Source organism: Saccopteryx bilineata, chromosome 1 (assembly GCF_036850765.1).
Source record: "Saccopteryx bilineata isolate mSacBil1 chromosome 1, mSacBil1_pri_phased_curated, whole genome shotgun sequence".
NCBI lineage: Eukaryota > Metazoa > Chordata > Mammalia > Chiroptera > Emballonuridae > Saccopteryx > Saccopteryx bilineata.
This window is the reverse complement of record NC_089490.1, coordinates 270,931,572-271,002,503: the sequence shown is the minus strand read 5'-3', so window position 1 is coordinate 271,002,503 and position 70,932 is coordinate 270,931,572. Positions and strand designations below refer to the sequence as shown.

Sequence of the window (70,932 nt, the reverse complement as noted above, 5' to 3'; positions counted from 1 at the left end):
CAGACCCCCGACAGCTCACAGACACACCTCTCCCAGAACCCACACCTCATGCTCCCCAGAAACTAGCCCCAGCTCAGGCCTCTCCCAGCTCGCTCCCCTGTTGTTGTGTTTTTCTAATCACACACAAGACAGACAGGAATTTATCCTTCTTGAGAGGCAGTTTGCAGTACAGGCCTAGGTGTGTCGTGAACGTACCGCTGAGGGGCCACACGTCGGAGCCACCACAAAGAGGGTCACACAGAGGCCACAGAGTCAGCCCAGGACCCAGGCTCCACCTGTCCCTTCAGCCAGAGAACCTTTGTTCCATTTTATTCACAGGTTGAGCTTCCAGGTAAGACTTATTTTGAAGGAAGTTTGGATGGATTTTAAGTAGTAAAAACCACTGGCAAAAGGTCAAGTGCTGAGTTTTTGATCAGAGAAAAGCTGGTTTCTGGTCCTAGACCTCACCTGTGACTAGTCCATGCTGACCAACTGACATGCCCCTGACTCCAGGCTCTTGTCTGGGGTGAGGTGGTGCTTCTGGAGGCGGTTGCAAGCTTTTGTGGGGCACCCGGGAGGTCGGCCACACGTGTCTGCCTTCACTGCATGCGTCGCCCTCCCGAGCGTCTGTGCCCCGGACACACGGTGGCACAGGCTGCTCGCTTTGGTGAGTTCCGGCCCATGTCCAGGCACCAGGCAGGCGAGAGTGGAGGCGGTGCCGGAGAACCAGCTGTCGTGCTGGCCACACTTCCCCGGTGCACTGTCTGCACTCCAGGAACCCAGATTCAGAGAGGGTTAAGCATGACAAAAAGGAAACCCAGCCCCAGCTGAGGCTTTCTCTGGTCGGTGGCCTCAGATGGGTTATTTCATCTCAAAAGCCACATTTTCCTGTATTCTAATACATTTAACATGTTAGCCATCCTTCCACCCCCACATCTCTCACACCCACCAGACTAAGGCTTGCCTGGGATGAGAGAAGGGAGGGAGAGAAGCTGGAGGAAACTCAGAAGGAGCTGAATTTGGCTGGGGTCCAGTCCCCACCCCACCTGGAGCCAAACCCACATGGGGGACCTGAGAGGAGACTGGCCCAACAGCGCCTCCCCAGTGGAGTCGAGGAAGTAAGCTTTTCCTCCCAGCCCCACCCTAAACCTATGCTGCCTGGAGGGAGGGGTGTCGGGGGGGGGGGGCCTGCCCCAAACGCCTGTGGCCTCTCAGAGCAGCCGGCAAGTGTGCGCCAGGAGGCCAGACTGCACAAAGCCTGGCGTCCGCCTCTTCCCTCCCCAACTCCACCTGTGACTGGGATCCCAGACCGAGGAGTGTGACCTGGGTAGAAGTAGGGTGATAGCCCAGCAGCCCAGTCTGAGCCAGGCATGGCGGGATAGCGAGAACGCGAGGGCGAAAGGCGCATAACAAGCATCCTCGAAGAAGTTGGGAGCAGTGAGTCAGCAGGCCGGGCACCTGCCCAAAAGGCAACGTGCCGGAGATACTAAGAGTGCCCCCTCAGAGGCCACCGGCAGTCAGCAAGGATGGAAGGGTGCTCAGAGCTGCTGTGGGGAAGCTGCAGCACCAAGGCAAAAGCAGCTTTGCTGTGGGGGCATCTGTCCACCTGCCTCTGAGCACCAGCCTTGTGACCTCATAAAGAAATGTGAGGACGGACTTGACAGAACCCAGAGGAGACATCGCAGTAAGGAAGGGGAGGAGAGCAGATGGCTCTAGTTGTGTGACTAGACCTACACAGAGGGTGGCTATGAAAAGAAGGGCAGCCAGGACTTGGGGTCATTGGTCACATGCAGCAGCAGCACAGGCGTAGGGAGGGAGCGATGGAAATGCAGCTTCCCAGGTGCTTTGTGTGTTCCAGAGGAGGGCCAGGTGTCCAGACTCCGGAAAGCACGTCACACACCAGAGCAGCATGGCAACAGCAAAGGGTGTAACTTCCAAGTTAACAGAATAACAAGGAAAAGACATCAAGTAAGTTCGGGAACAAAGAAGGGGTACAACATGGAAGGAGCAGTTATGAAGAGAATGAGTCAGAAATATCGGGACTAAGTACACAGTAACTGAAATACAGAACTCAGAGGGGTGAGGGTATCCAGAGCCCCAGCAGCCAGGCAGGTGCAAGTGGGAGCAGGTGCACGAGAGGGGGACAAGGAAGAGGGCACTGGGGCAGAAGAGGGCGCCTGCATCCGAGGGGTCCCAGAGGAGAGAAATAAACTGGTGAAAATGGGAACTCCTGAAAAGATTTATGAAAGAAAAATAAGATTATAAATAATAGGAGATTCCTACCTAGAATCATTGTCCTAAAGAGAGCATAAAACCAAGAATTAAAGCCTAGATGTCCAAGGAGAGGGACCCTGAGAACAGCAAGATTGGCATCAGCTGCATGTATCAGCCAAGGACAGTGGAGCCAGATGCCAAGTGCATGAGAACCTACAAGAGCCACAGTGTAAGGAGGACACAGGGTGAAATGGCCTGGGGAGTCCAGGACACACAGACCCCATCTGAAGAGCATGAGGGTGATGTGCAGGGACACCGGAAGGGAGGCACTGATGGTCAACAGTTCAGTTTGTCGACAGGAAATAGCCCAGCTATGACCCCGACAAGTCCAGAGCAACAGAAGAATAAAGATGGATGCACATCTTTCAAACCAACCTAAGAAAACCTGGTCTCAACAATGGGAGGCAAAAAATAAGGAAAAAGGGGCTTCTGGAACTTATAGCTCAGCTGTAGAACATCGGCCTGGCATGTGGAAGTCCCAGGTTTGATTTCCCGACCATCTGCTTCTCCACCCCACCCTCGTCTCTCTCTCCCTCTCTCTCTCTCTCTTTTCCCTTCCCGTAGCCATGGCTCAATTGGTTCGAGCAAGTTGACCCCGGGCACTGAGGGTTAGGGATAGGCTCCATGACCTCCACCTCACGCACCTAGTTGTCAAGCTACCGAGCAGTGGCCTCAAATGGGCAGAGCATCACTCAGTAGGGGGCTTGCCCAGTGGATCCTGGTCGGGATAGATGCAGGAGTCTCTCTCTGTGTCCCTGTCTCTCCTCTCACTTAAAAACAAACCAAACCAAAACAAAACAAGGAAAAAGGAAAAACATCAGAGACAAAGTGTGAACAATCAAGCAGATAGAAACCTGTAGTTTGAGGGGATGGATGACAAGCCTCCAGATTTTAGACATTTCTGCTCTAAAAGGAGACAAGAAACAGTGCCTGCCTTTCCACCCTGCTCAGAACTCCCAGTCAACTGAGACAAGAAAAAAAACAAGGTTGGCTGAGAATTGCTTTCTTAGGGTTGAATTTCTTAGCATTGTTTTGCATTTGAAAACCTGCAGCCTCTTGGAGGATAGTGTCTGGCCTCAGCCCGCAGACTCGGCATTCAGTGTGCTGCGTGCTGCGTGGCCCCAGAGCCACCACCACTAGTGACTTGACCCTGGTGAGGCTGTTCCAACTCTGTCACTATGCAAAATGCAGATAATAGGAGGGAAACCTCAAACAGGGTTTGTGTGGGGAGCAAACGGGGCACGTGGAAGAATAACGAGATACATGAGGTGGGCGGCCGGGCTTACATCATTCATGCTCAACCTTGGAGCATTTCAAGAGGCATTTTCTGAGTTTTCCCTGTGGTGGTGCAGAGGATAAAGTCTTGACCTGGAGTGTTGAGGTCGCTGGTTCGAGGCCCTAGGCTTGCCCAGTCAAGCCACATACAAGAAGCAACTACTCAGTTGATGCTTCCCACTCCTCCACCTACCCTTCTCTCTTGCTCTCAATAAAATCTTAAAAAAATAAAAAGAAATAAAGAAAAGAAAAAAGAGGAAGCACTTTCTGAAATACCCTTAGTAACCCAAGAAGCCATCGTTGCATCATTTGGATGAGGTGCCTGGACTGAGCCAAGGGAATGGACTCACCCTGCCATTGCTGGTCAGATGAGGCCTGGCCAGCTCAGAGTGCGGGGCCACTGGGATGTGAGCAGGTCCCAGGACCCCGGTCTGTCACTGAGGGGTTCAGCCTCTGTGCTTGGGAGTACCCCGCTTCCTAAGGGTCTTGATGACTTCAAGGTTTATGCTGTGCAAACAAGCTGTCAGCTCCAATTTCTTACAAAAATGAGATGAAGGGTCTGCTTGGTAGATACACACAATTTTTTTTTTTTAGATTTTATTTATTAATTTTTAGAGAGAGAAGAGAGACAGAGAAAGAGACAGAGAAGAGAGGAAGAGCAGGAAGCATCAACTCCCACATGTACCTTGACCAGGCAAGCCTGGGGCCTTGAACCGGCAACCTCAGTACTCCAGGTCATCACTCTATCCACTGTGCCACAGCTGGTCAGGTGATACACACAATTTAAGATCAAAGTCTTTGATCATTTTAACCTGACAGCTCCTCATTCACTGGCTGGAAGTTTAGCTCCCAATAATTGTACTTACTTCTTGTGCTAAGTAAACACTAAGCCATTCATTTTGCAAAGGGGGAAACTGGAAAGTACACAAAGGCCTAACTTCAGGTTGATTTCAGAAAGAAGAGAGGGCCTGACCAGCTCTCCGCACAGCACTGCTACCTGCTAAGAGTTCTGTCTTTGTGATCAGGACATGGGCATATGCTGTTTCTCCATCTGTCTGTCCAGCCTAAGAAATGGCCCTACTTCCCTTTCATTTCAAAAATTAAGCCAAATAAAACCTAGCTGGACCATTTGCCAATTGTTCTTTAGAGGGAAAGAAAAAAAGCCATGTGTCCCAGCAGAAAACATAGAAACTCTGTGATAGGCTGGTGGGCGGGCCAGAAACTGGCTTTCCCTGCTGGATCCTGCGTGGCTTCCGCTGTCCTGACGTGGAAGGCACTGAAGCTTCCGGCTCTTGTGCTGGCAGCCAGCTCTGTCCAGAGAGCCCAGGGAGGGGCTAATAGTTAAGGATACACTGTTTTATTATCATCATTAATTCTCTGATCTGCTCCAAGAAGTTAATAGCAAGGCTACAGTTCATCCCCTGAGCCCAGTCCAAAGCAGCTGGTGTTATGGGCAGAGGGAGGCCTGGAAGTGGGGATAATAAGGGCCTCTGGCCACGTGGCCACCGTGTCCTCTGGGCAGGCCACTCTGTTCCTTTGAGAAGGAAAGCAGCAGGTGGCTGAATGGGGGGCCACAGGGCGGCTGCCACCCTCCCTCTGAGCATTGGTGCAGAACAAACACGCCGGTGAGTGGGTACTGAGACCCAAGGTCAGAGGTGTGACTTGAACGGCTGGGCCAGTTGTGCCAGGTAGATTGAGCCAGAAATAGACAATTCTGGCAGAGCAGTGGTGTCCTCAGTGACTGCTGCCTGTCTTCCCCAGAGGTGAGGGCCCACTGGCCAGTCCGTCTCAGATAGGAAGGCCCTTCAGGGTGCTCCTGTTTCCAGCAGAGACCCTGTCTGCGAGGCGGAGAATCTGGCCCTGACATTTGCTTCATGCTCCTTGACATCAGTGCCCTCCCCGGATCAGGAGACCCGGAGCAACAGACCCGAAACAGTCTGCTGTCCCTCACTGTGTCCCTGAGCAGGTGCTTCCCATCTCCCTTTGGGAAGTTATTTGAAAGCCCCTGCTGTCAGGGTCGCTGATGGGATAATTACTCAATTTGGGGGCCTCCCGGGTGCCTGGAGGCAGGAGAAAAGGACTCTTTCTTGAATCGATCTAACGGGAAACTTTTTTGTTGTTCTTAAATTTGTCCCCTTAGTTCAATTTTGGGCTGTCCCTGCTAGTGGGACCCAAATGCCACTCAGACATCAGCCCTTTATCTTCCAGTGGGGAAGTGTGGCCGGGATGCCTGAGACTTAGAGTGTGGGTGGAGAGATGGTGGAGTCAGTGGTGATCAGGCCCTGAGCCCATGGAGGGCAGAGCTGTCAGCTGGGACCCGGAGGGACCCGGAGGGACCCCAATGCTGCCAGGGGAGCTGCCAGGGGAGCTGACCAGTAGGGACACAGAGACACCTGCATCAGAAGCAAGCCTGTGGCCCTGCTCTGGAAGAGGGAGAAGCTGCTGCATGCTGGGCCATCAGCACCTGTACGCCCACAGCTACCTTGCAAGGTGGGTGGGTGCTTGCTAAGCCCTTTCTACCTGCACAGTCATACACAGGACGGATGGGGAGTAACTGTCTCATCACTGTGTGTCGAGGCAAAACCAGAAAGAGCATGGTGGCCATGGGCCAACATTTCCGTTAAGAGACACTGGGAAGCTCTCACCAGGCCACATGTGCATTTGTGAGATTGTCTGTGTGCAATCACATGCATGAGGTTGTGTATGTGGTTCTGTGCATACAGTTGTGTATGTATGGTTGTCTGTGTGCTCCAGGGACATGGAGCCCAAGTTCTGCCATCTGTCCATCATATTGGAATCTCTCCGGTGCAGTCACTCCTGTCTTTACGAAGGAAACTGAACTACTGTAAATTCACATGGTGTGGGTACTCAGTTTCCTAAGAATTAGGTGCTTTGGCTTCGGTTCTCTTGACTGACATAAAGACCATGAAATACAGAGTGCTGCCCAGATGGCCCATACCGGGCAGAACCTGTTCCCAGCCACATCCCCCCCACACACACACACACCCTGTCCCATGGTGAGCAGGGCCCCAACAACACAGGTGGAGCTCCTTATGCATATGCACCCACCACCTGGAGTGACAGGTGATATCAGTCTATACAGTAAATGAGGGAAGAAGAGTCCCCACCCACTCCCAGCACAGCTGCAGGCTCAGCAAAAGTGTGTTCAGAGTCACAGAGCCAGAGAGAATCATGTTTGTCTTTTCTGTTGAGTTCAAAGATGTGCTCTAGGCTCTGGGCTCAGTCAACTCACGGCCTGATCAGGGCAAGGAGGCCCTAGCATCCTCTAAGCCAGGCACAGCTGTGTGATTCTGCAAACTTGTATGAAGTCAAAGCAAAAGCCCCCTCTACAGAAACTTGCTATAGAGACACCTGGGGTCACAGAGCCGGGGGTAAATGAGAGGTGCAGGCTGGTGGGTGGCAGCCTGTCCCAGTGGTTTCTGTCCCAGTTAGTCAAAGGTGGCTGGTCCCCAGGGTGTCAGCGGACAGAGCCTTCTGCTTTTCTAAAATACCAGCCACCTGAAGGTTCCAAGACTCCTAGATATAACTACACTTCTCTGTGAACAAAACAGAGAGGCTTGAGAAGATGTCCTTGGAAGAGCCAGTGTAGTTTCTGTGCCCTACAGCAGCCTGAATGATTTAAAGCTGTTCCATGTGGAGGGAAAGGAGGGTAAGTGTTCCAAGGCAACTATGCTGCACATTGCTTTTCTCAGCGAATGACATTCTGTGAAAGACAAAACCTGCAGAATGGGTGTGCAGGAGAGCAAAAAACATGGCAGATCTTCAAAGAGCATCTCCACAGCACACAGCCTCTTCTTCCCAATAGCATTAACTTTGCATTTTTCAAAGCACATAGCTTTGAAAAGCTATGTGTGTGTGTCATTTTTTGGCTATTACTGGTGAATGATGTGGAGGGGAAAGAGATGGGGTAGGAAGGATGGGAGATGGGTAGAATTTATTTTTTGTTAAAATTTGGAGCCTGATTGGAGAAATGGTGAAATAATGGAAAAAACAATAACTAATAATGATTCCGTTCTATGTCCAGAATATTTTATCTTTTCAAAAAATGTCATTGGCAATCTAAATGAGAACAGTGAGAGACTGTTTAAAATCTGCGAATGCCTGAAACTTAAAAGCCAAGGTGTTTCCAGCCTGAGCTTAAAGCTGTTCTTAAAGAACTAAGCTAGTTGGTAAGTTACCAAAGCTGCCGTTTGGGGGATGCCAACTGGCTGAGGAAGGAAAGTCCTTCGTTGAGTGTATACATAGGCACATTTTGTCCTAGAGCTGCTCATTCTTGACACTGATAAAAAGACCCTTTCTTTTCCAATTGTGAAGTTATAAATACTAGCTTCTGGCTGAGGCATTTGGGGAGGTCAGAGGATGGCAGAAGGTATGAAAGTAAAGAGAAGGACCCATGCTCTTAGGGTGGAAAACTCTTGGGGTGTTTCAAACTGTTGGTGGTTTGGTGGCAGGGTTCAGTCACTGACAGCACAAGTTCCTTAAATCACTTCAAGAGTTGAAATATGTCAAAAGCCCCAGTCTCAGGAGAAGATTAAACTTTCATACTGGGAGGCAGTAGTTCACTTTAGAACACAAAACACAAAAATTCTTCTTTTAATTCTAAAAATTAATTAATACCCAAAACACTATCTTGAATCATTAGATCCCTCAGACTTGACATAATTTAGGGCTGTATCTAGATTCTAGAACCTTGTAAAATATTTTTAGGTGTATGCTAGGTTTCTGTGAAAATTTTGTTTAAACATAAACTTTATACCACACTGTCAGATTTTGTTTTAATAAAACTATATAGATTTATAAAAGAAAGTTTTCTAGTACAAGGGACAACTTAGGTGAAAAAAAGGAAGGTCTCCAGCCACTGATGATGTTCAGCAGAGAAGGACAGCATTTAGCCTGTGGTGGCGCAGTGGATAAAGCATTGACCTGGAACACTGAGGTTGCTGATTTGAAACCCTGGGCTTGCCTGGTCAAGGCACATATGGGAGGGAGTTGATGCTTCCTGCTCCTCTCCCCCTTCTCTCTCTCTCTCTCTCTCTCTTTCTAAAATGAATAATTTTTAAAAAGGAGAGCTTCCATCCAGTACTAATAACTTGGGTGATTGAGAAAGATAGTTTCCAGTAATAAATGATAACAAGCGATAGAAAAAGAAGGTGTCTGGTCATAAATGATGACTCATGCAATAAACAAAGTTCCCAGTCATAAATGATAAGACAGAAAAAGAAAGGTTTCCAATAGTTAATAATCTCTCAAATGATAGAAAAATATTTATTTATTCATTTAAAGTAATTTTTTATTTTTCAATTACAGCTGACCTACAATATTATATTCATGTCAAGTGTACAACCCAGTGATTGAACATGACATAACTTACTGAGTGTCAGCTCAATAAATCTAGTACCAATCTGATACCACACATAGTTATTATAATATTATTGACTATATTCTCTATGCAGTACTTTATATCCATTTGCATTTAAAGTATTTGTTGATATACATTTATTGCCATTTTATTATTTGTATTTGTTAGCTTATTTTCTTCTTAAATAAAACCCTTTAACATTTCTTGTAATACTGGTTTGGTGGTGATGAATTCTTTTAGCTTTTTTATGTCTGAAAAGCTCTTAATGTATCCCTTGATTCTAAATGATAGTTTTGCTAGGAAGAGTAATTTTGGTGTGGGTCCTTGTTTTTCATCACTTTAAATCAGGGGTCCCCAAACTTTTTACACAGGGGGCCAGTTCACTGTCCCTCAGACCGTTGAAGGGCCAGACTATAAAAAAACCTATGAACAAATCCCTATGCACACTGCACATATCTTATTTTAAAGTAAAAAAACAAAACGGGAACAAATACAATATTTAAAATAAAGAACAAGTAAATTTAAATCAACAAACTGACCAGTATTTCAATGGGAACTATGGGCCTGCTTTTGGCTAATGAGATGGTTAATGTCCGGTTCCATATTTATTACTGCTAGCTGTAACAAGTGATATGACCTGCTTCCAGAGCCATGATGCATGAGTCCCACGTCACTGAAAGTAGTACTGTGCATAAGCAACACCGCACTTCGCAGTGCCGCCACATACAGTACTCCAGGAGCACAGGATGCGGATGCTCCTCTCACTGACCACCATTGAAAGAGGTGCCCCTTCCGGAAGTGTGACGGGGGCTGGATAAATGGCCTCAGGGGGCTGCATGCAGCCTGCGGGCATAGTTTGGGGACCCTGCTTTAAATATTCTTTGCCAATCCCTTCTGGCCTGCAAAGTTTCTGTAGAGAAATCAGCTGACAGTCTTATGGGAGCTCCCTTGTAGATAATTGCTTTTCTCTTGCTTCTTTTAAGTTTCTCTCTGTCTCTAACCTTTGGCATTTTGATTATGATGTGTCTCAGTGTGGGCCTTCTCTTTACATTCATCTTGTTTGGAGTTTTCTGTGCTTCCTAGACTTGTATATATACTGCTCACAAAAATTAGGAGGTATTTTATTGCTTCATATTCACTTTGAAATATCCCCTAATTTTTGTGAGGAGTATATATTTCCTTCAGGTTAGGGATGTTTTCCATCATTATTTTTTTCACTTAGGCTTGCAATGCCTTACTATCTCTTCTCCTTCTGGCATCCTTATGATGCAAGTGTTGGTATTCTTGAAGTTGTCCCAGAGGCTCCTTATACTATCCTTATTTTGAGAAATGGGGTTCTTTTTTTTTTTTCTTTGCTGTTCTGACTGGGTGTTTTCTGCTTCCTTATCTTCCAAATCTCTGATTTGGTCCTCTGCTTCATCTACTCCACCATTGATTCCCTGTAATATATTCTTCATTTCAGTTAGTGTTTTATTCATTTCTGACTGGTACTCTTCTTATCTTTTCTGGGTTTTTTTGTTTCCTATCTCTTTGTTGAAGTTCTCACTAAGTTCATCTATTCTTCCCCTATTTTCAGTGAACATTCTTATGACCAGTATTTTGAACTCTGCATCTAGTAGATTGCTTGTCTCCACTTTGTTTAGTTCTTTTCCTGGAGTTTTGTCCTGTTCTTTCATTTGGGACATGTTTATCTCCTTATTTTGTCTGCCTCACTGTGTTTGTTTCTATGTAGAGTGGCCTTTTGTAGTATGTGTCCTTTGGAACATCCTCCCCAATCACTGAACTGGGCACTCCAGATGCACGCTTCTCTGGCACCCTAATGGCTGTGTGCATCCCTCTGTTGAAGTTGAGCCTGGTTTACTGTTGGCGTATCAATGGGAAGGATTTACCCACAGGCCAACTGGCTGTATGGACCAGCTGCAACCATCATGAAGGATCAGCTGTTCAGGGGCTGACCCCACAGAGCAGGACTTACTTCAGCAGGACTCTGGTGCCCACTGAGTCTGTCCCTTGTGGAGGAGGTTGCGTGGTGCTTCAGTTTGGTCTAAAGCTGTCCACAGGGTCCCCTGGCTCTGGGGCCTCTCAGGAGGTGCTGGCCACAGTCAGTCACTAACTGTGCCCTGCCTGGTGCCACCTGGCATGAGCTACAAAGAAATCTGCATTACTTGTGCTGGATTTGCAGGTATCCAGGAGAGGCCAAGCTATGAACCAAGGCCAGTCCCACTACAGCCAGGCCTGGAACTACTTAGTGAGAAGTATGCAGCATGCCGAGGCCAGGTGCTGCTTCTTTGAGAGATTTTAGCAAAGTGCAAAGCCAAGACAGGCCATTTGCATGGAAAAGCCACTGAAAATGGCCTGAGTGACCCCGCACATTGGGTGGGACAGGGTCTTGAGAAATCACCAGGGTGGGCAAAAATTGTTAGCCAGGTTGATGGGACACTTAGATATAGTGTCCATCTTCTGGCTCTGTGGGAGAAGGCCAAGAATAATGGCCTCTGCCAGCATTTCTGTTTGGGATAAAGCTGTCCCTTTAGCTTTCTCTCCATGCCAGACTATTCAGTTTCTTCTCATATATCCCTGGTGCCCAGTGCCAGAGCTCAGAGTAAGTGAGTTTGAGTAAGTTCATGCATGGGCCCTTTAAGAGAAATGCCCAGAGCCTGAATGGTGGTGGTGCAGTGGATAGAACTTCAACCTGGAAAACGGAGGCCCCAGGTTTGAAACACTAATGTTGCTGGCTTGAGTGCTGGTTTGCTAGTTGAGTGTGGGGTTATTGACATGATCCCAAGGTCATTGGTTTGAGCCCAGAGGTCACTGCCTTAAAGCCCAAGGTCACTGGCTAGAGCAAGGGGTCACTGACTTGGCTTGAGCCCCCAGTCAAGGTACATATGAGAAACAATCGAACAATTAAAGTGAAGCAACTGCAAGTTGATGCTTCTCATTGCTCTCCTCTCTCTTTCATATAAAAAGGAGAGAGAGAGAAAGAGAGAGAGAGAGAGAGAGAGAGAGAGAGAGAGAGAGAAATGCCTGGGACTCCAGCAGCCCTCCGTCTCACTCACCTACAATGCAAGCTTGTTTTTAAAGCCAGAAGTTATGGGGAGTTCTCTTCCTGGCACTGGAACCCTGGGCTGTGGGCTGGGACCCCTCACTCCTCAGGGGGGAACTCTGCATCCAAATTATCCCTCCTGATCTTTATCAAACACATGCATGTGGGAAAACAGCCCATTCTGCATCTCTGCCCCTCCTACCCGTCTCCATGTGGCTTCCTCTTTATATTCTTAGTTATAGGACTTCTGTTCAGCTAGATTTCAGGTGGTTCTGAATTATTGGTTATCTGTAATTTTAATTTGGTTGTGGGAGAATTCCAAAATTTTTTTTTTTTGTATTTTTATGAAGTGAGAAGCAAGGAGGCAGAGAGACAGACTCCCGCATGTGCCCGACCAGGATCCACCCAGCATGCCCACCAGGGGGCGATGCTCTATCCATCTGGGGTGTTGCTCTGTTGCAACTGGAGCCATTCTAGCACCTGAGGCAGAGGCAATGGAGCCATCCTAAGAGCCCAGGCCAACTTTGCTCCAATGGAGCCCTGGCTGCAGGAGGGGAAGAGACAAAGAGGAAGGAGAGGGGGAGGGGTGGAGAAGCAGATGGGTGCTTCTCCTATGTGCCCTGGCCGGGAATCAAACCTGGGACTTCCACACGCCAGGCTGATGCTCTACCACTGAGCTAGCCGGCCAGGGCAATTCCAAAAATGTTTTAATCATAAAAAAATAACAGGCAATAAGAATAAAGATATCCAAGCAAAAGTGATAAGTTGAATGATGAAGAAAAAAGCTAGCCAGTCATAAATGATAACTTAGGTTATAGAGAAAGATTTTTCAGTCATAATGATAAATTAAAAAATATACAAAGAAAAATTATCAGTCCAACGTGATAGAGAAAAAATTTTCTAGTCATAAAAGATAACCAACATAAAAAAATAAAATTTCTAGTCTTAAATGGGAACAAGAATAGAGATTCCATCATAAATGATAACTCAGGTTATACAGGAGGAATGTTTGAAGTCATAAGCGAGAACTCAGGTAATAAACAATATTTATAGTCACAGATAATAATTCAAGGGATAGAGAACAAAAGTTTGTCATAATGATGAAATTACAGGTGAAGATTTTCAGTTATAAATGATAACTAAAGTTATAGAGAAAAAAGGTTTTCTGTCATCAATGACAAATCAGGTTATAGAGGAAGAATGTTTGCAGTCATAAATAATAAATAAGGTTATAGAGAAACATTTCCAGTCATCAATGTCAAGTTGATAGAGAACAAGGTGTTTTCAGGCATAAATGATAACTCATATGATTGAGAAAGAGGATTTTCATTCATAAATAAAATGATACCTCAGGTTATAGAAGATTTCTAGTCATAAATGATGACACAGGTTATAGAGGAAAAAGGTTTCCTAACAGAGAACAATTACTTTCAGTCATAAACTATAACAGGTGATAACAAGAAACATGACCAGTTGGGTGATGAAATACAATACAGTGCACAGATGATGTGTTGTGGAATTGTGCACCTGAAACCCTAATAATTTTGTTATCCAGTGTTACCCTAATAAGTTCAATAAAAAGGAAAAAAAGCAAAGTGAAGCAAGAAAGAAAAAAAAGAAACATTACCAATCATAAATGATAACTCAGGTTTCAGAGCACATATTGTTTTCAGTCACAAATGATACTTCTGATTATATCAGATGAAGGTTTTCTATCTAAATAATAACCGAGGAAATAGAGGAAGAATGTGTCCAGTCATAAATAACTCAGGTAACAGAGAAACAAGATTTTTGAGTCATAAATGATAATTCAGGTCCTAGAAAACAAAATGTTTCCAGGCATATAACTCAAATTACAGAGGAAGACTGTTTTTAGTCATAAATAATAAATCAATTTATATAGCAAAAATGTTTCCAGTCAATAAATGATCATTCATGTGATAGAGAACAAAATGTATTCAGTAACAAATATCTGAGATTATAGAGGAAGGTTTTCAGTCGTCGATGATACCACAGGTGGTAGAGAACAAAGAATCTTTAGTAATAAATGATAAAGATGATTGATAAGGAAGGTGCTGAGTCAAAAAAGATGTCAGGTTTTAGAGGAAGACAGTTTCTAGTCATAAATGATAACTAGGGTAAGAAAGACCAAAATGTTTTCAGTCATAAATGATGGCTCAAGTTATAAAGGAAGAAGGTTTTCAGTCATAAATAACAACTCTGATTATAGGAGAAGAATGTTTTGAGGCATAAATGATACCTCAGGTGTTAGAGATACATTTCAGTTCTAAATGACAATTCTAGTGACAGAGTACAAATTGCTTTCAGTCATATACGATAACTCGGGTGATAGTTGAAGAATGTTTTCAGTCATAAATGATATTTCAGGTTATAGAGAAAATTTTCCAGGCATAATAATTCAGGTGATAGAGTAAAAATGTTATCAGTCATGCACAATAATTCAGATTGATAAAGAAGTTTTTTGGTTTTAGTTTTCTAGGACTTTATTTCCATTTTTTATTTAGACAATTAAATTCAACAGGGTAACATTGGTCAAGCAGATTACACAGATTTAGAGAAAACATCTCCACATCATTTGGACAGTCAATTATACTGTATACCCTTCACTCAAAGTCAAATCATCCTCCATCACCCTATATTTGTTTCTCTTTATGCCCCTCCCCTTCCCTTGGTTTCCCTCTCCCTCTTCCCTCCCCCTCCCCCTGGTAACCACTGCTCTTTTATCTATGTCCATGAGTGTCAATTTTGTGTCTCACTTATGTACATAATCATAAAGGTTTTCAGTCATAAGTGATGACTCAGGTTATAGAGGAAGAAGATTTCTAGTCATAAATGATAACACAAATGACAGAGTATAACTGCTTTGGTCATACATGGTAACTTAGGTTATATGGAAAGAATGATTCTATTCATAAATGATAACACAGGTGATAGAGAAACAACATATCCAATAATAAATTATAATTCAGATGAGATGGGATAAAATGTTTTAGTTATAAAGAATAACTCAGGTTACAGTAGATGGATTTTAGTCATAACAATAAATCAGGTGATAGTGGAAGAATGCTTCCTGTTATAAATGATAACTCATGTGATAGAGAAACATTTCTAGTCATAAATAATAATTGAGGTGATAAAATACAAATATTTTTAGTCATGAATGTTAACTCCAGTTATAGAGGAAAAATAGCTTCAGTCACAATGATAATAAAGGTGATAGTGAAACATTTTCATGTATAGATTATTATTCAGAGGATAGAGGACAAAAAGTTTTTGGTCATAAAGGGTAACTAAGGTTATAGTGGAAGGTTCTCAGTCATAAATAGTAAGTCAGGTTATACAGTAAGAACATTTCCAGTCATAAGTGATAACTCTGGAGGAAGAGAAGATAATGTTTTTAATTATAAATGATAGGTAACAGAGAAACAATTCCAGTCATAAATGTTATTTAAGATGACAGAGAACAAAATGTTTTTAGTCATGCTAACTCAGATGATTGAAAAAGTTTTTAGTTATAAATGATAACTCAGGTTATAGAGGAAGAAGGGTTTTTGTAATAAATGGTAATTCAGGTGATATAAGAATGTTTCATCATAAATGCTAATACAGGTGATAGGGAAAAAAGGTTGCCTGTCATATATGATAAAAAAGGTGAGAGAAAATATTTCCAGTCAAAAATAACAATTCAGTTGATAGAGAACAAAATGTTTAAGTCTTAAATAACTGATTAGAGAATGTTCTCAGTCATAAATATCATCTCAGGTATAGAGGGAAAATGGTTTTTAGTCATCAATGTTAAATCAGGTGATAGAAAAAAATATATTTTCAGTAATAATGATAATTCAGATTAGAGGAAGGTTTCCAGTCATAGATTATAACTCAGTTGATAGAGAGTAAAGTGTTTTAATTCATATATGATAATTCAGGCTATAATAAGAAACATGTCTGGTCATAATGATAACTCAGGTGGTAGAGAACAAAATGTTTCAGTCAGAAACGATAACTCAGATGATGGAGGAAGGATGTTTCCAGGCACAAATGATAACACAAGTTATAGAGAAACAACCATTCCAGGTATAATTTATTATTCAGATGATAGAGGACAAAATGTGTTCAGGCATAAATAACTCAGGATTAGTGGAAGAATGTTTTCGGTCATGAATGATAAGTCAGGTTATAGAAGAATGTTTCCTGTCATAAATGATAATTGAAGTGATAGAGCACAAAATGTTTTCAGTCATAAATTATAACACAGGTTATAGTGAAAGAAGGTTTCCAGTCATAGATAATAATGCTGGAAAAAGAAAACAATATTTTAAATCATAAATGATATCTCAGTTAATAAAAAACCATTTCCAGTCATAACTAATTTTTAAGATTATAGTGAACAACTCAGATGATATAGATTTATCAGTCATAAATGATAACTCAGCTTATCAAGAATTTTTTTGTCATAAACAACAACTCAAGTGATACAGGAAAAATGTTTCCAGTCATAAATATTATCTAGACAATAAAGAACAAAATGTTTTCAGTAATAAATGATAATTCAGATTAGAGGGAGAAGGCTTACAGTCAAAACTTATAACTCAGGTTATAGAGAATAAAATGTTTTCAGCCATATATAATTCAGGTGATAGAGGAAGAATGTCTTAAGCCATAAATGATAACTCAGGTGATAGTGATACATTTCCAGTCTCAAATAATAATTCAGGTGATACAAAATGTTTTCAGTTATATGATAACTAAAGGTTTGGAAGACAAAGGTTTTTAGTCATAGATATAATTCAGGTTATAGATGAAGAATGTTTTCAGTCATAAACAACAACTCAGGTTATTGAGAAACAAAAATTGCAGTCATAAATAATTCAGGTGATAGAACAAAATATTTTCAATCATAAGTAGTAACTCAGGTTATATAGGAGGAAGATTTTCAGTCATAAATAAAAACTCAGATTATAGAGGAAGAATTTTTCAGTCAAAGATAATTCTGGTGATGGAACAAGAAATGTATCCAGTTATAAATGATAACTCAGGTCAAAGTAAAATATTTCCAATCATAAATAATTCAGGTGATAGAAAAAAAATGTTTCCTGTCATTTTATTATTCAAGTTATAGAGCAAGAATGATAACTTTTATCAAAAACAGAGAACAACTGTTTTTAGTCATAAATGATAACTCAGATGATAGAGAAAGAATCTCTCCTGTCATAAATCATAAGAGAAACATCATTCCCAGTCATAAATGATAATTCAGGTGATTATAAACAAAATGTTTTCAGTCATGTGATATCTCAAATTTTGGAAGAAGATTTCTAGTCATAAATAACTCAGGTCTTAGAGAACATAATGGATATATGTCACCAAATTCAACAACCTAGAGGAAATGGATAAATTCCTAAAACTATACAATTTTCCTAGACTGAGTCACAAAGAAATGGAAAACCTAAATAGATCTATAAGAAGGGAGGAAATAGAAATAACTATTAAAAACCTCCCAAAAATCAAAAGTCCAGGACCAGATAGGGCTACACTACTGAATTCTACTAAGTATTCAAAGAAGATTTGGTATCTATCATTCTTAAAGTCTTCCAAAAAACAGAAGGAGCAATACTCCCTAACATATTTTATGAGGACAACATAACCCTCATACCAAAACCTGGCAAGGACAACACAAAAAAAAGAAAACTACAGACTGATATCTCTAATGAATACAAATTTTAAAAAAATCCTAAACAAAATACTAGCAAATAGAATACAACAACACATTAAAAATAGAATACAACACATTCCAAAAGCACAAGCATGGTTCAACATATGGAAACAGATTAACATAATACACCACACCAATAAAACAAAGAACAAAAATCATATGATCCTATCAATATATGCAGAAAAGGTATTCAATAAGATACAACATCCCTTTATGTTTAAAACACTCAATAAAATTGGAATAGAAGAAAAGTACCTCAACATAATAAAGGCCATTTATGACGAACCATCAGCTAATATCATACTAAATGGTGAAAAACTGAAAGCTTTTCCTCTAAGATCAGGAACAAGACAAGGCTGCCCACTCTCTCCACTCTTATTCAACATAGTTCTGGAAGTTTTAGTCAGAGCAATGAGGCAAGAGAAAGAAATAAAAGGCATTTGTATTGGGAAAGAAGTAAATGTATCACTTTTTGAAAATAACATGATCCTGTATATAGAAAAGTGCAAAGACTGCACAAAAAAACTATTAGAAACAATAAACCAATATAGTAAAAGTCGCAGGATACAAAACCAATATACAAAAGTTTATTGCTTTTCTATATGCCAGTGATGAAACTTCAGAAAATGAACTAAAAAAAAATAATTCTTTTTTACTATAGAGCCACAATCATCAAAACAGCATGATACTGGCAGAAAAACAGGCATACAGACCAAGGGAATGGAATTGAGAGCCCAGAAATAAAACCACATATATATGGACAAATCATCTTTGACAAAGAAGACAAAAACACAACAGAGAAAAGAAAACCTTTTCAATAAATGGTGCTGGGACCCTGGCAGGTTGGCTCAGTGGTAGAGCGTCGGCCTGGTGTGCAGGAGTCCCGGGTTCGATTCCCGGCCAGGGCATACAGGAGAAGCTCACATCTGCTTCTCCACCCCTCCCCGTCTCCTTCCTCTCTCTCTCTTCCCCTCTTGCAGCTGAGGCTCCATTGGAGCAAAGTTGGCCCGGGCACTGAGGACGGTTCTGTGGCCTCTGCCTCAGGTGCTAGAGTGGCTCTGGATGCAACAGAGCGACGCCCCAGAGGGGCAGAGCATCGCCCCCTGGTGGGCATGCCAGGTGGATCCCGGTTGGGCTCATGCGGGAGTCTGTCTGACTGCCTCCCCATTTCTAACTTCGGAAAAATACAAAAAATAAAAATAAATAAATAAATAAATAAATAAATGGTGCTGGGAAAATTGGAAAGCCACATGGAAAATAATAAAACTCAACTACAGTTTGTCCCCCTGCACAAAAATTAATTCAAAATGGATCAAAGACCTAAATATAAGATCTGAAACAATAAATTATAGAGATGAAAACATAGGTACTAAACTCATGGACCTTGGCCATACAGGACAATTTATGAATTTGACGCCGAAGGCAAAAACAAATGAATGGGACCATTTCAAACAATCCAATAAAAAAAATGAGGAGAGGACCTGAACAGACACTTCTCCCAAGAGGACATACAAATGGCCAACAGATATATGAAAAGATGCTCATCCTCACTAGCTATTCGAGAAATGCAAATTAAAACTACAATGAGATACTACCTCACAGCTGTTAGATTAGCTATTATTAACAAGACAGGTAATAACAAGTGTTGGAGAGGCTGTGGAGAAAAAGGAACCCTCATTCACTGCTGGTGGGAATGCAGATTAGTATAACCATTATGGAGAAAGTATAGTGGTTCCTCAAAAAATTAAGAATAGAACTATCATAATACCCAGCAATCCCTCTACTGGGTATCTACCCCAAAAGCTCAAAAACATTGGTACATAAAGACACATGCACCCTATGTTCATTGCAGCATTGTTCACAATGGCCAAGATATGGAAACAGTCAACATGTCCCTTAATAGAGGACTGGATAAAGAAGATGTGGTACATATATACTATGGAATACTACTCAGTCATAAGAAATGATGACATAGTGATATTTACAACAACATGGATGGACCTTGAGAACATTATACTGAGTGAAATAAGTAAATCAGAAAAAGTTAAGAACTGTATGATTTCACACATAGGTGGGATGTAAAACTGAGACTCATGGACATAGATAAAAGTGAAGTGATTACCAAGGGGCGGGGGATGTAGGGGAGGAGGCTAGAAGAGGTAGTGGGGGGAAGGGTGTAAGGAGGGATAAATATAAGGTGACAGAAAATGATTTGACTTTGGGTGATGGGTATACAACATAACCAACAGTTCAAATGCTATAGAAATGTTTACCTGAAACCCATGCACTCTTATTAATCGATGTCACCCTGTTAAATTTTCTAAATAAAATTTAAAAGAGAGAGAGAGAGAGAACATAATAGTTTCAGTCATAAAGGATAGCTCAGGTTGTAGAGAAACTTTCCAGTCATAAATGACAAGACAGGTTAGAGGAAGAATGTTTCCTGTTGTAAGTTACAACTCATGTGATAAACATTTCAAATCATAATTGATAATTGAGGTGATAGAGCACAAAATGTTTTCAGTCATAAATTGTAACTCAGGTTATAGAAGAAGTAGGTTTCCTGTACTAAATGATAACTCAGGAGAACATATTGTCTTCAATCAGAGATGAAAAGTCAGGTAATAGAGAAGCATTTCCAGTCATAAATGATAATTCAGATGATAGAGAACAAAATGTTTTCAGTCATATATCTAACTCAGATAACTGAGAAATAGGGTTTCCAGCCTTAACTGTTAACTTAGATGATAAACATTTCCAGTTAGAAATGATAATTCGGCTGATAAAGTTTTCCAGAGGCAGAGTCGTGGTGCTAGTCACAGAGGTACATCCACAGAGCCACTGCTTCCTTACCCGGGCCTTCAGGGGGTGGCTCGCACTAGGAAGCTGAGCCTCCAGATGGAGGCCTCACTGGTCCTGCATGGCAGCAGCATGTGATCATCCTGTTCAGTCCGGGTACTGTTTACTGCACTGTGCCATTGCTACAGCAGGCGTGAGCAGCTCTGAGTGTAGGTGTGATGACGGCTAAACACAGTGATGTCAGTTCATTTACAGCAGAGAGGTGGCAGTGTGGGGGCCACTTTCATCCACGCAGGCCCAGCCTCGGGAGGCTGCATCACTCTCCACATGTGGCCCGGGGCACCTTTCCATGGAAGCTCTATGTAAGCCACCCCTTGCTTACCTGAAACCCATGCACTCTTATTAATCGATGTCACCCTGTTAAATTTAATTTTCTAAATAAAATTTAAAAGGGAGAGAGAACATAATGGTTTCAGCCATAAAGGATAGCTCAGGTTGTAGAGAAACTTTCCAGTCATAAATGACAAGACAGGTTAGAGGAAGAATGTTTCCTGTTGTAAGTTACAGCTCATGTGATAAACATTTCAAATCATAATTGATAATTGAGGTGATAGAGCACAAAATGTTTTCAGTCATAAATTGTAACTCAGGTTATAGAAGAACCTGAGGTGTGCTCCCACAGGCCACATCAACTCAAGGGAAGCTGAGAATGCATGTTGAACAATCACGGGTGGGTTTGGGGAGCACCATCTCTGCCACGATCTCCTTGGAAGGCCCTCCCCAGCCCACCTGATCATGCATCCCTGTTTCTACGCCACCTCATCTTCTCCAGGGTTAGGGCCGTCAGCTCACCGTGATAGGCCCCAGCAGTACCAACCCAGCGTAATTTTCCCAAAACTAGTCAGTGGCCTTTCCACACATCCCCTCAAAAAATATAACCTTGTGCCAACTCTCTCTGGCCTCAAGACCTGTGCAGAAGTGGCCAGGGGTTTCCTCTGTGGGCTGGGGCAAAAATGGCTGAGGCTGCTAGAACACCTGTACAACTGGAGATCCCAGAGGATGGTGGCATTTCCTCTGCTCCATGTGTCATTAGGAATGGCACACTTGGCAGTTGGGGTGACCCTAACAGTGGGCCCTTGCCTGGGGATGAGAGCTATCCTAGATGAGAAGGCCAAGTAGAAACCCATGGGGGCAGAGTACAGGGTGCACCCATCCTCAATGTTTGCTTACGGCCTGGCCCTGCAGAAACCGAGGATCCTGGCATAACCAGACTCCCTCAGGCATGGCTGAGCAGTGGTTCCATCAGCATGGCCCTGCACCTCTGTGCCAGGCATAGCCTCGTGGCTGCTGCGCCCTATAGGACCCAGGCCCATGGCTCATGCCATTAATTTGAAGAACTCAGAAAGGAGTAGATGTTGTCACATGCACATGGCTTCCTGATGGTGCACACTCTCCCCTGCCTTGAGTCTCATGACCCTGTGGACTTCTTGGGGATAGTGCTGTGGTCCGCTTTACCAATGAGGAATGAGTGGTCCACCACTGGAACATGGCTACCTTCACCCCTTCACAAACCTGCCTTTTTTTTTTTTACAGAGACAGAGAGAGGGATAGATAGGGACAGATAGGAACAGAGAGAGATGAGAAGCATCAATCATCAGTTATTCATTGTGACACCTTAGTTGTTCAGTGATTGCTTTCTCATATGTGCCTTGACCACAGGCCTTCAGCAGACCAAGTAACCCCTTGTTTCAGCCAGCAACCTTGGGTCCAAGCTGGTGAGCTTTGCTCAAACCAGATGAACCCACCCTCAAGCTGGAGACCTCGGGGTCTCAAACCTGGGTCCTTCCACATCCCAGTCTGACGCTCTATCCACTGCGCCACCGCCTGGTCAGGCTCAAACCTGCCTTTCATAGGTAGGGCAGAACCTCCCCATCCTTGCCCTGGGCCAGTGGGAACATTTTGCCTTGCCAAGCAATGTACACCTCAGGGATTTTGACTGCATCCTAGAATTGCCCATGTTAGCCTGCAGTATCCTATTTCGGGGGGGGGGGGGCCCAGGTATAACCACTTCCTCATACCTTGTCCCTCCCATCTCAAGCAGGGGCCTCCTCTGGAAGGACTGGTGGGTGTGGGGATGGCCCATATTCCTCTTTACTCAGGTCCAGTGAGCTAGCTCCTGAGACATGACGGGCTGAGAACACCTGTGTTCCCAGGCCCTGCTCCACCCCCTCCCCTGCAGACACACACACGTAGCTAGGTATCTGTATACACACATACATTCACAGGCAGATACACATGTACACACGAACACACATGACTTGTGGGGAGGAGAGGGGGCTATGAGGCCTGAACAGGGACACATGGTCTGGCTAACCACTCTTTCCACCCAGAGGCATTGGTGAGCCTTGAACTCCCTCCAACCCATCCCACAGAGTGGTGTTGCCCTCTAGTGGCCCATGGGCAGACACATCAGCCGCACCCACAGAACCTCTAGAACCCATTTTCTGGGAAAGGATCGGTTTGGTGGATGGATCCCCCCCCCCCCCATCTCTCATCCTCAGCCAGCAGCGCCTGGGCTCTAAGGCTCTCTCTGAGCTCTCTTGCCCCTGGCTGTCTCCCTTGCTATGTCTATCTCTACATCCTCAGCACCCAGGGGTTTCCCTCTCATCCCCAGGCCCCTGCCTCCCGACTCGGCACCTGGACATTGGGTACTTCAGGAGCAAACCTGTGAAATGAAGTTGTTTCACGGTCCCCACCTTCTCCGGCCCCAGTACTAGGTCATGGAGCATCCCATCCCCTCTGCCCTGGTGCCCACAGACTCCACCTTCACCTCCACTATAGGAGGGCCCTTAGGAAACCACCGAGCCAGGCTAGAGCTCCAAGGCGGAAGTCGCTGGGTCTGGTTCTGGATCTGGATCTGGCTAAAGCCCAGGATGGTAGATAGCACAGAGACAAAACCTCCATGTGCCACACGCCTTGGCTGTGGAGCAACCCCTCCCCATTGCTGTGAGTGCAGTTCCCACAAAACTGGCACAGCCTCTTCTGCCTTGATTCTCAAAGACAGAACAGGCTAAAAGTTAAATAATCATGTGAACAATTTTAAAGTTATATTCAAAGCAGTTGAGAGTCTTAAGAGAAACAAAATGAGAAAATTCTGGAAAAAATCTTTTAATACTTAAAAAGTTATATAACAAAAGGTAACATGTTCTTTAAAAATGTGTACAAAACAGTAATATAAAATTTACTTTGGCATAAGATAAAAGCAAAACATAATGCTCTGTGGAATATATCAATTATTGACCAATTATTTATCTCACATCCGTTAATGTGAGTTTTCATTTGAACTGTGATAATGTTCTGAACAGAATGGGAGAAATACTGCTGCACTGCTCCCTGCGCTGATTCTAAGGGGCTTTGACACGTTTCAAATGAACGCTGACGGCTGCACCTTTCCCACAAAGAGGACCGTGTCTGACTATTATTAAAAGCACTTTCCCTAGAATTTTTTCCTTGATTTCTATAACACAGGAATAGGTTTTCCTTACTCATTAAAGTCTTTGAAATGTCTGCACTAAATAACACAAGCTCACTTCAGATAGCAAACGCCGCCTTCTACCTTGAGTGAGGGATGTGTACATTTTTAATGCTAATACTGTATACATTCTTACTGACAGCGATGTAGTTTCTTTTGTTTCCCTAACCTATATTAATCGTCATTTTTAAACAAAATGTCAGTATTTTGTGTTCTATTGATCACAAGTAGGATGAAATAAGCACATCTAGGCAGTTCTTTACAAAAAGACAACAGAACTTGTATTACCCTTTAAAACATCAAAAAAACAGACCACTTGCCTCCTACCATGCATTTAAAAACAGGTAAATAATACAGCATACTTCTTTTCACAACGCTCGGCTCTGCTGGTCCATGCCATGTTGTACGAAGATTTCTAGGGAAGTGACCCCACTGGTCGCATTCATGATTTGAAAACCACAGGCAGGGGAGCCCAGATCAAGCACAAGAGGAAAGCTTCTTTCTCTCTTCAAACTGCTTGTCCACCGCCAGAGACAGGGCCTGGAGGAAGCCCTCAATGGTGACAGTAGGGGCCTGGAAGGATATGCAATGGTGGGGTGACCTTCACCCTTGGGGGCCACTGGCGGCACCCACCCTATCCACGACTCAGACAGCAGAGGGGGCAACTCCAGGCCACTGTTCTGTGAGGAACTGAGCCCAGACCTGAGGGGCACGAGCACATCTGAGGAGGCTTGTGTGTGGGCGAGCAGAGACATACAGCACGGCCACCTCCTCCCACAGGGCTGGAGAGGGCCCCGCCACTGAGGCAAGGGAGAGCGCCTCCTCCAGCCCCAGGAGCACGTCCCCTCAGAAAGTAATGTACAATAAGGCAAGCATCTCAACGGTATGAAGTGTGGCTTCCAGCAAGGCCACGCCCTGCTGGGTGAAGTGGGAGGAGTGAGAAGAGTGCCCAGAGGGAGGCCAGCTGTGAAGACTCACCTGAATGTACAGAGCATGAGCCAGAAAAGGGAGTTTTCTTAAGACACGGCCGCTGAGGCCCTCGCTTTTCCTGTGAGTGCAATCAAGTTTGGGGACGTCAATTCCACAAGAACAGTTGTGTGTTTCAGGACTACTTTGCCCACCCCTGTCTCTGAAGGTCCCTGTCCCACAAGCCCTCTAGCTGGCTGGCTTCCCTTAGTCCTCAGTTGCTGCTCCAGGTGGGGCAGGGTTCTTGCTGCTCTGATGAGGCACCTAATGGCACCGCTGTGCTCAGGGACCACAGTGCCTGCCCAGTGGCAGATTACATCTTTACTAACTTTTGCATAAGTCTCCGGACTGCTCCCCTCTGTGCCATCTCAAATGGTTTAAATCTCTTCAACAGATAATCCAAAACAATAATATTTTAAAAATACTGTTTATTCTATCCCTTCATTCAAAATGTTCCATGTGCCTCCTCAAAGGCACAAACTCTCTTGTCAGAACTCAGAAGCTTCCCCAACTTGGCCTATAACCAGTGCCCACAGCCTTCCAGATTTCTCTCCAGTTTATCCGAATTCTAACTGTCCTTTGAGCCTCTGCTCCACTTTCCTACCTCCCCACCTCCCCTTGATCCCCAAAACCACCTGAGCATTTGAAAGTACTACCAGTACTGGACCTCCATCCTCTGGTTCAGGAACTAGGGGCCTAAGGGTATTGGGGGCTCTCAAAGCTCCCCCAGCCGGTGTGTTGACTCAGGACTCAACTCCCTGTCCTCTGACCCTAAACCACTACCTCATATGGCTACAGTCAATTATGACTCTCCGTTACTACAGTGAATGGACTTTTCTTGGTTACAAGCACACGTGCAGCAACTCTCAATGCTCACGTGTTAAGTATTTCTCTCAGCAGCCAGGGCAGCTGGACCACACATTCCTTTATTTCCCAAAATACCAAGCATAGGACCCTGAAGTTATTTACTTTGTTTATTTAAGTAAAAGCTCCCATTTTTTCCTTGCCAATTATGTAAAAATTTAACATTGTTTAAGAAATGCATCAAGAAAGCCTTAATCTGAACATCTATCTTTTCAGATATAAGCATAGCACTTTTTTCAGCTATCAGAAGGGCAGCTGACCTTATCCTCTGGTCCAGAAACCTAGGGCCCAAAAGGGATTGGGGGCTCTTGAATCTCCCCGAGCCTGTGTGTGATGACTCAGGATTCAAATCCCTGTCCTCTGACCCCCAAACCATTTTCCCAGACAGCTACAGTCAATTATGACTTCCCGTTACTACAGCAAATAGACTTTTCTTGGTTATAAAGATGAGGTCCATTCTCACCTTGCAATTTCACTCAAAAGAAGGCTCAACTTTGACACGTTGTTTTCAATGAAGCCAATCATCTCCAGCTCACGAAGGGTCAGCAGCTGCTGGCGAGGGTATATGATCTGACACTGGGAAGATGGGAAGACAGGGGCGGGAGGCACATGGTCAGCAACAGGACAGCACTGACAAAGCCCACACAAACCACATCACATCTTATATAAATGCAAACGAGGTCATTTCCCATGCACAGCTGACCAGGAGACAGGCTGGTTCCACTCTCCCTTGCAGATACCACAACACACCTGCCCCTGCTTCTTCAAAGTCAAGAATACAAACAACAAAACATATCTCAGAAACCAGCAGTGATCCAGCCTCTTCTGTGCTTTTGGCCAAAATGTGTCTTCACCACGTGTCAACATGGGAGTCCAGTCTGGTATTCGGTTCCAAGGATGTGACACAATCCAGAGATGTGTGTATGTGTATGGGTGTGTGAGGTATTAAATCCCACCCCACCAGCAATTACAAGATGCCATTACTTTGATCACCATGTAAATGCCCATTTGTTGGCTGGTTTGGTTACTGCCCATGTCCCTCCCTTCAGTGCTCTGATACTGAGCACACATCAGGTCCCTGTTAGACTGAATTATAAGAGACTGACTGAACATTACTGTAATCACTGCTATCACTGGAACATGTGACCAAAGGGATGAACACTGTAGCCAATGACACGTTGTGAACCTCTAGTTAGGATGACTTCCCTGTGAAATCTAGTCAGATAATTCCCTGTGAACTAGGACCTCTAGTCAGATGACCTCCCTGTGAACCAGGCCCTTTATTGTTCTTTCAGGGGAAGAAAACAAGGCTCACTGAGCGTGTCACTTGCAAAGGACATGAGAACCGGAACTTAGCAATACTGACCATAGCCCACACCCCTCCCACTCACTCATCACCTGCAGGTAGATCAAACAATCATGATGATGTTTTGTGCCAAAAGAGCAAAAGTATTGAGTTAAGTGGCTGTAATTTTGATTAGCACAACCTGTCATATACAACTGAAGTTTTCAATCTAAATGGTTAATGCCGGGTCAAGACAATTTACTGCATACTGAAACTAGCCATTTCAAGCTATGTCAGGGAATTAAGAAAATATAAGGAATCTACTGGTTAGTTGAGGGGAAAAAACCGAAGTACCTTCATCAGTTCTTCCAAACAGGAGAGGTAGATCTTGAAGATGGCTGCTGCAGAAGGTGGCCCAATATACTGCTTGATGTCAGCCCTGTCCACAAAGGCCATGTCAATCCTCTCTGTGATGTTGGAAGTGGTCAGAATCACCACATTGGAGTGCCTGGAGGCAGAGGAGCAAGTACCAGTCAGCCTGTGCCTCTGTGACTCAGTTATACCCTCCCTACACAGGGAGTGTCAGGAGATGCCTTGAGGATTCTGGACATTTAGCCCTCATTCAGCTAGCTACACTGTCAGTCCCAATACTGGTCCATGAGGCCCAGCAACTCTGAGATCCTGACCACAACACAGCGTGCCACACCAATTTTCCAGGGGCCTTTGCCCTGGTGCTTCTCTGCCTTCTGAAAAGCTCTCCTGGCTGTTCCCTCTCTTCTTTAAATTGTGGTAAAGGTCTAATCCCTGTAGAGCATCCCCGACCGCCCCATCTCCTGAACCCCCAGCACCCACACCCCGCCTGCCTGGGCACAGTCACACAACTGCTCATCGAAACATCATTTACTCCTTTTACCAGCTGCTTTCCCTTCTAGCTTTCAAACTCTACAAGAGAACTGCCACAGTTGCTCTGCTCACTGACATGGGCTGGCACAGAGCTGGCACAAGATGCCCTGGGAAGCATACTTCCCAGCCTGGTGGGCTTAGGCACAGGGGATGTGGCAGCGCTGCCCTCAGGGCCCATGGTCACCAGACAGATGGTGCCCAGGCAGCCGTGTGGCCAGGGAAGCACCTAAGGAAGATCAACTTCACCTGGACTCTGGCAACAGGCACACAAGCCTCTGCAAGCAAAACAAGGGCAGGGATGGGAGCACAGCAGTTCCAGGAGCCTGGGCAGAAGGGACTGGTGTAGAGGCTGGGTGAGCAGGCTGCTCGGTGCAACACCCCAGTGGGGATACAGAGGGTGCACGTAGCTGAAAATGCAGAGGGTGGGCTTTGTCACGAAGGTAGAAGCCACACAAGGTAGGCGGGCAAGGATCACCCAGAGAGGAATCTGAACCAGGGTGTGAAGAAACATGAGGCAAGGAAGACAAGAGAGAAACCAGAGGCACATGCGTGGGCTCCTCATGCCCCAGTGACAGAAGTGTCAGGGTGATCCCATTCCTGGCCTAAGCGGTGGGTGCATGGCACGGCCATCAGTGTCATGGGAACACAGAAGCTGGAGTTTCAGGGCCAAATGAGCAGTTTGGGAGTTTGTCTGATGCCTGGTCATGGTGGACACACAGACCTGGGACCGGGACATGCCCACCAAACCCTGAGTGATGCTAGAGGACAGACAGCTATGAACAGGCTATGCAGGGACCCCACGAAGAGATGTAAGAGGAACTCCGGCAGCAGAAACTCAGGTAGTCGGGAGTGGAGACAGGGGAGTCAAATGCCCTGCAAATTTCCAGGAGGAGGAAACTGAGCACTTGGGCAAATAAGGGGCAAGGGTGGGGTAGGGGCAGGGCAGGGGCAAAAACCAGACTGAGAAGCAACTCAGGGAGGGGTGGAAGTAGCAACAAGGAGGGGCTACACTTTTCCACAAAGCTTGCCTGTACAGTTTTAGAAGGGCCAGAAGTAAGAGACGCCTGTAGCTGACCCCAACAGACAGCTGCATCACCAGGAAGCTAGAGATACTCTCTATTGTATAACAATAGTGAAGGCTGGGGTAAAATATTCCTTAGCATAATTTAGTTTCCTGTCACTTCACATTCAGAATGACGCTTTGGAGCCCTAGGACCCTGGAAGAGATGCCAGAGAATAAACATAAGGACTCTAGCTGACGGGGCGTGGGGTGGGGGAGATAACAACACTGAAGTTCTTTCTGTAAACAGCTGGGGTTCTGGTCTAGATATTACCTCTTGAGTCAGGTGAGTGGGATTCCCTCTTTAAAGTTGGATCAACTTTGGGTACAGTGAGCACTAGCCCCAGACCTGCAAGGCTAGCCTCTGGAGACATGAAACCTGGCCTACAAAGGACGAGCAAGGGAGGCTCCCCCTGCCAGGCACCAGCCCTGACACGACACACCCAGCTGTGCTGGAACTGATGCATGGACACAGCAGTGACCACTCTTCACTTTATGTCTCTGCAGGGTGTGAGTGCTCACCACGCCCAAGTTCTGTCTTACATTTTTAATACTTTAAGAAAGTAAAAAGTGCTGAATTCCTTAAAAATGTTGCCTTAAAGGTAGAAAAAGAGCAAATAGTCAATGCCAGAGCATTTTTAGTTAGGAGAGCTGAAGTAGGGTCCAGAGGTGTGTGATCCTCACACATCTTCTCTGTGACTTCTCACATAAGGTTACTGGGTGTCAGAGCCTTTACAGCCAGCCACCACAGAACAATGTTTCAGTCAACAACGAACTGCACATAGGATGGTGGTCCCATAAGATTACAATGGATTAGAAGCAAAAGGTATTATTTGCAATATTTAAAAAAAATATCTAGACCCGACTATAATGCTGAATTTACTGCTAGCTCTGGGAGGCAAACAGATGAGAAAATTCAGCATGCTGTCTTCCCGCTCTGCACCTGCCATGGATAGGGCCCCAGAGCTAGTGAGGGAGAGAGGAGGGGAGCCCAGGAGCCCACCTAACCCTGTGCGCGCGCACACACACACACACACACACACACACACACACACACAAACTCCCTTTCTTTGCATTTCTCCTTTTACTATTTCTTGTCTCAGGCTTTACCTCTCTGGGACTCTCTTTCAGTCTCTGTTTTCTCTTTCCTCTCTTCTTTTCTTCCTTCCTCCTGACATCTAGTCTCCTCAGTGCTTCCCTCCAGAACCCTCCCCCGCCCCCACAACGTGTGTACACATACACTTTCTCTTCTATACCGTATTTTTGCTACAATTTTCCTGTTTAGGTATGTTCAGACACACAAACACCATATGTATTCAGTATAATGCCATGCTGTACAGCCTTGTAGCTGAAGAGCAATAGGCTGTACCATACAAGCTGGATATGCAGTGGGCTATGCCATCTGGGCTTGTGCAAGTGCTTCTACGATGTTCAAACCACAACAAAATCACCTAACAATGTATTTCTCAGAATATATTCCCATCATTAAGTGGTACAGGACTTTATTACCTTTTAATTTGATCAATTTGGGTCAAGACAGAATTGACCACACGAATGGCATCCGAAGGCTCGGTGCCTGCCCTGCAGGCATTGCGGGCAGCTGTGAGGCTTTCCACCTATGAGGACCAAGCAATGGATCAAAAATTACAAACCTGGCAGCCACAGAGCACGTCAACCGAGTAAACAACATATGAATGAGTGTACAGGTACCCAGGTGTGCCAGGAGCTCAACATGTGGGATGCAAAGGACAGGACTGCAGGAGACAGTGACTGCCTGATGGAGGCTACACTGAGCAAGGGGTTGGTTGTACCCTGGTAACAGTAAGAGGCAGTCAATCTTGAACTTCCTCCATCACAGGTTTAAAGCCCATACATGCCTACCTCATCAATCAGCACGAACACCAGAGCGTCTTTGTCATCAATTAGATCCTGGATCTTCTGGAACATCTTAGTTACTAGCTTGCCACTCTGGAACCAAAACACTGCACTCATCATGCTGCCTGGTGCACACACATCTCCCTGGCATCATTCTGACCCCAAGTGCTGTGGCCCATTCCTGACGGCCCTCGGAGAACTTCCTAAACCAGAGAAGCCAGGTCTGCAGGGCGGAGGTCAACCCAAAGGCCCTCTCTCCCTGTAGTCTGTGCCATAACACTGAACTTGAGCCCATACTGACTCCTGTCCCGGGACACAGCTCACCTGTCTGCTTTCCTCCTATTCCCCTTCCCAGTTGTCCTCACATCTGGGATTAAGATGGATCACGGGTGCAAACATGCAAAGGCGTACCCCTTATAGACACTCCCTGTCCCACTCCCATCCACCCAAAGGGCTTAATGACAGGGCTGCCAGGGCAGAGTACTTCAGAGGTGAGGTATAATTGTGCTGTCACCTTGTCTGAGCCCCTCAGTTCATAGATGGTGGAATAAGGTTCAGAGCCCTGAGGGCATGCTTAGGTGCAGGGTACAGTCCAAGTTAGAACTCTGGATGTCCTCGCTCCTCAGACTATGGTAAATGTCCTGTCCCACCCACTGGAAGGACTGGATGTGCCCAGCCTCTTGGGTCTCAGACTATTTCCAAGATACTGCTTGGCTCTGGGAGTTTCCTCTGACCACAAAGTCAGCCACACAAAAAACATCTGCCTAATATATATGACACCTTCTCCACTACATGGTTGGCAATCCAGAGAATTAGAGTTAATATTAATACTTACTTCTGAAAACCACTTAGAAAAGAGGCTGTGGCTGTTTATTTCAATTAATTGGCCATACCGGTACCTAGGATGACAAGGAAGAGTTAGACAATTACTTTACAAATCAGCCCTCTGGCATCCCAGTGGCAGCACTTTTGCTCCTTAAATGCAGCATCTCTTAGCTGCCCAGCATGGTGAGAAGTACCAGCTTCAGTCATTATAATGACTGCCAAAGAATCTAGGCCCCTAGCAAGCTGCAAACTAAATAAGTATAAAAAATCTAGCAGAATGCCACCAACAGTCCTGGTTGAATGAAATAAATTAAGTTTTTCAAACTGAATAATATCTTCATTGGAATTAAAACAAGAGTAAAATCACTCTCATTTTTAATCTACTTATAATTTATATTTATGCTTAAAAGGTACTACTGCTACTAATACAGCAAACAAATCTGAACAAGCATCAGAAGTTTTGACTGGAGCTGAATATTTTTTCCTCCTTCACAAAACCTTAAAGAATGTGACCATTTGTTTTCTAGCACAAACCCTAGGAGCCTGTATGCTCAGATGGCAAAAAGTGAACCTAACACACTGACGGAATGACACCCAGCACTAACACCCTAGTCACTGGGAGGTGGCTGAGGCCTGGACGCACTTTTTGCCTGGAATCACACAGGAAACCAGGCTACGGCAGGACAAAAGCTCACTCCCAGGTTCTCTCCAGTTTCTTTCACATCAAAAGTCCACAGAAGGAAAAGAATTGTTTTCAGAAAGTATCACTGACTTTCCATTTATAAAAGAGAAAAAGGTCGCCTAACCAGGCAGTGGCACAGTGGATAGAGCACTGGACTGAAACGCGGAGGACCCAGGTTCGAGACCCGAGGTCGCCAGCTTGAGCACAGGCTCACCTGGTTTGAGCAAGGCTCACCAGCTTGAGCTCAGGGTCTCTAGCTCGAGCAAGGAGTCACTCGGTCTGCTATAGCCCCGGTAAGGCACATATGAGAAAACAATGAACTAAGGTGCCGCAACAAAGAATTGATGCTTCTTATCTCTCTCCGTTCCTGTCTGTCTGTCCCTATCTGTCCCTCTATCTGACTCTGTCACAGAAAAAAAAAAGAGAAAAAAGCCCTGGCTGGTTGGCCCAGTGGATAGTGTCAACCCAACATATGGATGTCTTGGGTTTGATTCCCAGTCAGGGAACACAAGAGAAGCAATCATCTGCTTCTCTCTCCCTCCCGCTACCCTTTCTCTTTCTCTTCCCCTCCCACAGCCAGTGGCTCAATTGGTTTGAGCATAGCCCCAAGCACTGAGGATAGCTTGGTTGGTCCAAGCAGCCTCAGGTGCTAAAATTAAAATAGCTCAGTTGATTCGAGCATTGGCCCTAGACGGAAATTGCTGGGTAGATCCCAGTCAGGGCACATGCAGGAGTCTATCTCCCCTCCTCTCAGAGAGAGAGAGAGAGAGAGAGAGAGAGAGAGAAAGAAAGACCATTTACTAATTCTGTTCACAAAAAAAGGAAAAGAGAAAGAGACAACATAACAAAATAAAGACTGGCTTGAGTATTAAAGTTAATAATAAAGCATTTTGATTAAGTGAGCAGCAAAGGCCTGCTAAGCCTTCTTTTTATGGTTTATAAGACATAAACACATTATTTCCAGATCTTTAAATAGTCTGTTGATTAACAATGGGGATACATTCTGAGAAATGCATGATGAAAGGCGATTTTGTCTTTGTGAGAACATCACAGAGGCACTCACACAGACCTGGGTGCACAGCCCACTGCACACCTGGACTCTATGGTACAGCCTGCTGCCCCTGGGCTACCGGCCTGTACAACTTGTTACTGCGTAAAACAACACGAGATTACATCAAGCACAAGAGAAAATGATGCAACAAAAGACACAGTAAACACGCATAAGAAGCCAGCATAACAGGGCACACACAGTTTTACAGCAAATTTTTTTGTAAGTAGAAAAAGTATACTGTAAAATAACAAAAGGTACAGTAAATACGTAAAGCAGTAACATCATCATTTATCATCATTATCAAGTATTATGTAATGTACGTAATTGTATGTGCTCTCCTTTTATGTGACTGGCAGCATAGTAGGTTTATTAAGACCAGCACAATCACAAACACACGAGTAATGTGTGGTGCTCTGACGTTATAATGACTACAGTGTCACTAGGTAATAGGAATTTTTCAGCTCCATTATAATCTTATGGGACTACCATCATATATGTAGTCCATCATTGACTGAAACATAGCTATATTATGCATGACTGTATTGGGAAAACTTGTATTTCTAGTAATAACATCTTCACTCTCTGGTGTTTTGGTAAAATACCCCTAGAGATCTTTAAAACACAGGTACATTTCAATACTTCAACACAAAGGCCAAGTAGCTAACCATAAAATAAAGGGTTGAAATAAATTTCCCTACACAAAAATACTTAGAAGACATTATGAAAAGAAAGTAGATATTTAAAAATATATCTTATATGCTTGACCAGGCAATGGCACAGTGGATAGAGCATCCGACTGGGATGTAGAGAACCCAAGTTCGAAACCCCAAGGTTGCTGGCTTGAGCGTAGGCTCACCAGCTTGAGGGTGAGGTCGCTGGTTTGAGCGTGAGATCATAGACATAAACCCATGGTCGCTGGCTTGAGCTCAAAGGTCACTGGCTTAAAGCCCAAGGTTGCTGGCTTGAGCAAGGGGTCACTCGGTCTGCTATAGCCCCTGGTCAAGGCACATATGAGGAAGCAGTCAATGAACAACTAAAGGTGCCGCAACAAAGACTTGATGCTTCTCATCTCTCTCCCTTCCTATCTGTCTGTCCTGTTTGTCCCTCTCTCTGTCTCTGTTGAAAAATAAAAAGTATATCTCAAAGGATTCCCTTTTCTAAAGCCAAACAGCAATAACAGGTACCAGATTTACTCTCTGCCTTAATTAATTAGAAAACCAGACAGAATTAAAAAAAAAGCATCTATGAAGTACAATGTACAACAGGCACCGGAGGACCATGACCCGAGAGATGGGAAATAAGGTAAACACTATAATTGCCAGGCTCTCTGCTGGAGCATCTGGAGAGGACCCAAGAAGAGCACAGCCACTGTGCTGAATTGAGAAAAAAGAGGTCACAGTTCAAAGAGCCTGAGGCAGCAAGATTCTGTAGAACAGAGGTCTGGAGAGGAGGGAGATTTTCAGGAGCAAAGCACCAGAAATCATCCTGAGGTCCCGTTAAGTCTTTTTGAACATTTGGACATCTATGAAAAGGAAAATCCATGAGGCTCTCCAGATCTGTGAGCTAAACGGTTCCCGGGACTCACACAGACTGGGTGTGTTCAAGTTCTCAACAGCCAAAGCAGAGAATACTGTACTTGTTACTCATTCAAGGTGTTCAACTGAAACCCCAGAAGTAGAGGAAGAATTAAAACTAGACTAAACCTAGGCCCCTTTCTAACAAAGCTTAAAAACAAACATCAAAAGGATCACAACAAATTATGAGTAACTGAAATGCCTACCAGAACAAGACCCAACAGTCTTTAGAGAACTTAGGTACTTCGAATCAGTGTCTGCATTCAAACAAAAATTACCTGATATGCCAAGAGTATGAAATGTGACCTGTAACCAGAAGAGAAACCAGTTGACAGGAAGACTCAGAAATGATGATTATGGATTTAGTCAACAAGAACATTAAAACAGCTATTACATACTTGTTCAAGGATTTTAATAGAACACAGAAAGTGGAAAGTATGAAAAGAACCAAACAGAACTCAAGAGGAAAAACAATTCTCTATCAGCAATGAAAATTTCACTGAATGGAATTAAATGCAAATTAGATACTGCAGAAAACTGTCCAAAATAAAACATGGATAGAAAAATTTTTAAACCCGAATAAAAAAGAAAGTGTATTAGTGGTCTGTCTGTGAGACAGTACCATGTAGTCCGACATTCAGATAAATAGGCTCCCAGAAAAGGGATGGTGGGCTGGGATGTGGGAGAGCAGGGAAATCAGTTGAGAAAATAATGGCCAACTATTTTCCAAATGTGATGAAACCATAAACCACAAAACAGACAAAACTCAAGGAGAAACAGATAAATCCACCATTAAAGGCTTGGCCATTCCTTTTCAGTAAGTGATAAAACAGCAGACCAGACAATCAGGGACATCAATGACCCTGAGCTGACACCTACAAAACAATCCACCCAACAAGGGCACAAACATGCTCTCTGAGGTGCACACGGACAGTCAGCAGGACAGACCACATGTTGGTTATTAAGCAAGACTCCATAAATTTAAAAAGATCGAAATCATAACTCAAGACTATGTTCAGTATAGAACTATAGAGGAATTAATTTACATCGAAAGAGAGGGACCTACGATTCATGTAAAGTTATTAAACTATAAAGATAGCTTCCACTATTATAAAGGAAAAGCAGGGGATCCCATTCCTGGTACATACTCTCCTCTATTTTACCAAAGTTACCTGCTTGAAAGTCGAATGGTCAATTTCTGGGCCAGAGCTCTACACAGGGATGTTTTTCCAGTTCCTGGAGGACCTATAACAAAATTTAAGCAAAGACATATTTAAGCCAGTGCTGTAACAAATTTCTTAAAACAACAGCAGTTGCATTTTCCACAAAATACAAAATAAGGAGCAGAGAGTTCAATACTATGAATGTTATTACAAGTACTGCTTGTTAACTCACAAATCTTCTAGCAGCATAAGTGCCATAAAATATTATCAGTACACTTTAAAAGTTTTCCCCTCTTTCTTCTGAATTTGAATTTACCTTGTGTTTCTGCTCTTAGCTCCCACCACCTCTGACACAAGCCCTACTTCTGGACCCAGGGGCCCACTCAGCTCTCTGAGTGAGCACTGCACCTCCTGGTCTATGTCTTCACTGACACCCTCCTTGTCCCCCTCAGGTCCTCTAGGAAATTCACTTAATAAGGCGCCTTTAAAGGTCAAACACACCTTTCTTACTAATCATCAGGACTCTTAGGCACTGAAGCTTGCTGTGTCTGCAGCTCACAGCAGCGCCATCTTTCCCTACGGCTAATTCTATGTGGCCTACACCCCAAAACAAACCATAGGGTGAAGGCAAGGACCCCGACTGCACACCTTCTTTCTCTATGTGTTACCTAGCATGCCTTGTGGAAGTTCTAAGGTGACCAATGTAGAACAAATGCATCTAATAGAAAATGCTGACATATTCAACTCTTGATTTTCTGCAAGCACTTTAAATAAAAGAGAAAATATCTAACAAGTTCTACATGAAAAATAATTGAAATACCTATTGATGACTGCCTACTCTGATTCTGCTATCAGAACAATATCCTGAGGTATCTACTTAAATGACACATTTTAAAAGTGTATACAAGCATACAATCTTAACTGAAATAAAAGGCTATTGCCCTGAGCTCCTACCTCACTGGAACTTGAGTATACTAGATTTCTTTCCACCTAGTGTTAAGAAAAATACCCACCATGCTCCTCTAAGAACCAGACAGCGTTTCTGCAGAGTATGGTTTTGCAGTTTACTACTCATAATGTAAAGCTCTAAGAATGCTACAAAGAAATACGAGGAAATTCCTGTTCCAAGGAGTTTATGATCAACTGGGGAAATAAGAGTTAATTGAAAAGTTTAATAATAATGTAAAAAAGTCACAAGGCAGTAATTGGGCGGCTGCCAAATGAAGGGTCAAGTAACAAATGCCCAGAGTAATGTGAGCTGCATCAGCTTCCCAGAGAAGAAACGTTCTAGGACAACTCTGACTCCGCTAGAACAAAACTACAGGAACTTCTCGCAGAAAGATAACGGTGCGGGTGAAGCCTGGCATCCCACAATCTATCTTGTCAAAGGCAACCCCACATGCTTTACCGTGAAGCAGCACCACCCGGTTCCAGGTGATGAGATTGCTGTTGACATTCCTGTCTGAAAACAGTAATGCTGTCATCACATAATCAAGGAGCTGAGTGAAAAAAGGAAAAATAAGATAAAGGAGCCAACAGGCAAAGGTTCCCACTATATATGCTCCTACATGAGCATGAGGAACAGGAGCAAGGCAGCTTTCCAGCAACTGCCACCACTAAACATTTCCTAGATGCACCACAAGCTTTCATTTTAGAAGGTAACAATATAGAAAAGAATAAGTTCTGACTATTACTATAACAAACACAAAGGATAAGCACAAAGGTACTGTTATTTAGAATGCATAGATCACACAAAATAACTAAGGGACTAGTCAAGTAGGAGTAAGCTCCTTCCAACAGGAAGCAAGCACATGGCACACTTACTAAATAACAACATCGGCCAGGACTCCTTCATCTTGCTGTGGCTGCCCAGAGTAGCCTGGGGAGATGGGATACAGACTTCTAGTGTCCCCCACAGCATGCAGAGGACCCTTCCTCTTGAAGGGGGTTTGGATGCACTGGTACTTACCTTAATCCTGCCCACCTGCTCGGTCTGCCCTGTGGCACTGTCCCACAGCCCCTGTGAGTTCCTAAGAGTGAAACCTCACAGAAGCTGTCTCACATTTGCACTCCCCCCTTCCCCTCAGGGGATGCCCCCAGAGATCAACTCCACTTGGGAGCAAGCCTAGAGGAGAGACATCCAGATCACTGCTGCTGGCAGGCAGAAGCTCCCAGAAACCCATCTGAGTCCATGAGCTTTGAGGTGCTAAAGAGCAACATAATAATGACTCCACTTCAAACAACAGAGCCTTTGGGAAAAAAGTTCAACTTACGTGAGATTTGACTTCCACATCATACACCAGGCTGTCCCACAGCCCGTGGAATTCAACTGTGACAAAGTAAAACAAAAAATTAACTTAGGAAAGCAACCATTACATCTATTAGTTAGATCTGCCCTGAGCTACCGATGCTCTCCCTACTCCACACATGGTAGGCTAAGATTCTGATTACAGAGAAGGTAAATTTTAAAAATTTTTCTTAAAAGGCCCTGGCCAGTTGGCTCAGTGGTAGAGCATTGGCCTGGCGTGCAGGAGTCCCGGGTTTGATTTCCGGCCAGGGCACACAAGAGAGGGGCCCATCTGCTTCTCCACCCCTCCCCCTCTCCTTCCTCTGTCTCTCTCTTCCCCTCCTGCAGCCAAGGCTCCACTGGAGCAAAGTTGGCCCGGGTGCTGAGGATGGCTCTGTGGCCTCTGCCCCGGGCACTAGAGTGGCTCTGGTTGCAACAGAGCGATGCCCCAGATGGGCAGAGCATCGTCCCCTGGTGGGCGTGCCGGGTGGATCCTGGTCGGGCGCATGCGGGAGTCTGTCTGCCTCCCTGTTTCCAACTTCAGAAAAAAACAACAAAAAATTTTTTTTCTCAGGTCGACGCTTATCCACTGGGCCACCACAGGTCAGGCTTTTTCTTAAAATAAAACATGTAAAACAAATGCCAGTTACGTAGGACTTCTGACAGATAATTAACTGGGTAAGTTACATTTTGTCATGTTACGTAGTCGTCTTTTGTGGACCTGTGCTTTACACAGCACAGACCCTGAATCCACTACTCTGGGCAGACCAGCAGATCTAGTCTAGCCATTAGGACATCAGGCATAAAACCTGACGGCTGAGTTAACCCTAGGATTCTGCCTGCAAGAAAACACTGGCAAGTCCACGAGTAAGCATTGAGATGGTAGGAAGGAGTGGTCCAGTAGGACTGACCAACTTGTCAGGAAAGAAGAGTATGGTCACATTCTCAATGAACACCATCTTTGAGGAACCAGTCCAAAGGAACTCTCTACTTTCCCCTTTTGTGATCTACCTTCCATTTCATAAGAGATAAAATGCCCTAAAATTCTACAAAACAAATGAGCAATAGCTCTTTGGTTAACTGACCTGGCAAGTCTTAGGTGTGTGTCATGCTCTGACCTCATGGACTCAGCACATTCCACCTACTGTTACTATCACCCGTACCTGCAGGCAGAACCCAGTGATTTGCTGCAATTATGTTTTCTGTCTCTTCTTCCAAATTTTCACTGGTGGGGCCATCTTCATTCAGGTGGAAGATGTGAAGTGCAATAGTGCACGCACTCAAATCGATGGGCTGTGATGAAAAAGAAAACCAAATCCATCTATAAAAATGGAAAATCACTTGCTTTTTAATTCTGAAGTTCATTTTTAGGGTTAAAGTAAAAAAATAAAGATTAAAGGTGCAGCATAAGAATGAAGAATGTCAAAGTCCCCTTATCTAACCTTATAAATGTTAGTCTATAATATGTCTACATATTTTTGACTCAAAACTGATTATCAGTTTTCTAACTGTGTCTTTCCCACTTACTAGAGCTTGGAGATATTTTATGCCAGTAAATACAAATCTCATTCTTTTTTATTATATCATATTTGGTGTGAATGTGTCAGGTGTTTAACCAATCTCTGATGGACAGTTAAAATATTTCAAATTGTTAGCTATCATAAACAATAATATTTGTCCATATTCTCTACAAAACTACATAATTATCTATTAAGATAAATGCCTTGAGATGAATCTGCAGTCAAAGATGAGAACGTTAAAATAATTAGCAGTTAGAATTCATGTCCTCCAGGTAGGCTGTGCTAACTGTCCCTCCACAACAGTTCTGGAAAGCTCCCCAATTCCACTCAGGCCAAAACAGAGCACATTGACATCAGATCTCAGTGTGGATAAAACTCCACCAATGCCACAAACGGTCCAAATATATAAGAATGGGGAGGTCCACCACAAAGCGTTATTTCCAAGTTGTATTATAAGTCAGAAACTGTCCAGGTATCAGTGATGCATCTTCCAGAGACAGACACTTTGGGCTTTTTTTTTTTTTTTTTTTTTGTGGCAGAGACAGATAGGGATAGACAGACAGGAAGGGAGAGAGATGAGAAACATCAATTCTTCGTTGCAGTTCCTTAGTTGTTCATTGATTGATTTCTCATATGTGCCTTGACCCGGGGGGGGGGGGCTACAGCAGACCGAGTGACCCCTTGCTGGAGCCAGCGACCTTGGGCTCAAGTTGGTGAGCCTTGCTCAAACCAGATGAGCTTGCGCTCAAGCTGGCAACCTCGGGGTCTCGAACCCGGTCTTTGGCATCCTAGTCCAACGCTCTATCCACTGCGCCACCGCCTGGTCAGGCACTTCGGGCTATTTTTACAGTAGTGAGAAAACTGCCCTAATGCATCCACACTGTCACACAAAGCTCCTCTTAGCTCTCACACATGAACTCTGTAAGACAGTGGGTGAGATTGTCCTTATGCTGGTTTAGATGAAGAACTTCAAGGCAAACCCATTTCCTCATCTCTGTTGTCCCAACACGTCCTATGATCCTAACACATGCTGAGCACTCCATAAATTTTGTTGAAAGAGAGAAGGCATACAGGCCTCATCAGCGCAGTCCCCTATTCTAAGGTGCTGCATGCTAATTCCTGGTTTCCAACCTCTCCCTGACTGTGCTAACAGCATGCTGAAACTGGGACCACGACTACTCCCAGCACCTGGCTCCTGCCAGGCAGCCAGTACTTGTTTGATCATCAAACAAACAGGTAAGCAAAGCAAACCAGTTTCTGATGGACATACACTCTCAAAGCAGCAAGCACACATGTACAGCATGAACTTTCTATTCAGCTAAAGGGTTAACTGTTTCTTAACACTGGGAATTAGTAACTTACCTGTGGGTCTTTAACCTTTAATTCTGTGTCAACAATAGACACAGACTCCACATTTCTGGTCAGAAAAGGTTCATCAAATTCAGTCCACATGTAATCACCAAACACAATATTATGTCTGTTAAGTAGCTTTCTAACACTCGGCTTTATATCTTCTTTTTTTGCCGTGCTGACAGACAAAAAAAACCATGTAGATCAGTACTGGGTTAAAAAACAATATTTTAACATTATTTAAAAAAAAAATCAGGGCACACAGAAAAGAGTGCAATAGTTAACAGTACTGGAGAAAGTGGGCCTGCCTGGGAATCAAACCTAGAGCCACTCCCTGACGGGGGAGCCTCAGCCCTCCACCAGATAAAGGGGCAGTAGCAAGAGCTGTTGATTCTCAGTACACTGACTGGGCTTCTCTGAAGATTAGTCAATACATACCAAGTGTTCAGGACGATGCCTGGCGCACAGTGAGCACCCAAGAAATGTTGGCTATTTCTATTAGTGAAAGAAGGAAACCCCACAGCTGTGGGGTCAGGTCAGGAGTCCGCACTCTAACAAGTGCCCAAAGCCGGGCATTCACATGAGAAAACCTAACACTTCCAGCTCGCCGTTCAAGGCTCCACTCAGCCCACCTTGCCACCTGACCGCCTCGCTGACTAATTCTGAGATCACACCAAATGTGGATCAGTAAGGCGTGCCTCTTTACACGAAAGCACCTGAGACATTCTGGTTCCAGTGGCAACGTCTACATTTCACCTAGAACCGAGCTCTTGAGTATTCGGCCTGTCCCAGCTTACAGCTTTCCTGGGCTGCACCCGGCTGAGCTCCGCGTGGGTTCCATTCAGGTTCGGGCCATGTGGGTCAGGACCAGTGGGTCCGGCGCAATGGGCTCTGGCCGCAGTCCGGACCGAGTGTTAGCGTTAAGGGCCACGCCGGGGACGAATCCACTGAACTATCCCGGGTACTATCCCGCGGATCGGCCCGACTCACCTGTCGCTCCGCTGGTGCACCTCCACATGGACGGTCGCCGTCTCGGCCACGCAGGGCAGCGCCTGCTTCAGGTCGCCCACGGCCTGGTCCATGGCGCCGCCGCCCCGCCGCCAGCAGCAGCGGGTGCCTGGCCCGAACCTGGCCGCTGCCTGACGCCCAGCACCGCCACCACCTCCAAGTCCTCCACAGCCGGCACAGGAACCACTGGCCTCGCTGGCCTCCCGGGCCCCGCCCGCACTTTGAATCTGCCGCGCGCAGCGCGCCATCCCCTGACCCGGAAGCGCTCGGTCCAGCGAGCAGGGAAAGGGGGAGCCATTTCCGGCTGCGGGACCTGCTTCCTCTGCGGCCCCACGGCACCCACAGGGTGAGGCGGCAGGCGAGCCAGGCCGCGGGAGCGGCGGCTACGCTCCGGGCGCGCTCGCTGCTGCCCTCCGCCTCACGCCGGGGCCCCGCTGCCGCCATGGGCAAGAAGCACAAGAAACATAAGACCGAGTGGCGCTCGTCGTACGAGGGTGAGGGGGCGGGCGCGCTTTGTGACGCCGAGCCGGGTGGGCGTTCGCGCGTGCAAGGGTCCCGGGGACACGCTAAGGATCCCGGGCTGCGTGCTTTCCCGGGGGGCGGGTGCCTGAACTCGCGGGGCGGGGGCTCGAGCTCTCAGTCTGGTCCACCTCCCAAGTTCTGGAGAAAAGCCAAACATCTAAGTTGGCTCGTCCGGGTTTCCGGGAGAGCTCTTAGCTAGCTCCTCGGTCCTTCCCCCTTTCCCTGCCCGTGTCCGGTCCTGCAGCTGCTTGCCCGGTGTGAGCGGAGAGCGAGGGGGTGAACTGGGGCTTGGGGATGCGGGATCGCGCTGCTGGGTCTCAGGTCCCTACTGGCCTTGTTGCTTTCTCCTCTTTCTGGCTTCCTGAGGGTAATGCTCTGTGAGGGAGGGAAGGAAATGGAGAGGAAAGAGAAACTAACATCCAGTCACTTAGCTTCACCTCATCGTCTTTCCCTGATGGCCTTAGCATTTCCCTGCTGCACCTTAGTAGGGCCAATTCTCTCTTTCCTGGGTCTCAACAGTGTCACCCACCTGTGTGTGTTTTCTGTAAGCCTACATGGTGAAGGCCACCTTCTCTTTCTCTACAGATTACTCAGACAAGCCCTTGGAGAAGCCCCTGAAGCTGGTCCTCAAGGTTGGAGGGAGCGAAGTGACTGAACTCTCTGGATCTGGCCATGACTCCAGTTACTACGATGATAGGTCAGACCATGAGCGAGAGAGGCACAAAGAGAAGAAGAAGAAAAAGAAGAAAAAGTCAGAGAAGGAGAAATATCTGGATGATGAAGAAAGAAGGAAGCGAAAGGTAAAGGAGGTCGGTGCCCTGGGGGTGGTGGGCGCAGACAGGAGTACTGCAGGGCTTAAGAGGAAGAGTGTTTTGTGTGTAGCAAAACAGACCACAAAGGTAGCTGCTTCAGTTCTGGCTCTTTGTGTATCACTTTTCCCCTGACCCCTGCAGAAGGTCTTTGTAAAGGTAGGAGTCGGGAGTGAGAAAAATGTTAGCTGTGTTTCCCCTTAGAAGCAGGGGGTTTGTTTAGAACTGTTTGCATTGCTCTTACTGCCCTGACTGCCCCAAAGGAAGAGAAGAAGCGGAAACGGGAAAAGGAACACTGCGACACAGAGGGAGAGGCCGATGACTTTGATCCTGGGAAGAAGGTAGAGGTCGAGCCGCCTCCTGATCGGCCAGTCCGAGCATGCCGGACACAGCCAGGCAAGTGCTGGCATTTCAAAGACTTTTCTTGGCGTGTTGGAGCTTTTCACTGTGAAGCAGTGATTAGTACCGTGTCCTTCAGCTTTTGGGTAGAAACACAGAGGAAAGAACAGTGTTTTCTCTCCTAAGGCTTACACGAAATACAGCTGTATCTGAGGTTCTTGCCATCATCTTTGAATTTCTAGAGCAGGGTTTGGTCAACTGTTGCTCCTGGCGTTTTTTTTTTTTTTTAAGCCAGTGAGCTAAGAAGGTTATCATAGATGGGAGGAGGCTAGTGTTTCAATCAGTTATTCAGGACTTCAGAAACACTGGGAGCTGTGCTGGCTCCACCAAAGGAGAGCTTCTGGAATCCTGTGATCTGTGTGTGGTCACTTCCCTCAGAGGATTCCAAATGGTCAGGGGTTTGCTCTTTGGGTGTTTCTTTTTTGCTGGGGAGGTATTGCGTTGCGATTGTGGTGGGGTGCTGTTTTCTGCAGTACTCTTCCCTGTGCAAGCCATTGCCATGGTGAACAGGTAGGACTTGGGGCTGATGAGCATGTTGGGGAGAAGAGAAGATCATATGCAAACGACATTTTATTAAGTGATTGTGTCTGCAAAGTTAGTTCAGTCACCAGCAATGTTAGCTTAATCTGCCTTTCTTGGGGTCATGTTATTGGACACCTCTCACCCAGTATGCCTGAATAACTAATGATCACTTGATGCTTTCTTCGTCACTCTGCAGAGTTTCACATTAGGAACCTGCTGGTCTGCACTCCTGTTGTGCTTCAGTCTCGGGTCATCAATGGAGAATGGCATTTAGAAACCAAAGTCTGGTTGCTGGGTGTAGCCACTAGTAGACAGAACTAGGAAAGGCCGTTACATACATTTATCTTCTAGAGGGAACCTAGACTGACGACTGTTTACATTCACAAAAACCATGTTTTCACATGTGTGCCTAGAGCCATAGCAAATAATGGCTGTGCTCACAATAACTCCTGTACAGTGTGTATTCTTATCTCTGTTTTACATGTGAAGAACAGACATATCCAGAAGTTTAGCACTCTGAAGTAAAGTGATAGTTGATGAATCCAGGATCAGCTTCTATATCCAGAGCCTTGTTTCCCCCTGTCTGGAATGTACTAGGCTCAGTGGCGATAGGGGCTGGAAGTAGGTTGATGACTGATAGCTATATGTTGTTGTTTTAAGGAGTACTGGCACTTGGGTTTGGGGACTGATATGTGGATCCCCATTCTACCCAGCTGAATTTTGTGGGGGGCAAGGCTGGGTCTGGTTTATCTTTGTGCCCAGTTCTTATTTGAACCTTCTCATTAATCTGTGGACCTTGAAACAAGTATGTACTATGAAATTGGAGCTCTCCAGTGAAGTGATATCAAAATCTTTTTGCTCAATTTTATTTTTTTACTTTTAAATCAGCTGAAAACGAGAGCACGCCTATTCAGCAACTACTAGAGCATTTCCTCCGTCAGCTCCAGAGGTAAAGAGTGTTTCTAAAGAGCTTGTGCTTGGGGGCATTTGGGTATCCTTGTTCTTGCCCCCACCACCATCATTTGTGATGCAGATACTTTGCCTTCACTGATAACGCCCAGTCTGATGGGGTTGGCAAGCACCATTCAAGAGCAGAAAGGGGAGGGCTCCATCAATGTGGGGATTGTCAGAGATGTTATGATGTAGATGTCGTGGCTGCAGCCAGGATGCTAGTTTTGGAATATTTAGTATATCCAAAAATACCACAGTTTTTATTTATTTATTTTTTATGACAGGGATAGAGTGAGGGACAGATAGGGACAGACAGACAGGAAGGGAGAGAGATGAGAAACATCAATTGTTCATTGTGGCACCTTGGTTGTTCATTGACTGCTTTCTCATATGTACCTTGATGGGGGGGAGGGGGCTCCAGAGCAAGTTACCCCTTGCTCAAGCCAGTGAGTGACCCTTGGGCTCAAGCCAGCGACCATGGAGTCATGTCTAGGTGCCCATGCTAAAGCTGGATGAGCTTGCGCTCAAGCCAGCAACCTCAGGGTCTCAAACCTGGGTCCTCTGCGTCCCAGTCTGATGCTCTATCCACAGCACCACCACCTGGTCAGGCCAAAAATACCCCAGTTTTAAAGAACATAAAGTTTTTTTATTTTTAAGAAATAAACTTTGGTCAATTCTATTAAAATTTCCTATTGTGAAGGATTTTGTACCTTTCAGACACTTAGATTTAGAGGTTTTCAGTTTAAATATATACTACTTACAAAAATTAGGGGATATTTCAAAAATGAATATGAAGTGATAAAATATCCTCTAATTTTTGTGAGCAGTATAGATGGTTTTGGAGGTTTCCAGTTGAAATAAAGATGTTTCTGTTTTCAGAAAAGATCCTCATGGATTTTTTGCTTTTCCTGTCACGGATGCAATTGCTCCTGGATACTCAATGATAATAAAGCATCCAATGGATTTTGGCACAATGAAGGACAAAATTGTGGCTAATGAATACAAGTCTGTCACGGAATTTAAGGTAAATTAATTTCAGTTTCCAATATACTGTAATTGTTAGGAAGCTCTGCATTAGTTTATTCCAGAAAATGCATCCTTCATGTTAGGTCATTTCCGGTTGCAAGTTTTTGTGGGTGTTTCTGTATTTGGGTTGATGTTTCACAAACATAGCATCAAGGAAATGGGTTGGTGGTAATTTTCTCTGTATTTTGGTCTAGAACAGTGTTGTCAATCTTTTTCATCTCATGGAACACATAGACTAATTACTAAAATTCTGTGGCATACCAAAAAATATATTTTTAGCTGATGTGACAAAAAAAATAGGTATAATTTTGACTCATTCACACCAGACAACTATTGCTGTATTGGCTGTTTTTTGTTTGTTTGTTTTGATAATCTGAAGGAAAAGAAGTCAGTGCCCCTGGGTAGGCAGGTATTGCATGTTTTAAAAATTCTTATGGCACACACTTGTCTAGAAGCTGTCCCATGTGTTACATGCTATTTGAAATGTATTTTTTTTTAAGTTACACTGCTAGCATAAATGGTACATCTTGGGTCAAGCAAGGATGTGTATATTTGGCTTGGTTCCAGCATGGGTATTTTAAAAAATATAAATGTCCTAATTCTTTGTTTTGTCTTATAATAACTGAGACTTTGGGTGTTTTTTGTGGGTTTTTTTTAGGATAAATTCTTACATTCCTTGAATCCTTTGCTCTTAATCTTCTTTTTAGTACTGGTTGTGAGAGGTAGAAATTAATTGGCTTTGAAACCCTGGGTGGTCAATCAGAACAAATGCTTGACAACATTGGCAGTAATGTCATTTAGGAAAGGGCATTCATTAGGCTTCTTTCTTAGGTGTGTTAACTATGTCTATGAGGATTTTTGTTTTTGCTTAATTCCTTCATATTTTTTACCTAGCCTGGCATCCCCCTTCTCCTCTGACGACTGTCAGTTTGTTCTCAATCTATGGGTCTGGGTCTATTTTGTTTTTTTATTTTCATTAGGTTCAACATGTGAGTAAAATCATACGGTACTTGTCTTATGGACCTATAGAGCATTATGCTAAGTGAAATAAGCCAGAGAAAGACAATTCAGAGAGTGTCCTGAACACTACACATTTGGAATCCATGATGGCCGGGAGCCAAATTTAATGAAAGAGTCTAATTTAGTTGTTTTTCACTTGATAGCCTCAGTCTCAGCCCTGGGGACACTGTCACAGTGGCTTTAAGGTTCCCAGATGGCACACGCTATGTTGGTGTGTAGCTTCGGTGGTCATTGTACATCCTGGTATCTAATTCACCTGTGATAGCTGTGTGCTAAATAATTTGGTTAGGATGTTAAAATACTGATGTTTCAAATAACTTACTTTTAATATAAACTGTTAAATAAGACTGTCTTTATTTTAGTCTTTTTCTAAAAGCACTAGAATAACTGTCAGGAGACAATTTTAAATCCTATGGAAAAATCCCCAAGATAGAGCACATGACTATGCCCACCTCTCAGTTCATCTCTGGACTTCTGCTTAAGTTAACTGTTGGTCTTTGCTCCTATACATGTCTGAGTTCCTCCCAAAGAGAGGGGAGAGAAGTAGAGGCAGCCATCATCTTTATCTTGAAAAATGTACATATTCTCAGAAAGAAGTACTGACTTTGTTTCATGCAAATTAAGATCAATGAAACAATTACAAAAATTTCTCTTGAGTTTTAAAGTTACGTGTTTTTCGCTTCATAAGACACATCTGACCATAAGACATACCTGGGTTTTAAGGAGGAAAACAAAAAAGATATTCTGAACCAAATGGTGTGTTAAAATATTTAATAAAATACTGTATTTTTTGCTTCATAAGATGCATAGGCATTTTTCTCTCCACTTTTGGGGGGGGGGTGCACCTTATGGAGCAAAAAATACAGTATTATTTTAATGAAAGCCAAATTTAGGCCCTGGCCGGCTAGCTCAGTGGTAGAGCGTCGGCCTGGCATGCGGGGGACCCGGGTTCGATTCCCGGCCAGGGCACATAGGAGAAGCGCCCATTTGCTTCTCCACCCCCACCCCCTCCTTCCTCTCTGTCTCTCTCTTCCCCTTCCGCAGCCAAGGCTCCATTGGAGCAAAGATGGCCCGGGCGCTGGGGATGGCTCCTTGGCCTCTGCCCCAGGCACTAGAGTGGCTCTGGTTGCCGCAGAGCGTTGCCCCGGAGGGGCAGAGCATCGCCCCCTGGTGGGCAGAGTGTCGCCCCTGGTGGGCGTGCCGGGTGGATCCCGGTCGGGCGCATGCGGGAGTCTGTCTGTCTCTACCCGTTTCCAGCTTCAGAAAAATACAAAAAAAAAAAAAAAGAGCCAAATTTAGTTGTTTTTCACTTGACTTCTAGCTCATTTTTACCTCTTTGACAGGAACCAAAACCCTTTGCTATTGTCCATGAGGTGTTTTAAACTTGATGAATTTTTTTTTCTTTTTTCAGGCAGATTTCAAACTGATGTGTGATAATGCAATGACATACAACAGACCAGACACTGTGTACTACAAGTTAGCTAAGAAGATCCTTCACGCAGGCTTTAAGATGATGAGCAAAGTAAGAAAGCCACTAACAGCGAGGAGCCACAGAAACAAGAGTTCTCCTCTTCTACGTTGTTTATGCCTAAACAGAAACTCACTCACAGTGAATGACATGCTTCCATCTTTCCGTCACTGGCCACGGTGTGGACCCCTCTGCTTTAGGGTAGACGCCCAAGCTGCCCTGCCCATGTCCCTCTCCACGTCCCTCTCCTTCAGGCACTCTCTGCTCTTGCCCTAGCTGTAATGTCTCCTTAGGGTAGGTAGAAAGTTCAGGATCTCTTTATCTCAAGTCGAGGTGTCTGTCTCACTCGATTGCAGCCATGTGTTGGGTTTGTTTTGTGTGGCTCCCTCACTGAATCCAGTGAGGACATCCTGGCCATCCTGAGTAGCTACCCAGGTCTGCCCTGTGAGCCAGGTTGCATGTGTCACATGTCTAGGACCAATGCCTTATGCCTGATGAGCCTGTAGGTGAGGTGCCGCCCTGTGCCCTCTGGCCTGTCCCCCCTCTGCCATCTCTGCATGTCCACCAGATAATTGGCTGCACACTTTGGTGTTGACCCCATGACCACCTCCCGCTGCACCGCATAGGTTAGCTGTTGGGCCAAGTGAGGCTGTGGCCATCCCCATCCCATCCCATTGTCATGGCACCTTGGCTGTGAGGGAGAGGTAAAGTCGTGCTGCTCTGTCCTTTCTGATTCTAGGAGCGGCTGTTAGCTTTGAAGCGCAGCATGTCGTTTATGCAGGACATGGATTTTTCTCAGCAGGCAGCTCTTCTGGGCAATGAAGATACAGCTGTTGAGGAACCTGTTCCTGAAGTGGTACCTGTACAAGTAGAAACTGCCAAGAAATCCAAAAGGCCGAGTAGAGAAGTCATCAGGTAAAGAGAAGTGCACTTGCCTGTGGAGTCAGATACCCACCTCGGGAAGGCGGGTGCTCGCCAGGAAAGCAGGGCAGGGACACGGGCCTGTGTTTCTGCTGGTGTCTCCAGTGTAGCTTAGGGATGGGCTGCTGTACAGCCTGGTGGGAGGATCACAGCTCCCGGAAGCTTAGACCTGTGTTCAGAGGGCTGTGACCATCCTTCCTTACCTACCTCAAGAGTGAGGTGACCATAGTATGTGGATAAGGAACCTCACCATTACCATCAAAAGGTATCAGAAGACCATAGGATCCTGCAGTCGGTTCTGCAGAAAGTGGTTGTTTGCTGTGTGATCCATGCTCTCCACATGTGGACCACCACCATCCTACTGCCAGGGCAGTAACTTGTCCTGGAGGAGAGTCAGTGTCACACTGGTGGACATTGGAGGCAAAAGGGGTGAAACACCCCCACTGCATGCACATAGGCTCTGTCCCAGGTGGGACCTGATGAGCTCATCTGTCTAGCCCTGCAGCATGTCCACTGGTCACTGCTGTTCCCACATGTGGCCTATTTATGAATATTTGTTGGCCATTTACTCCATAGAAATTCCTCATGTGCAATTCACATGCTGGTGACCTGGGTTTACATGTCCTTGGCTCAGAGAACAAAATTGTGTCACATTGGGCAAGCAGCATGCATGGCAGCATGCATTTCTCACCCCGCTCTAGAGCTCCCTGCTCCTCTAGCTGTAGACACTAGACTGGAGGAAGGGCCTCCCCCTAGGCTCACATCCCCAGGCTGGGCTTGCTCCCGTGGTCCTTGCAAGGGTCTTGCCCACCTGCTTCTAGAACCTTCCACAGTAGAGCCTGCCTTCCTTGAGTGCTCACCTGGCACCTCTCAGCTGTTTAATCAAGAACGCCTCCACGTGGAACTTGAGGCTGGTCTGCTCAAGTCTTGAGGCATCCCTGGGACCTTGCCCTGGGGGCTGCTCTTCAGCCCAGCAAGCAGCCTCACACTCCCCAGGCTGCTCCCAGCTCCAGCTCACTGCCAGTGCCTCAGCCCTCCACAGTATTTTTTCCACTTTTTCTAATGGTGCTTTGAAGGAGGCCTTAATCAGTGAGGGTCCTGTCATGTGATGTCTCTTTTTTCTTAAAGCAACTGAAACATGTACAGATGTGAGAAATATGGAAAATTTACTTGGCTTAAATTAACTATTTATCTTAATGAAAGGATCTTGTTTCAGGAAGTGGTTAGGACTAAAATGAAAGGGAGCAAAAGTGCATTTGGTGTCACTGGCCCTTTGTGTGACTGGGGGCATTAGGGACTGACCACAGTGGGGAGGGGGTGAACTGGTGTGTGCCGTGTGCCTCCTGGTGACTTGTGTGGTTCCTGCTTTGTAGCTGCATGTTTGAGCCAGAAGGGAACGCTTGCAGTCTGACTGACAGCACAGCGGAAGAACACGTGCTGGCCTTGGTAGAGCATGCGGCGGACGAGGCTCGGGACAGGATCAGCCGACTCCTTCCAGGTGGCAAGGTAGTGCTCCCTGACGTGTTTTCTGCCAGGACAGTGGCACAGCCGTCAGAATCAGGATGTTATGTGTGTCTTTGAGCTTTGTTGCTGTCATGGGGTGCCTTTTTCTCTGGAGGGTCCAGCTCAGGAGTGCATGCTACAGTCAGGGTCATCCTTACTGGCCATTGTAGACATTGGCCGTGTCTCCTGGGTGGTAAAGGGGTTCTCCAGGGACAGACACCTGGGTCAGGAGTATGTTAACCTCCAGCACTCAGTGGAGGCTGAGCCTGCCAGGCTTCTCTGGTCCATGTTAATTCTTCTCTCTTGTATGCCCATCTTTGTGTGTCTCTGCGGTCACTCATGGATTTGATCCAGGTCTGGCTGGTGGGGGCCTGTCCAGTGGGCTGCTGTCCTCAGGAGGAGATTGCACCATCGTTTGAGCATCTCTTTCTCTCTGACACAAAAAGATGTTCTAGACCAGCCCATCCAGTAGTTTAAGTCACATATACAGCTTTAAACTTCCTAGTAGTTGTGTTTACAAGGACACAAATGAAATTCTAATATATTTTATTTGACCTGATATACCCAAAATCTTATTTCAATATGTAGTCTAAACTAGAATTTTACATTTTTTATGTACTAAGTTTGTGATTGTAAAAAATTTTGAAATAACTTTTTGGATATGTTGGGTTATATCAACTCTGTTAAGATTAATTTTGCCTGGTTTTTTTTGTTTGTTTGTTTGTTTCGTATTTTGCTTACTTTTAATGTGCTTGCTAGAAAATTTGAGGCTCCTTGTGTGGCTTACATTGTCATTCTGTTGGACCTGCAGGTCTATACCCCTGTTGCTCTTTAGCCGTGGACTTGGTTGTTTCTCCAAAGAGCACTGGTTCCTTAGTGGAGAATAATGTTCGGAAACCCAGACCTGTGTCTGTGTGGCCCTCAGTGGACAGAGCTAGAAAACACTGAGCCTTCAATGCCGTCCGGTATCACTGGGCCTGCTCTACTTTTCTCCCTTTCGATTTTGTAATTCCACAGTTAGAAACCTGGCTTCCATTACCTTTAATACTCATTTCATCAAGAATAACCAATCTCCCATTGTCTTACCCTGCTTGGGCCCTGGTCCCCTTCTGGGCTTGCTGCTCCCATTCAGACATTTGGGCCCCCAGCTTGTGCTCCAGCACCTAAGACAGGTGGCCACCCTTTTCTGCCCTATGCACACTGACACACAGGTGAAGTGCCTTCTCTTCCTCATTTTCTTCATGGCCTGCAGAGGAGCAGTTGGTCTTATTTGGTGGTTGATTTTTAAATGGAAATAGTTCCCAAGTGCTTTAGAGATGGAGGCTCTGAGCCAGGCCTCCCCAAACTATGGCCCGCGGGCCGCATGCGGCCCCCTGAGGCCATTTATCCGACCCCCCGCCACACTTCCCGAAGGGGCACCTCTTTCATTGGTGGTCAATGAGAGGAGCACTGTATGTGGCGGCCCTCCAATGGTCTGAGGGACAGTGAACTGGCCCTCTGTGTAAAAAGTTTGGGGACCCCTGCCTGGGCTGTCCATTGATAACATGATGCTTATTGACCAGTGTCTTGTTCTAACTCGTGTTGTTGAGGCTTCTGTCTTCCTGTGAAAAATTGTTTTTAGATAAAGATTTCTGTTTCAGAAGCTCCCTTGTAGAAGTGTCACGAAGAGCTTTTCTAAGAAGTTTTTTCATTGCACTTGTGTGCATTATTTGCAAGTGGGTCTTAACCTCTGGGGAGGGGTATGAGGGAGCTTTTAGTCTTTGTTCGTGGAGAAACGAGTGACCTTTGTGGCCTTGCAGGACTTTCCAAGCTAGGCCACACTGCTTACTAGGCCTTAAGTTTTTGGAGCATCAGTGGAAATCTCAGCTCTAGAAGCTGAGGGCTGACCCCTCTGGGAGAATGTGCACTCAGCCGTGCTTCCTTGCAGATGGGCTATCTGAAGAAGAGTGGAGATGGGAGCCTGCTCTACAGCGTGGTCAACACGGCTGAGCCAGATGCTGACGGTGGGTGGCCCCTCTCAGGGCTCAGTGTTCTTTTACACCCTCCTATTGTTCTACTAATCTCTGTCCTATTCGATGATTTTAAAACCTTTTAAACTGTTTGTGATGTCTGTTTTCCCTGGAGCGTGTGATGCCAATGGTCAAGTGTGGGTGAGAAGCCCTGTTCGGTTTCCTGCTTTTGCACACCCCTCCCCACAGTGCTTTTGTGGCAAATGGACTGAGGTTGGTGGTCCAATAAGGGCAGAGGTGCTGGCCTGACCTTTCTGACGAAGGGTCCTAGGACAGTCAACAGAACTGGAATTGCACTTCTGCAGAGCTCCAGGCTTGGGACTAGACTTCCTGATACTATCGCGAGGTCAGGGAGGGCTCCTTTGTCAGAAACCAGTGCCCAACTCGAAATTTGAAAAAGGTATCTCAGCTCAAATATGAGTTTTAGAAGAAAAACTTCAGTTCATTATTACATCAAGGAAGATCATGAAGGAGGTATAAAATACTGGTTCCATCCAGCCTATATGATCATTTTTGGTCTTTAAAAGTATTTTATGATTTTCCATCTCCTTGAAAAAAGTTTTTTTGGGGGGGTTTGGGGTTTTTTTTTTACAGAGACAGAGAGTCAGAGAGAGGGATAGATAGGGACAGACAGACAGAAACAGAGAGATGAGAAGCATCAATCATCAGTTTTTTGTTGTAACACCGTAGTTGTTCATTGATTGCTTTCTCATATGTGCCTTGACTGTGAGGCTACAGCAGACCAAATAACCCCTTGCTCAAGCCAGTGACCTTGGGTCCAAGCTGGTGAGCTTTGCTCAAACCAGATGAGCCTGTGCTCAAGCTGGTGACCTTGGGGTCTTGAACCTGGGTCCTCCGCATCCCAGTCCGACGCTGTATCCACTGTGCCACCACCTGGTCAGGCTCCTTGAAAAAAGTTTTAAAAGACTTGTCCTTTGATGAAAATCAAAATTCACTGGAATTGAATATGTATACGGGCACACACACACACAGAAAATTAAACACATTTTTGGCTTTGTGCACATGGACACGGGCCTGACATGCCTGGTGGCGTTATTTTACCCAGCCCTTGGCACACAGGTTTATTTATTTATTTTTTTGTATCTTTCTGAAGTGAGAAGTGGGGAGGCAGAGAGACAGATTCCCAGCATGCACCTGACCAGGATCCACCCGGCATGCCCCTAGGGGGCGATGCTCTGTTGTAGCCGGAGCCATTTTAGTGCCTGAGGCAGAGGCCATGGAGCCATCTTCAGTGCCCGGGCCAACTCTGCTCCCATGGAGCCTCGACTATGGGAGAGGAAGAGAGAGACAGAGAGAAAGTAGAGGGGGAAGGGTGGAGAAGCAGAGGGCACTTCTCTGTGCCCTGGCCAGAAATTGAACCCAGGACTTCCACACACCGGGCCAATTCTCTACCACTGAGCTAGCCAGCCAGGGCGGCACATGGATTTATTTAATGTTTTCTGATGTAAACAGAGTACAAACTGATCAGTTTCTTTGCTGTTTAGCCAGAATGAATTGTCCTGTTTTTTGTAAAAGAATATACAAGTTGCTCAGCAGTTAGCTGAGAGAACATGAGGTGGAGTTTCTGATTGGAGATTTGAAGAATCCTGTGCAGGTCACATGAATAGTGTGTGAGGGACAACTTGATTGTAGGTAGTGTGCAGCCAGATGGTATACAAACGCAGGGGCTCCGCAGTCGCTATTAGAATGCATACAGCCTTACTTAGAGGTGGTGAGCGTTCAGTTTGAAATGTTATGTTGCTGGTGTCATGGTTAGCTGAAGTTTTTCATTATGTTGATTGGGATAATCATAAAATGAAACTACAGTGCAGTTAAGGTTTGAGAATGGGAGCTGGCTTTTGTAAATTTGATTTTAGATGGTCCTTATGAAGAGCCTCTGGGCCCTTTCTCCCACACAAACCTGCTATGAGATGAAGAGAAGAGTGCTCTAGGTGCCGTGTGGGGCTGGGGGCACTGTGAGTCACCGGCTCCCAAATGGCCTTCTTGCAGAGGAGGAGACCCACCCGGTGGACCTAAGCTCACTCTCCAGCAAGCTGCTCCCCGGCTTCAGCTTCACCACGCTTGGCTTCAAAGATGAGAGAAGGAGTAAAGGTGAGTGTGCGGCGAGTGTGGGTCCGTGAGTCACCGCAGAGGAGTGAGTCCTCAGTTCCTCCTCCAAGGTCTTCTGGACTCACCTGGTTTCAGAACTGTGTCCAGATTCTGATTTTGAAACCAATAATAAAATTGAAGTAGTAGGAAAAACATAATATTGGGCATGTTTCTCCTTTGCCATCTGCTTGTCACTGATGGATGGTCTCGGCCCTGCACTTGTGGAATTCTCCAGATGGGCCACCCCTGTCTGCCGTGATAGCCGGGCTCTTGGAGCTGGTGGTGTTGATCTAGCAGTGGAAATTTTATTTCCTCCAACCATCACATTTCATCCATTTGGAGGGGGTGGTGGCGCAGCCTGGAGCCGAGAGAGATCTGTGTGACTACAGAGATAAGGGAGGGTGCAGGTGCACTGGCTGCATTTGTATCTGGCCAGCTTTCTGGTTTGTCTTGAAGTGTCCCGTTAGTATGTGTAGCTCTTTTGTTCCTGGAGACATTTTGATTGTTACTCTGGGGTGCTCCATTGTCACACTGGGGTGCTCCTGGCATCTAGCAAGTAGAGGTCCTGGTTGCTGCTTCTCACCATTTTGTGCCCACAACACAAATCTTCTGGCCCATCAGCATCCATGCAGAGGTTCCAGCACATGCCCCCTTCAGGGCCGTGATCTCTGATTCCCTCAGCACCAGCCAGCCTCTGTTGGCGCGGTTCTCAGTGATGTCTGGGGCATGTGCTGGCACCAAGAAGCCCTTCTAACTAGTCACGCTCACTCCCCTATGAACCGTTTTCTGCGGTCATTGGCCCCAGAGGTATAAGAAAACAAGGGTGATGAAGTGGATTCTGCTAATTATTGCCCAAAAGCTTTTATTGGTTCAGCTATATTCACTAATTCAGCAAAAATTTCATAGAGAAGAAAGGGGCTACTGGGGGATGTGTTGTGTAAGCATGTGGGTGAGCAGCACACAGGAGAAAGCTAGAGTGCATCTTGTGACAATGTCATTTGAGAGTAAGCCTGATGTTTCTTATGATTTTCCTTTTTCTTCCACTCCCAGTCACATTTCTCTCCAGTACCAGCACAGCACTGTCAATGCATAATAATTCTGTATTTGGAGACTTGAAATCAGATGAAATGGAGCTTCTATATTCAGCCTATGGAGATGAGACAGGTGTGCAGTGTGCACTGAGGTAAGCTGTGCAGAGACCTGTGCTTTTAGCTTGCTCTGAGGCAGCGGCCATTTTTCTGCTGAGCAGTTCAGAGCCCATTTGGGGCAAGTGGAGGAGACAACCATGGCAGCAGGTTCAAATAACAAAAATTTCCAAGTTAGTTTTGCTAAACTCTTGTGATATACTGTAGGCTGGTCGTAAAGTTCAGGTAACTCAATCACAATTTTAAGAAGATGATGATCTGGGCTGTAGCTCAAAAAAAGTGTGTGTGTATGTGACCACCTGTTTATGTTTGGAAAGAATTTGTTTCACAGTTGTACTGAGAGGTGGTTCTTGGTGGCTGTAGTAGTCAGCTGGGCTGCGTAACAAGCCCCACAGACAGAGCAGTAAACAGCTAACATTTATTATCTCCCAGTCCTGGAGGCTGCGAGTCTGAGATGTAGGTGTCAGCAGGGCTGCTTTCTCTGGAGGCCTTTCTGTGTCATCTCGTTGTCCTTCTGTGTTTCTATGTCCTAATCTCTTTTTCCTATAAATACAGCAATCATACAGAATTATGGGACACTCTAAGCACTTAATTTTAACTTAATCACTTTTTTAAAGGCTGTGTTTCCAAATGCAGTCATATTCTGAGGGACGGGCAGGTTAGGGATTCAGCATATGAATTCTGGAGACAGAGTTCAGCCCTAACAGACAACAATATAATGTTGAAATTATAGATGTACCATGTTTCTATAGAACTGTTATTGTATGTATTTTTTTGTTTTCTATGGCAAAGTACAATTTGGTCACTCTTGTGAAATTTTAGGAATATTCTATGGTAAAGGAACTTATTAGCCTCTGAGAAATAGACTCTACATATTAGATTTTTTTTTATTCTGTAAAGAAATGACACATGAAAAAGAAAGAAATCAGCTCCTAATACAATAAATGACTATCTAGCCCAGATGTTTGTGAGACAGAAGAAAAAGTAGAAAACCAAGGAGAAAGTGTCTGACATGAGAAGACGGTATCACAAACTGGTGACGCTCCCCTTTGCTCATGTTTGCCCTGGCGGCGTGCCCACAGCTCTTCAGAGACACCATTCCTCTTTTGTTCAGGTAGCACCATGTAGCTGGACCACGCTTGCCTTCCCCAGGAGAGTAATCCTGAAACACATACAGATTCTGTGTGCCATGCAGAGAAAGTCACAGTGCATGAGCAGCAAATAAAGGCAGGCAGGCGGGACCTGGGCTTGGTACCAGGGCCTTTTCCTATTGGACTCCCCATACCAGCTTCCCCAGACACTTGGTCTTGAGGCACTTCCAGACCACCTTGTGTGTGTTCCAGCCAGTCCTTGCTTCCTCTCAACTGTCATGTGGTGGTTATCATAAAATGTTCCTGGTAGAGACTTGGGTGGTATCACTTCCAGACCAGCAGCCTTCCTCAGTCTGTGTGAAGGAAGGTCTTTGAATTCTGGGCAGCCCTTTTGAGCCTTTTTTGGGCTTTGATGCTAGGATCATGGGTTTTCTGTGTGCTGCCTCATTTTAAATTTTTTGGTTTTATTTTGTTTTTTAAAGCATTCATGTGGCCTGAAAACCAAAGTGAAACTAAAAGGTGACCATGGAGAGCCCAGCTCCCACAACTGTCCCTCCCCTCCCTAGTAGGTAGCCATTAACACTGCATCTCTCCTCAGTCTACTTGTATTTTTAAACCCCAAACAAACAGATATAACTGTGCTTCTTTTACAAAAGTTAAAGTCATCTGTGTGCATATACTGTTCCTGCTATTTAAAATTTTTTCTTGATACCTTTTTAACTTTTGGGGGGTCATGGACCACTTTGAGGATCTGATGAAGTTTGTTGATCCACTCCCCAAACTGACCACATCTGAGCAGTTTGCAGCGCTCAGAACTTCTCATGGAGGAGCAGCTGAGGTGTGCTCATGTCACAGATGTCTGTGCTCAGGATCACCAGCATTGGTGGCAGCAGGGTCTGGAGGATGAGAGCACATACCATTTGTGACAATGTGTTCTCTCCTGACCCTTTCCAGCCTGCAGGAGTTTGTGAAGGATGCTGGGAGCTATAGCAAGAGAATGGTGGACGACCTCCTGGACCAGATCACAGGCGGAGACCACTCACGGATGCTCTTTCAGCTGCGGCAGGTGGGCTGGGCTGTGCTGTGCTGCTGCTCCCGTAGACGAGCCGTCCAAACGGCTGGCTTCTTAGGGACACGTGTGCTCTTTTTAGGTCATTGCTGACAGTTCTTCCCTCACTGATTTTTTATTTTTACTTTTGTCAGTTGTCTTGAAAAGAAACTTTTAGAAATCCTCCCTATTTATCACATACTCTTTATAATGTGTGTGTACCCAGATGTCTTTTATCTGCTGTTATTTTGCTTTGTCCTGAGGAATTGTTTTATAGTATAAATTTGCTGACAGTGAATTTGCTCAGCTTTTTTTTTGAGAAAAGTCTTTATTTTACTTTGGTTTTCAAAATTCCCCAGGTATAGAATTAATAGGTTGATGTTTTTTCCTTTCTACTTGAAAAGACTTTGGCTTCCACTGTTTCTTGTCTGCAGTCATTTTTATCTTTGTTTTCTATGTGTAATGTATCTCTTTTGGTCAAGAGCAACAACTGACAAACTGGCCATAAGCCAAGAATTTTTTCTACTTTTTTCAAAGGTTGTAAAAAACAAAACTACAGACCATACATGGCCCTCAAAGCCTCAAATACAGGGTAGACAAAAGTAGGTTTACAGTTGTGAGTATGCAAATGTTTATTCTTATGTTATTTATTTATTACGATATTATTTATTTGTATCCCTATATGAACAACTGTAAACCTGCGTTTGCCCATCCCTGTTTTCCTCTTCGTCCCTTCAGAGAAAAAGTCTGCACTGGGTGCTTTAATTTTTCACTTTTAAGTATAGCTAGTTTCAATTTAGATATGTTGAAAGTGCGAGCTATAAATACTAGTACAGCAAAAGTACATGTTAGAATAAAAATGTCTTCAGTAGTTTAAGTGAACTGTGTTAAAACCAATTGCATATTAAGGTTAATTTTAACATTGCTACTAGAAAATTTTTAATAGGGTATAAGCTTACGTTGTATTTTTGTTGGCTTTTATTCTCTTCCTTTAAAGAAAGTTTAGTTTGCCAGAGCTACTACTACTGAATCACCTGATCCTCTTGCAGCTTGTTTTTCAGCTTTGTTATGATGCATCTAGGCAGCCTTCTATGGTCAGTTTGGCTTAAATACTAAGGAGTCGCTCTTTTGAGGTCTCTTCTGGTGGCCCTAGTTTTGGTGAGGTGTCTGCTTTGTCTGGGTGGAGTTCAGACATGTCTCACCCTGTGTGCCTAGCTCTGTTGCATTTCATCTAGATGTGCACAGGTTAGTGTCAGCCCTGCTCAGGGTCCTTCCCGGATTTCTGGAGCTCCTGCTCTGAGCAGTGTGCTCCTCTCCTCAGGGCACTGATCTGGCCACAGTATCTGGAGCATGCATCTGCATGTATCTTTATACTATGTGGTGGTCATAGCAGGAGACCTGAATGTGTTAGCACCGCAGTTTCCATTCTGGGTTGCAGTTTGATCACTTTCTGATAAGCAGTTTGTGTTGCAGAATTGTATAATTTTAGATGTGCTATAGTATTAAGTAATACTAAAATGTATACGTTAAAGGAAGCTGATACGGGGTAACAGACATTATAAAATATGGCAGTACTTTTTTCTGCCTAGGAGTTTGTGAAATTTACAACACAAACAAATCTCAGAAACATTTTGGATAGTAGGTCCCAGGTACAAACCTGTGCGAACTGATTTCTGTAGTTTGGGTACATACACAGAACTAGGGTATTTTTTAAGGTAACGCTCCTACCAGGTTATAGAACAGTGGCTCAGTGCAGCATTCAAGCTGCAGTCACACAGTAGGGGTCAAGCATAAGTCCACTTCCAGGCACTGTGCAGGCGGAGGAAAAGAGTATATGGCCCCGTAGCTCTGCCCACCTGAGGGCAATGGCACCATCAGGCATCCTGCACTATCAGGATTCAAGCTGGCCTTGGGAATCTTTCAGGTTAAACCACCAGGCCTAGTATTTTCTTGAGCTTCCCTGAAGACCCAGGGTACAACATCTCACTTCTTTTGTTTTATATCATCTGATGTGCAAAAACAAGGTTGGGTATCCTCTCACCCCTTCAGCTCTGTCTTGCCCCAGTGCTGTCCTGGGCATTCAGTCCGCTGGAAATCATGGCTGGTGCTGTATGAATCAGATCCTCTGGTGGGGTTAGCTGTCTTACACTGCCAGCTGCACAGAAGCACTGAGGCGCGGCTCCGATTCACAATATGGTGGGAACGTAAGGAGCACAACCCAGGAGTGGTGAACAACAGGTCGTCACGTGTGTCCCTGATATGGATTAATACCCTATATAAAATCGTTTGGAAAACCTGGTTTCCTTCCTGTTTTGCTTTACAGAGGAGAAGTGTCCCAATGAAGCCCCCAGATGAAGTAAAGGTGAGTTCCATGGATGTGTAAGTAAAAACGTAATTATTAGGGTCCAGCAGGACGGTTGTGGTCTGCCTCTGAAATGGGATGGTGGGGAAGAGCTTCAGGTATTGACTTATTTAGGAACTAAGTTTCTGATGAGTAAGATTAAGTAGTAGTCTCTTTTCACTCCTTTATTTTTAATGACTTGGGGTAAGGGAGGTAAATTCACAGCACGTTCCTCCAAATCCAAACTCAGGAATTCATGGTTACCAGGCAGGGTGGGCCTATTCCAGGGCCCACAGGGCATGCGGCAGCATTGTCTCTGTGGTCATCAGGGCCTCATGTAGACGCTCTCTGTTTGAGAAAACTATTAGTTGTGATCTGGCTAAGGTTCCCTTCTTTTTTCCTGTCCCTTGGGAATATCGTGAAGTGCTCATGCTAGAGCAGAGATGCCAGGATGCTGGGCAGGGCATTGGGCCCTGGGCCACAGTTGTTACCTGGCCTTGGTGGTTGGAGGGCTCTCCTGGGGCAGGAGGATCAGGTGCCTGGCAGGTGGGACTTGTTGAGTGACAGACTAGAGAAGGTGACATGGTATTTCCCTGGAGGGTGTGCTCTCCAGTGTGGCTGTGTACATAAAGCAGCCAGGGTTCTGTTCAGGGATTCTGGTTATGCAGATGCCATGTGGTGTTAAGAGCAAGCACCACACTCCTCTTCAGAAACTTGGGCCATGCTTCATGCTGCCTGGAGCTGGGAACCTGACACACACTGCTGTCTCGGCCAGAGCTTCCAAAGGGACAGCCGTGGGGCAAGTGTGGGCAGTTTTCAGAAGGGGCCTCCTGTTACCTGTACTGTCTCTTGTGCTGAGTGCCTACTCCCCACCCCTGCCTTTGACCCTGTGGTGGCTGTGCCTGTGCCTGTGCTCAGCTCCATTCTGTGCTTTTCTGTCCTTGTGGGATGTGCAGCCTGAGATTGATATCCAGTGAGGCAGCCAACTCGGCTCACTTCATCCCATCGTACCTGTGCCCCTCATGGCCTCTGCGACAATGTGCTTGTACCACTGAGGGCTCCCAGACAGTTCTACAGCTAGTGTTCACTTTTGCTTTAGATCAACTTTAACATCCTCAAAGGTACAAACTTTGATGATAATGTATTCAGTGCTATCTCAGAATGTAGACCTCCATGCTTAGCTAGAAGTGGCCAATGGAAACTGCCAGAGCAGTTTCTTGTAGGTGAGCCCTGGAGCAGTCTAGTGTCAAGAAGGCTCTTTGTACGCACACTTGCGAGTGTGTTGGGGGTGGCAGTGCTGTGCTCTAGTCTCCAGGGAAATCTGCTGCTAGCTGCCCTTCTCCTGATGGAATAAACTGTGAGGAGAACAGCTGTTTTCAGGAAGTCTTAATGAGCTCCCAAATAGACTCATGCTTTAGGATCATCAGGTAAGCCTCTAACATCCTTGAAAAACACAGCTGTGGGATACGCTGCTGAGTTGGAAGGGTAAGGGCTTTGGTGCTCGGCTCTGGGTGGTGTAACTAACAGCTCTAAACCTCAGTCTCTGGTTAAGAGGCTGGATGTTAACGGTGGGTTGTAGGAATTTGTGGTGACAACCTGGCCCATCACTGGTCTCTAAATATGAGCTCAGCCTGATGTACTGATGGCCTGAATTATTACTATAACAGTTCCTCTTGGGAGAGATTGCTTATTAAAGTACAGACAGAGATATGTTTTATGAAAGCCAAATGAGGGAAGCAAATTCACAGATCACCATAGCTAAGAAAACCCCGTGGCAGAGTTCACACCGAGGCCAAGACAGCCCAACCAGAGGGCTCACACTGAAACCAAGGTGGCCCAACCACAGAAGATTCACACCGAGGTCAACAAAGCCTGATGGCACAGGGTTCACACGAAGGCCAGGACAGCCCAGCGGGCTTGGGCATCGTAGGCCTAGTGCCCCCTTGCTCAGTAGCGGGAGCCTCACCCTGTCACTGGGCTCCTGTCAGTCTCTGGATGAGGATGGACACTTCTCCCTGCCATGCAGTCTGGCAGGGCCTGTCTGACCCCGGGAGGGGACTGAGTGCAGTGGGGAGCCTGTAAAAGGTGTCCACACAAACCAGGCCCATGGACTCTCAGCATGTGTCATATGGAGTTTTTGTTTCTTAACTATTTAATGAAGAAGCTATGTCACTCCAGACTGTTGTTTGGGGAGGACACGATCATTTGACACTATGCTCTAATAATGACTTAGGATTCAGCACCCATGTAAGAGTATGAGATTTGGCAGAGTTTCAAGTACAGAGATGGGTCTTCTAATATCTACTTAAGGTAAATAAGTTAATCTTAAACTTCTAATTTTCTAAGAGCAACAAATTGGCTGGAAGAAAATTTGTGTGTGTGGTAGGGTAGACTATTTCGGAGAAGGTGGACCGGCCATTTGTGTGAAATGTGGAGGGAGCTGAGAACTGACACAGCAGACTTCCAGAGAAGACGTGCCCCACGGGGCAGGGGAGCAGGCAGGCTACAGTCTGCTCTCAGGGCGGCCTCACCGGGAGAAGGAAAGCGGATGCTCTGCTTTGAGGTCTGCTGTACTAGTTGTTCAGTGAAGTCCCTGAAAAGTAGTTGTGGGCTCTTCGGGTGCTGTGTACCTGACACTGCGTCTCTCCCACGTGCCCTCGCACCGAGTCCCCAGAGAGCCAGCAGCCTCGCTGCGTCTGCCTGGCCTTGGTCTAGGTGGTGGTGCACTCAGAGCTCATACCTAGTGGTCTTGGCTGTGCCACGGGCTGGACAATTCTTGGGACTGGACATGACAGAGCACACCTTTCCTGTCAGTGGTTGTTCTCTGCCCACTTAGTAGTGTCTTTCCTTTTTTGTTTTCTGTCCTCTGCAGACTGGGGACTCCCTAGGAGATGGCGGCTCTGTGCTGGATTTCATGTCAGTGAAATCGTATTCTGACGTCTCTCTGGACATCTCCATGCTCAGCTCTCTGGGTATGTTGTACTGGGCACATGCCTACCTCATAACACTAGTTGAATTGTCAGGCTCAGCTGAAAGGAAGGGGCCCAGTCAGCCTGAGGGGCAGTCCCCAGATACAAGGGCCGTTGCAGTGCTGCCTGTCCTTGTTTCCGGGATGGTGGCCAGCCAGGTCAGGTTGCACAGGTGAGGGCGCTGCTGTCCTCAGGACCGCCTTCAGCTGGCTCCAGATGAAGCTCTCCTGGATTTCCCTCCTGACTTCAGGCTTCATCTTTAGGATCACTGGCTTCTTCCATTCTGTTGGTTGGTACAAGCATTTAGACCTTGGCCTGTTGTTAGTGCTCTTAGTGCACAAGTGTGCTCGTGTGTGCCCACCAGTATGTTCCCCCGTGGACTTTTGAACCCCCCCAATTCCCCGTGGGAAATGTCCTGTGCATCTCACACAGCACTCGATGCTCTGAAATCCTCTCTGCCATCCCAGCTCCCTGTTGACCAGTGGTATTTGTAGTCTATTTTCTAACCTTTTGTTTTGGACACAGCTGTGCTTTCATCCGGGAGCAGCTCCTCCCACCCCCGGGGGACTTGTGGCTACATCTGGATACATCTTTGGTTGTCACAGTTGAGGTGTGGTACTTCTGGCATCACATGAAGAGACCAGAGGTGCTGCTCAACCTCTGAAACGCTCGGGGAGAGGGAGCCAGCCCTGTGGTCTGTAGTGCAGAGCGTTTCAGCAGACCATGTTAAGAGCATCAAGTCCAGTCTTGTTTTGTCATCTATTCTGACAGTTTCTGCCTTTTGGTTGGAGTGTGTTTAGACTATTTGTGTTTAAAGCAATTATTGATGTGATTGGGTTCATGTCTGCCATCTTGCTGGGGTTTTTTTTCCCCACTTTTCCAGTATTTGGAGGTCCCCAGAATCACCCCCAGGTTTGGTGATTTTCCTAGGACTTAGCATATGGTTGTCTTCATGGTTGTGGTTTATTACAGTGAAATGATCCTGACCAGATTCCCCAAAGGAAAAGGGACATGGAGTGCATCTGGAGACCAGGCACAGCTTCCAGGACCCCCCCATGTGTCCTTCAGTAGGTGCCTAACCCCCAAAGTGGTTGTGACAGTGCAGCAGCTTTGCTTTGCACAGCCCCAGATTCCAGGTGCCCAGGAGGAAAGCAGTATTCAGAATAGTCCTACCATTGTGCAAACAGCTTAGGTGTAGGGAGACCCTCTGTGTTGGTGGTGGTTTGGTAATGCTAGTGGTCTAGAGCTGCTATGATAATGCTTTTCTACATGGCAGCTATTCTTATTTCTTCTGGCCGTATTTTAAGATTTTCTTCTTATTATTGGTTTTTAGTAGTTTGGTCATAATATCCCTTATTTGCTTTTCTTTAGGTTTATTTTTCCTGGGTTATGTTCAGCTGCTTGATCCCAAGGATTTAGAGGTTTTATCAAATATAGGAAGTTTGGCTGTACCCCAGTTCTGCCCATTTGTTGTTAAGGCTGTTTTGGGCTGTCTTATACTGCATCCTCAAGGGCACTGGTTGTCCCTTCTGCCGCGCTGACCTGCCATTGTCCTTCCTGGGGTTTTCTTTTCTATCCAGCTCTGTTCTGCTTTTTTAGTGTCATCATCTCATCCCTTTCTTGCCTCGTGGTCATGTTTTCTTGCCTTCTGTACACATGGAGTGTGTACCCAATTGTTGTTTTAACACCTTGTCTACTCATTCTGTGTCTCTGGTGGGGGCTATGTTTTCTTGCTTTGTTGCCTACCTAGAGGATTATTGGAGGCCAGACTGTAGTTATGCTGTTGGGTTCTAGATTGGATTGCCCACCTTTGAACTATGGTGGACCTTGTTCCAACGGGCTGTTGGGTAACTAACTCAGAGCTGTCATCCCTTCCAAGGTGTGTGTTGAGGCATTCATAGTGCCACAGGGTAGGGTGAATGTGGTCCTACCCATCGGCTACATCCTTCTATGTGCTTGGAAGGATGTCTGTGAGCCATTGAACTCCCTGGCAGGGCGTGGGGCAGTGGTTGGCCAAGACATGTGAGCTCTCCAGGCAGCCTGTCTTCTCCAGCTCTTAGCTCCCTCACTGCCCGGCCATGCAGGTCCCTGTGTGCTCAGTTCTACTGCCTGCAGGCCTCGGTTGTACACATCGTCTTGTTTTCTGGTTGTTGTGACAGGAGTGCATGCAAGGTCTCTGTCCATAAAATGGCTCAGATTGCCCTGGACGGTTGGCTCAGTGGTAGAGCGTCGGCCTGGCGTGCATGAGTTCTGGGTTCAATTCCCAGCCAGGGCACACAGGAGAAGCGCCCATTTGCTTCTCCACCCATCCCCCTCTCCTTCCTCTCTGTCTCTCTTCTTCCCCTCCTGCAGTCAAGGCTCCATTGGAGCAAAGTTGGCCTGGGCGCTGAGGAAGGTTCTATGGCCTCTGCCTCAGGCGTTAGAATAGCTCTGATTGCGGCAGAGCGACGACGCCCCAGATGGGCAGAGCATCGCCCCCTGGTGGGCATGCCGGGTGGATCCCGACTGCCTCCCTGTTTCCAACTTCAGAAAAATACAAAAAAAAAAAAAGGCTCAGGTTGACATGGCACCTGCTTTCTTGTCAGGCACGTTGCCCTCTCATCATTTTCCACCCCCTTCTGCTTGATTGTGTTTATCTGCCTTCACTTATGAGGAGTGGTTGTCCTGATTGTGTGTAGTGACAAGTAAGAGATTGCAGCTTGTAGTGCTCGAGGGGTGGCTGGGCCAATGTCTCGTCCTGTGCTTGAACAGGGAAAGTGAAGAAGGAGCTGGACCATGATGACAGCCATCTGAACTTGGACGAGACGACAAAGCTCTTACAGGACCTGCATGAGGCGCAGGCAGAGCGTGGGGGCTCCCGGCCGTCATCCAACCTCAGTTCCCTGTCTAACACCTCCGACAGGGATCAGCACCACCTGGGTAAGGCGGCCCCTGGCTTGACCTCTGCCCCACATCTCCCAGCATCAGTCTGGGGAGAGAGCAGGAGCATGACGGTCAAGAAGGGCAGAGATGCTAGGAGGCTGGAGCTTGTGCGGGCAGCAAGTCCAGGCCCATAGGACTGCAGTACCCTGGAGCTTGGAGAACAGGCCTCCCTTGTCATGTGGCTGTACTGAGTGGAATTCAGTTAGTGTTGTGAATATTTGTCCTTGGCCATAAGATGCTGGCAATCTATATGTCAGAGGGAGTCCCAGGGGGCTTCACACTGAAGCCTTTTGTGAGGCCAAGGCTGCGGACCCTTACAACCATGTAGGGTTAGATGTTTATAATATTTGTTTCTTTCTACTGTTCCTGTGGTTAGTCCTAAAACAGTGTATTGACAAGTTTGTTCCTCCAGATCTTTAATTTGGGGAAAGTGTGACCCTCCTTGACCAGGGTGCTCCTGTGTTTAATGAATGTCATAGGCTGGCCAGGAGGGGAACCAGACATTTGCCTCATGGCTCCTTGAATATGTCTGTGCTACTATTTCAGTTCCCAGATACTAATGTTAAATTATTCTTTCAGAGAATAATTAATGGAGGAGGTAATCAGCCACAGAACTTTGGCAAACTGGTCCGAATAAGGACCAGTATTTTTGGTCCCATTAACCTTGCGATAAACAGTGCATGAAGTTGGTCCCAGGGAGCCCTGGGTTGGCTTCAGCTCTGAGGACTCCAACATCCTGGTGGACTCAGGGTGACACCGAAGCCAATTCAGGGGCTAGGGTTTGAGGGCTGCCCTGGCCAGGAGCCTTTGTCCCTGCAGAAGCAGTGGCTGTGCTGTGTGGAAGAGGCAGGGTCAGCCTCCTGCTGCAGGGTGTCCACTGCTGTGTCTGAAAAGTGGCCTTCTGCCCCTCTCCAGGAGTTACAGGGGTGGCCTGTACCCTGGGAGTGGTAGGGTGGTGACTCATACCTTAGGGGTGATGAGGGGGTGGCCTGTACCGCGGGAGCCATTGCACTGGTTGAGTCCTGGGGTTTACTAACAGCAGTCACTTAGACACACACGATTCTGGCCAGGCACCTGCACTGTATGTACAGACCTGATGAAATGTCTTATCTTTCCCATGATTGCAGGAAGCCCTTCTCGCCTCAGTGTTGGTGAGCAGCCAGAGGTGACCCATGACCCATACGAATTTCTTCAGTCTCCAGAACCTGCAACCTCTACAAAGAGCTAGCATTGTAGATAGTCTTTAATTGTTTTATTTTTTTAAGTTTTTATTTGCATGTACAGAGTTTTTGTCATGAGATAGACTTTCATGTTTCCTGTGGCATGCGGGAGGCAGCCCGGGGAAGTATGGTGAATTGTCTTGGATATCATGTCAGCCGCACATTGATCCAGTGTTTCTGTAGATAGCCCCTGAACCCAGAATAGTGGAAATCCTATATAAAGGCTGTGACCAGATCATCTAACGCTGGTGTAGTCTGAGCTATGTGACATCAATAAAGCCCTTCCCTGTGGTTGGTGTGGATGCACCTGTCCCACCCCACATCCTCCGCAGTGGCCCTTGGGAAGCAGACATGGTAGAGCCTGTCTGCGTACTGTTGGGATCCTGTCTGTTCTTGCCCACCCATCCCCCACGGCCCCACATGTCCAAGGCAAGTCATAGTGGGGCCACACAGGAGCATGTGGGGAGCCGGTCACACCCTTCTGGCCCTGGACAGGCAGGGAGTTGAGTGCAGCTTCCCCTGTTCTCTTCAGTTCACGTGTCTGAGGAAGGAATATATTCTGCTGCAAGACAGATAGAGGTCAACTGCCCTGCCAGTTGTGATGAAGTGTTGTGTCCATAAAACATTTTTTATTCTGGATATATTTACTGGATGTCTTTATATTGGCAAAATATAAATACGGCTCTTAATAGAATGATACACAAAGAGTAATTGCTTAGAATTATTTACAGCATTGCCAAATGTCCTCTTTTTCTTTTCTGAGAGAAGCTGGGTGAGAAACGGGAACATTGAGCTGCTCCTGTAAGTGCCCTGACCAGAAAATTGAGCCAGCAACCTCCACGCTCCTGGACGACACTCTAACCAACCGAGTTATCTGGCCAGAGCTTCATTTTTATTGATTTTTAGAAAGACAGAGAAAGAGAGGGAAGGGGAAGGGAAGCATTTGTTGTTCCACTCAGTACTGCATTTTTTGGTTGTTTCCCATGTGTGTCCTGACCGGGGCTTGAACCTGCAACCTTGTTTCGGGACAATGTTCTTAATTGACTGAGCTAGCCAGCCACCAGGGCCTAGGTGTACACTTTTAAGTGACATTTCAGTAAAAATCCTTTGTCACATGAGGTTGACTGTGTTCATTCCTCCTGCCTCTCCTCAGCATGTCGCCTGGTTCTTGTCTTCCATAGTGACGTCTGGGTCATACGCATCCCTGCACAGCTTACTGCTCTTCCCTCATTGTGCACACATAAAACCAGAGAGTTGGTGACCTGGAGTGGGGTCAGCCCTGGGGAGAAGACGTGTGATTGCAGGGCAGTATGGCATGTCTAGGCCCATGAGCACTGCTGGACAGGGTCCTGCTGGCCACTGCCTGCCTGGGCGAGGGGGCTGGCTGCAGTCCTGTCTGGAGTAATTAAGGGTGCCCTGCAGGTGTTTGATGAAAGGGGAGCAAAACATGTCATAGGTAAGGCATCAGGAGGCAGCTGTAACATGGGAGCAGAAAAGGAATTTTTTTTTTTTTTTAGATATTATTGATGAGGGAGGGCGGGCGAGATTGGAGATACTTCACTTCACTTGTTCACCAACTGCTTCTTGCATGTGCCTTGACTAGTCAAGGCCAGGGTTTCAAACCAGTTAGTTACCTCAGCATTCCAGGTTGATGCTCTATCCACTGCATCACCACATGTCAGGCAGAAAAGGATTTTTTTTTCAGTTGATTTTAAAGGGGAAGGGAGAGAGAGAGAGAGACAGAGAAACCTCAAATCTGTTCCTGTATGTGCCCTGACCAGGAATCAAACCCACAACCTTTGAATATCAGGATGATGCTCTAACCGACGGAGCTATCTGGCCAGAGCATATGCCAAGGACCATGACCCCACAGGCCACAGAGCTGCCCAGCCCTGCAGCTGGCCCTCTGCCTCAATGCTGCTGCTGCTTCACTGCCCCCAGTCTTACCCCACCCCTTTTCTCTCCACTGGCACCCCAACTGCAGGGAAGCTGGGAGGCAGAATCTGGATTTCCGGCCTTGGGGTGGGGGGTGGGCTGTGCCTGCACCAGGACTCGGGTCAGATTCTTTGAAGATGGGATGGAGCTGATTTTGACTGGGACCTGCGGGCCTCTCAACTGAGGGTGCTGGAGTCTTCTTCCTGGAGCCTTTACTTCTGACGTGTGTTCCCCATGTCTGCCAGTGTGACATCAGGTATAGTTCGTGCTGGCACCACCCAGAGCCGCAGACCTCCCAGGAAGGAGCGGTCTCCACCTCTAGGGCCAGCCAGCAGTGCACACAGCCGCTGGAGGAGCTGCTGCCCTGGAGCCCGAACCTGTGGTGCAGCCTGGCACAGCTGGGAGCACACAGTGTGGAGGGGGTCCCAAGGCCTTTCTGCTCAGAAAGCAACAGTCCCGCAGGGGATGGAAATGAAGGAAGCATCAGGACTTGAGGAACCTCTGACCTAAGGTCTTCGTGTTTTGTTTAAATTTTTTTATTTTGGTAAAATTCCGCATGACAAAATTAGCCAT

General features: G+C 45.8%; 2 protein-coding genes across 4 annotated transcripts; one reads left to right on the top strand and one right to left on the bottom strand.

Annotated features, from left to right (window-relative positions):
* Positions 1 to 23,644: 23,644 nt before the first annotated feature.
* TRIP13 (thyroid hormone receptor interactor 13) lies at positions 23,645 to 42,673 on the bottom strand. The gene is made up of 13 exons (XM_066253596.1): positions 42,412 to 42,673; positions 41,434 to 41,599; positions 39,715 to 39,844; positions 38,538 to 38,593; positions 37,673 to 37,763; positions 36,274 to 36,346; positions 31,805 to 31,868; positions 30,976 to 31,062; positions 30,604 to 30,710; positions 27,486 to 27,639; positions 26,310 to 26,422; positions 24,995 to 25,064; positions 23,645 to 24,589 (listed from the first exon to the last, which is right to left on the bottom strand). The coding sequence occupies exons 1-13, from the start codon at positions 42,501 to 42,503 to the stop codon at positions 24,494 to 24,496; spliced, it is 1,299 nt and encodes a 432-aa protein (XP_066109693.1). The 5' UTR covers positions 42,504 to 42,673; the 3' UTR covers positions 23,645 to 24,493.
* A 49-nt stretch (positions 42,674 to 42,722) lies between these two features.
* BRD9 (bromodomain containing 9) lies at positions 42,723 to 69,542 on the top strand. 3 transcript variants are annotated; one of them, XM_066243122.1, is made up of 16 exons: positions 42,723 to 42,923; positions 43,537 to 43,751; positions 44,024 to 44,156; positions 45,570 to 45,630; positions 46,512 to 46,656; positions 49,090 to 49,200; positions 49,949 to 50,061; positions 51,441 to 51,573; positions 53,498 to 53,573; positions 55,590 to 55,691; positions 56,739 to 56,871; positions 58,879 to 58,990; positions 61,296 to 61,334; positions 64,186 to 64,285; positions 67,034 to 67,201; positions 68,332 to 69,542. In XM_066243122.1, exons 1-16 carry the CDS (start codon positions 42,872 to 42,874, stop codon positions 68,430 to 68,432), a joined length of 1,794 nt encoding a protein of 597 aa, XP_066099219.1. In that variant the 5' UTR covers positions 42,723 to 42,871; the 3' UTR covers positions 68,433 to 69,542. The 3 variants fall into 3 exon arrangements, with proteins under 3 accessions (XP_066099219.1, XP_066099208.1, XP_066099200.1); XM_066243111.1 differs by having other exon boundaries at positions 49,946 to 50,061; XM_066243103.1 differs by having other exon boundaries at positions 49,886 to 50,061.
* Positions 69,543 to 70,932: the final 1,390 nt, after the last annotated feature.

Coding starts and splice junctions, on each gene's coding strand:
- TRIP13 (XM_066253596.1), bottom strand. CDS start 42,503: ATGGACCAGGCCGTGGGCGACCTGAAGCAGGCGCTGCCCTGCGTGGCC. Junction 39,845..41,433: donor TAAAGGTTAAAGACCCACAG/GTAAGTTACTAA, acceptor TTTTCATCACAG/CCCATCGATTTGAGTGCGTG. Junction 26,423..27,485: donor GTTTGGAAGAACTGATGAAG/GTACTTCGGTTT, acceptor CCATCTTCCCAG/TGTCAGATCATATACCCTCG.
- BRD9 (XM_066243103.1), top strand. CDS start 42,872: ATGGGCAAGAAGCACAAGAAACATAAGACCGAGTGGCGCTCGTCGTAC. Junction 42,924..43,536: donor GTGGCGCTCGTCGTACGAGG/GTGAGGGGGCGG, acceptor CTTTCTCTACAG/ATTACTCAGACAAGCCCTTG. Junction 43,752..44,023: donor AAGAAAGAAGGAAGCGAAAG/GTAAAGGAGGTC, acceptor ACTGCCCCAAAG/GAAGAGAAGAAGCGGAAACG.